At 47.2% G+C, this 71,565-nt stretch overlaps 1 protein-coding gene across 2 annotated transcripts; it reads right to left on the bottom strand.

The window, feature by feature from the left end:
- Positions 1-34,483: 34,483 nt before the first annotated feature.
- LOC107120701 (C-type lectin domain family 2 member D-like) lies at positions 34,484-60,936 on the bottom strand. Of its 2 annotated transcripts, none has more exons than XM_015423470.1 (6): positions 60,857-60,936; positions 46,825-47,016; positions 45,021-45,119; positions 41,865-42,040; positions 39,441-39,547; positions 34,484-35,722 (listed from the first exon to the last, which is right to left on the bottom strand). In XM_015423470.1, the coding sequence occupies exons 2-6, from the start codon at positions 46,904-46,906 to the stop codon at positions 35,545-35,547; spliced, it is 642 nt and encodes a 213-aa protein (XP_015278956.1). In that variant the 5' UTR covers positions 46,907-47,016; positions 60,857-60,936; the 3' UTR covers positions 34,484-35,544. The 2 variants fall into 2 exon arrangements, with proteins under 2 accessions (XP_015278956.1, XP_015278957.1); XM_015423471.1 differs by having other exon boundaries at positions 60,844-60,892.
- Positions 60,937-71,565: the final 10,629 nt, after the last annotated feature.

Here is a 71,565-nt window from a genome sequence, read left to right as displayed (position 1 = left end):
TTATCATGCTGTTTAGGTTCGCCATCGCTTTCCTCCCAAGGAGCAGGCGTCTTTTAATTTCATGACTGCTGTCACAGTCTGCGGTGATCTGGGATCCCAGGAACGTGAAGTCTGTCACTACTTCCACAGCTTCCCCTTCTATTTGCCAAGGAGTGATGGGGCCGGATGCCATGATCTTAGTTTTTTTGATGTTGAGCTTCAAGCCCACTTTTGCGCTCTCCTCTTTTACCCTGAGCAAGAGGCTCTTTAGGTCCTCTTCACTTTCTGCCATTAGAGTGGTATCGTCTGCATATCTGAGGTTGTTGATCTTTTCCCCAGCAATCTTAATTCCCGCTTGTGATTCATCCAGGCCAGCATTTCGCATGATGTACTCTGCATATATATTAAATAAGCAAGGTGACAATATACATCCTTGTTGTACTCCTTTTCCTATGCTGAACCAATCAGTTGTTCCATATCCGGTTCTAACTGTTGCTTCTTGGCCCTTATACAGGTTTCTCAAGAGACATGTGAGGTGGTCTGGTACTCCCATCTCTTTAAGGACCTGCCATAGTTTGTTGTGATCCACACAGTCAAAGGCTTTAGCATAGTCAATGAAGCAGAAGTAGATGTTTTTCTGGTACTCTCTTGCTTTCTCCATAATCCAGCGAATGTTGGCAATTTGATCTCTAGTTCCTCTACCTCTTCGAAACCCAGCTTGTACTTCTGGCAGTTCTCTATCCACGTACTGTTGAAGCCTAGCTTGTAGGATCTTGAGCATGACCTTGCTAGCGTGTGATATGAGTGCAATTGTGTGATAGTTTGAACATTATTTGGCATTGCCCTTCTTTGGGATTGGAATGTATACTGACCTTTTCCAATCCTGTGGCCACTGTTGCGTTTTCTAAATTTGCTGGCAAATTGAGTGCAGCACTTTAACAGCATCATCTTTTAAGACTTTAAATTTCTTTTTGTATTGCCTTCAATCTATCCATTTGTAGTTAATAAAAGTTAGCAATTTTAAAACAATGGTCTCATTATTTTCAGAGGAAATACCATGCCAGTCTGCAATCTCCCTATACATTGTCTACAGTCAAGCTTTAGATAAGAGTGCCATCTGTTCTGATCCCTCTGACAGAGATCCTCGCCTGCAGGATCTATAACAGACATTTTTACAATTACAGTAGCCACTTGATATATTAAGGAATGTTCCACAAAGCCAGAATGATACCGAGGATAATCTGCTGCAAGATAGGTTTGAGCAGAGGGCTTCTTGGTTCACAGCACACACTGCAAAACCATTAAGTGACAGTATATCAAGCAGAAGCAAAAAAGGTTAGGTATCTGGGGATCTCCTGCATTCCACCACACCCTCATTTCCCCCACAGGTCTTGCCCCACCTCCCAGTAGTCCAGTCAAACAAAGACCCATCAAATAGCCACCAAAGCCATTAAAACAAACAGGATCACCTCCCAGTAGTTCTCCTGGAATCATAGGGTCTCATTGGCTACCTTCATGAAAGAGAACTCCCCAAAAGTAACTTTACAAAGTAGTTGAGAATTCACAGTGGCTTCAGAACTTACCCAGTACATCAAGGAAGAAGCGCTGCAAGCAGTTTTCGTTAAGATGATTACAAAGTTGGTACTCTCCTCTAAGGAATCTGGTGGCATTCACAACCACAAGACCATGTTCCAAAACAGAAAAGTGTGGCATGTATGCACTGAGAAAGGGTGTCAGAGTTCCATGTCTGATATTTGCTATCGGTTCACAAATAGAGAAGTGGTTCTTCTTACATAGAAGAAGTGATTTGGGATAGCTTGATATGTTTGGCACAATCATTTCAGAGGAACCTTCCAGTATGGATTTGTTCACGGCAGGACATTGCATGGGACCTAGAAGTACAAAAAGGCTGATTAATGGACTTTAAAAGGAAATATTAAATGCATCCTAAAGTCTTCGGGAGATACTGCTTCTTAACAAACTAGAAAGAAAACCTTGGAATGCAGTACCTATGAATGTTGTTTTTATATATAGGAAGAGAAGGGACTTTCCCCAGCGATTCTGGTTCCAATACTTTGCTAAACAGATTTTTTTTTTTTTAATTAAGGTTGCAGGGGGAGAGAGAGAACCAGAAGAGGGTTGTTTTTAAACCATGTGTATATTCTGATCAATCTATTTGATTTTAAAGGTGTGAGAAATTGGGGGGGGGGGGGAAACAGTAATAGTTATTGCAAATATTTCAATAAACAAAATAAAAAATAACATTGGATGACAAGGCATAAGAGCCAGCTAAGAGCCAGCTAATTAGCAGTAGCTGAAAAAACAGACTAGTGATGTCAGGTCTCTCTGCAAAGTCAACTCTGAGACCCCAGTTGGTACCGAATGCCACAGCTCAGTTATTATCAGGTGTTAGGTGAGAGATGCATGTTACTCCCATTCTGCAGTTACTCCATCAGTTGTCCCTCAGCTACTGTGCTCAGTTCAAGATACTGGTCATCCCATGTAAAGCTATTCATTGCTTTGGACCATCATAGCTGCAGGACTGTTTTTCCTCCTATGCTCCACCATGACAACATCACTTATCTAAGCAGGGCCTTCAGCAGATTGTTCTTGTTGTTTCTTCCATCAAGTCACAGCTGACATGGTAATCTCCTAGGGTTTTCAAGGCGAGAGATGTTCAGAGGTGGTTTGCCATTGACTGCCTCAGTGTCATGACCCTGGTATTCCTTGGAGGTCTCCCATCCAAATACTAGCCAGGGACGACCCTGCTTAGCTTCTCAGATCTGATGAGATAGGGTTAGCCTGGGCTATTCACTGCCACAGGAGCCTGGGCTATTCACTAGGGAATTCACTGCCACAGAAGGTGATGGAGGCTACAAGCATGGACGGCTTCAAAAGGGAATTAGATAGGCATATGGAGCAGAGGTCCATCAGTGGCTATTAGCACAAGGTATAGATAGGGGCTCTGGGGCAAGTGATGCTCTGTCTTCTTGGTACTGGGGGGGGGGGCACCAGGGGGAGGGCTTCAAATGTCCTGGCCCCACTGGTGGACCTCCTGATGGCATCTGGTATTTTTGGCCACTGTATGACAGAGTGTTGGACTAGATGGGCCTTTGGCCTGATCCAACATTGGCGTTCCTTATGTTCTTATTTCAGGTCAGTTCCTTCTGCAGGTACCACCGTGCAAATGAGCAAGATCAACAACAGACGGTACACGTGAGTTCTCTGTAGTGGCCCTTGCGGAATGGCCTGCCTGAGGAGGGTAGGAAGGCTCCCAAGCTTCTGGTATTCCATAAACTATGTAGAAAAGAATTGTTCAGGAATACATTTCTATAAAGGCGATAGGGAATGGTTCAGGAGATATTTAAAGAAAGGGAATGGGTTTGTGGGCTTGACAACTGTGTATGGTGAAGGAGGAGGAGGAGGAGGATTAATACCCCGCCCTTCACTTGGAGTCTCAGAGCGGCTTACACACTCCTTTCCCTTCCCCTCCCCACAACAGACACCCTGTGAGGTAGGTGGGGCTGAGAGAACTCTGACACAGACTGCTCTTTTTCAAGGACAGCTGTGCCAGAGCTTGTGACTGACCCAAGGTCACATCAGCAGGTGAAAGTGGAGAAGGGGGGAATCAAACCCGGTTCTCCCAGATTACAGTCCGCGCACTTAACCACTGTACCAAACTGGCTCTCTTTTTTATTTTTTATTTTTTAAATTTCTGTTGCTCTATGCATTACCTTGTTCACAGTGTATTTCTACTTCTGTCATACTATTTACAGCTTGCTTAACATGCCATACGTAATACAATTTTTTGAAATTCGTCTGCTTTCAGATTTCAGTCCCATCACACTGCTTATGAGATGTCTCTCTTACATATTGGGTTTAGAAGAAGAGAGAGAAGAGATTGGATTTATACCCCGCCCTTCACTCAGAGTTTCAGAGCGGTTTACAAGCTCCTTTCCCTTCCCCTCCCCACAACAGACACCCTGTGAGGTAGCTGGGGCTGAGAGAGCTCTTTCCAGAACTGTCCTTGAGAGAACAGCTGTGCAGAACTATGGTGTGCCCAAGGACATCCAGCAGCTGCAAGTGGAGGAGTGGGGAATCAAACCCGGTTCTCCCAGATTAGAGTCCACGCACTTAACCACTGCACCAAACTGGCTCATAAATTGTATAATTTTCCTTCATAAATTGTATAATTTTCCTTGAGTTTCCGTGAGAAAAGCAGATTATAAATAACATAAATTCTAGCATTCGTTTTCAGCCTATGTTAAAATACGTCATTATCCACACCAGCAATTTTTATACCTCTTTTTTTTTTGTAAAAAGTTTTTATTTCCCTCTCCTAAAAAGCAGAGAAATTTCGCTTTAAAATTCAGAAAAAAAGGAAGGGTATATAGAGGGACAAAGAAAAGTGTTGAGTGATGTTAATACAGGTATATTAATCTGTTAGTATTAAAGTCAAAGTTCAAGTCACAGTTTGAGACTTCTTCTGCAGTTGGATAATCATCTGTTTCTTCTTTTTCCTTTCAAATCGGGCAGTTAGTATGTTAGTAAAGTCCTTTTGGGGTTAGTATTCCTTATATGGCACTGTCCAGATAAGTCCTAGCAATTTTTATACCTCTTGACTAAGCAATTAATGAATGCTACCACAGTCTGAAATATTGAGGGGGGGGAGGGACACACTACACCATGTTCTGTCCAATATTAGCTCAGATAAAGTAAAGGTAAAGGTTCCCTTGCTCGAAAGCCAGTCGAATCCGACTCTAGGGTTGCGGTGCTCATCTCCGTTTCAAAGCCGAAGAGCCAGCGCTCTCCGAAGACGTTTCCGTGGTCATGTGGCCGGCATGACTAAACAACAAGGCGCACGGAACGCTGTTACCTTCCCACCAAAGTGGTCCCTATTTATCTACTTGCAATTTCTTGCTTTCGAACTGCTAGGTTGGCAGGAGCTGGAACTAGAGACAGGAGCTCCCCCTGTCTTGCAGCACCCGGGGCTTGAACTGCTGAACTACTGGCCTTCCACAGCCTGCAGTTCAGCGTCTTAACCACTTGAGCCACCGCAGCTCCATTAGCTCAGATAGTGTATCTCTAATACCTAACACCCATCTCTTTGGCAAACCTGCACACTTCATTCTATTGAGAAAGGTGACATAGCCTACCCATGGCAAGGTCATTACACATCTTGAACCTGCTTGCATATTCAGATCCTCCCCAATGTTTTGTAGTAGTTAAAGAGTGTTGGACTAATATCTGGGAGACTGGGGTTCGAATCCCCACTCTTACCACTGAGGGGGGGACAGGAGAGGATGGCATACTGGGTAGACACACCAGTGCAACACTCCTGCCTATGCTGTGGTTTGCTCATGTGACCGGGACTTAAATATTCTTTAACAAAGGATAACAACGGCCCCGGTCACACGGGCCGGATATCGTGGGGGGGAGGAGGCGTGGCTAATTGCCCCAGAGGAAACTAACGCACGGCCGCCCGAGCACATGTCCAGCCGCGGTCCTGTGGTTAGGGGGAAGATGCCGACCAGACGGGTATCCTGCAGCGCGGCACAGAAGCCGCACGGCGCGATCATACTAGCAATCGCTCTTTGTGTGCATGTGCTGTTGGGCGCTATTGTGCAACCTGCGGAGACTTGGGAGACAAAAAAACCCCTTGTGTGCGACGAGCAGCGGCGGGCACCGGATGCCACGTAAATCCACCAGAAACGCGATCAGATGCACGGCCTTGCCCCACGGTTTCCGGAAACTAGTACCTCGGAGGCACTAGTTTTTTACTCCGCATCTTCGGCAGGAAGCTTCGGGTTAGCCACGGGAGCTCTACGCTTCCCAGATGTTGCGGTGTGATCGCGCCCGGAAAATCCGCCTACCATCCGTATCGTCAGTGCGGCAAATGCTCTGTGTGACCGCAGCCAAAGGTTTATTCAAGGTATGAGCTTTCATGTGCAAGGCACCGTTTTTCAAATAAATAGTTACTTTACTCTGAGCACAAAAACTTGATAAAGCACAGCTGGCCTGAAGCCTTTGGGGAGAAATTTACAGTCTTGCTTGGAAGGATATCTTTTGACTATACAAAGAAAGGGAGAAACCCCCATGGGGAAGAAGAAACACCAAAGAGTCCACTTGGACCATTGCTCTCTGACTAAGTCAGGAAAAGCAAGGTGTAATGTATCCAGTCCAGTCAAGTCCAGAGACAAACGTCGAGCTTCGCTCCAAGAGACAATGGACTATGCAGATCCTAGCCCGCTCCAATCAGGGGACTAGGTTCCCAGCCGAGAGCCTATGGGACTCTCGGCCACTGTAAATAACCTATAGGGAAGTAGGGGTGTGTTTTGGGTGGCAGTTTCTTATAAGCTGGCCTGCGAGCCAGCCAAAGTCTTCTTGTTCCGGATACAATAAAGTATGCTTTGCTACTTTTCACAAGTCCCTCTGGATGATCTGATCTCATGGACAGAGGGCAGTAAGTTAAGTGACCTTTCACTCCTGCTATGGAAGCTCAATGGGTGACTCTCTCCGCCTAACCTGCCCCACAGGGCTGTTGTGAGGATAAAATGGAACCTCTCTGCGTCCCCCCACTGAGGAGAAAGGCGGGGTACAAACTTATTCATTACATTAAAATAATTAAGCCATCGCTTCTTAAAAACGAGCTCTAAATGATCACCCACCTGCGTCGGCCTGACATCCGGAAAGGAGGGCCACAGCCACCAGCAGGGCTCCCAACATCTTCTCCATTCCCCCGGCCCCGTGTAGCCCTATGGAGTGCGAAGAGCTGGCCGGGAAAAGAGACCCTCTGCCTCCGGCGCGCAAAGGAAAGGGGCTCCCGAAGAGTCTCCGCTCGCTACCTTCTTCCCAGCGCCTCCTTCGCGGTCCTGCCTGGGCTGAGCCGGACCACGCACTTCCCCCGACCCGCCCCGGGGCGAGCGCCGCCTCTCACTTAGGGGCCGTCGGATGTCGCCCTCAGGCTGTCGGCCCACCGGAGCTTTTCCGCGGTGGCCTTCTCGGTCGGCGCACAAAAACAGGTATGGCAGCCACAGAGAAAGCCGCGCTTCCCCGGGCTCTTCCTGCAAATTGAAGTTCCCGCGAGTATCCGGTTTTAGGAAACTAAAAAGAGGCGGAGCAATACCTTTGGAAACCTCAGGCTGGTGTTGGAAGGGAGAGAGGCTGTGCGAGACTGGAGGGGAGGAGGGAAATGCCAGGCAAATCCTTATTACTGAGACCGACCAAGTTTGGATATACTGATAATAGAACTCACTGAGATCCCTACTGAATGAACCATGCTGGGAGCGTACAGAAGAACGGCTGCTCGCGTGTAGTGTGGCAGTACTGACTGAAACCAGACCGGGTTGCTTAGAGCACTGAATGGGCAGCAGGCGAGATGGACTAGAAACTCCACAAGTATCCGACTGGCACTTCCTAACTGCGGGGGTTGTTGCGGGCTGTGTGTATGTGGGGAGCAGGGAAACGCTTTACCGACAGATCATTCAGCGTAACGGAGTTTGCAATCTTCTCTTGAACTCCGCCGCGCAGAGGCTTCGGAACCACAAATCACCGTCGCGAGTCCAGTGTTCCCTCTAAGCTGAGTTAGTGTGAGCTGGCTCACAGTTTTTTAGCCTCTGGCTCACACATTTTTGCCTTCGCTCAGGAAGGGATGGCTCCAGAGCAAACTAATTTATCCAGTAGCCAAATCGCTTGCTCACAACTTTAATGCCAGGAGCTCACAAAGTAGAATTTTTGCTCACAAGACTCCACTGCTTAGAGGGAACATTGGACGAGACATTCAGTATTTGAACCACGCTCCCTTTAGCTTTGCTGGACACAGGCGGGAGTTTGAAGGGTTGCTTGCTTTGGGGACTACTACGCTATAAGCTTTCCCTTTGCTCAGTGGGGCAAACAGAAGCTCCCAAGAACTGTTTCGGGAAGGCGTAACCCTGTCCTCAGAGCACCCACTCAAAGCCGCTTCCCAGGCACCGTTAAATCCCCGCCTCCCCCTTGTTTCAGAGTTTATTATTATTAATGAATTACTTAGACAGAGGCTACATAAATTGCTACTGTAGCTTGGGATGCCAGCCTCCAGGTGGGGCCTGGGGAGTCCAGTGTTCCCTCTAAGCTGAGTTGGGGTGAGCTAGCTCACAGTTTTTTAGCCTCCGGCTCACACCTTTTTGTCTTAGCTCAGGAAGGAGGGCTCCAGAGCAAACTGATTTATGCAATAGCCAAATTGCTCGCTCACAACTTTAATGCTGGTAGCTCACAAAGCAGAATTGTTGCTCACAAGACTCCACATCTTAGAGGGAACATTGCTGGGGACCCCCAGAATTACAGCTCATCTCCAGACTATAGAGATCAGTTCCCCTGGAGAAAATGGATGCTTTCGAAGGTGGACTGTATGGCCCTGTACCCCCATAAGGTCCCTCTTCTTCCCAGGCTCCACTCCCAAGTCTCCAAGAGTTTCCCCACCCGGGTCGGGCCACCCCCCCCCCCCCCCCCCCAGTGGTGGTGGTGGGGAACCTAGCTGATTTTATTATCAGCGACAGTCATGGAGATTCAAAACATAAAATACACATATTAAATGGCATCACCAGTCTATTTCTCCAGGTGCTGCTATTTAACTGGGTTTTTGCTGTCTCCTGGGCTTTTTGTCATCCAGTATTATAGGCCAACGAGTTGCAATTGTGGGTCATCTATACCAAACAATGGACGTTCTGACTCACAGTGCAGTCCTAAACAGAGTTCTAAACCCGTACTCCAAATACATGGATTTACAAAAGCACAAGTCTACACAGGATTCCACTGCAAATCCTGGACCCCATTTTCAAAGGCTATGGGGCGGAGGGGTAAAATTATAAGACATCGAGCTAACTTATACCGTCAGACCACCAGTCCCATCAAGGTCCGGATTGTCTACTCAGACTGGCAGCAGCTCTCCAGGGTCTCAGGCAGAGGTCTTTTTTTTTTTTTACTACCTGCTTTGTTTGTTTTTTAACTGGCAATCCTGGGGATTGAACCTGAGAACTTCTGCATGCCAAGCAAGATGTTCTACCACTGAGCCAGACAGGAGAAACTCAGACATTTTGCTCATGAGAACATTCAAAGTAGGTACTTATGCTGAAGGAACATTAACGCAGAGCTCAGTTTTCTATTTACAGAGGCAGTCCTTTCCTAGGCATAAAATCCATGCTTGTCCCTTTTGCACAAAAAGATCCAAGGGATCTTGTGGCACTTTAAAAATTAAGCAGTTTGGTTTCATGCAGAACTCACTCCCATGGGAAAGAGATTTATGCATTTATTTAAAACATTTATTACCCGCCTTTCTACCTCGCAGGAACTCAAGGCGGCTTACAATGAAAAACACAATAAAATACATCAACACCACAAGCTAAAATCACAGTATAACACTGCCAATAGGCAGAACCAAAATTAATTGAATGCCATCCTGAATAAAACCGATGCATGAAGTGAAATAAACAGTGAGACCAGAAAGTCATGAAGTGTGAGATGGAAAGTCTGCGAAAAGTTTATGCAAAGCTCAAACATACACAAGATAAGTACAGTGGCAATTCATAACATCTCATGGGCAGTATTATTTCCCTCCATTGTCAATTTCTCTTTAACAAAAGCATCCAATGAGCAGTGAATAACCTCCTGAGACAGGATTCAAACCTTCACCACCACCCCATTTTGTGTTCTGTAGCTCAGACCCTGGGATGAGACAAAGGTGCCTCAACTTCAGCAAATTCAGACCCCAGCAATATATGTTGGGGATTTCTGTCCCCGTGTGCATACCTTTAACACTTATCTACATTAAATTTCCTTGACCATATTGTTGCCCACTCACCAAATTTAGAGAGATCCTCCTGGAACTCTTCCCAACCAAGTTTGTTTTCTTGTTGTTCAGTCACACAGTTGAGTCCGACTCTTTGCGGCCCCACGGACCACATCATGCCAGGCCCTCCTGTCTGCCGTCGTGCTCCAGAGTTTGCTCAATTTCATGTTCGTTGCATCTATGACATCTCATCCTTGGCTGTCCCCGTCTTCTTTGACCTTCAATCTTTCCCAGCATCAGGGTCTTCTCCAGTGAGTGCTCCCTTCTCATTTGGTGGCAAAAGTATTTGAGCTTCAGCATCTGGTCTTCCAGGGAAGAGTTAGGGTTGATTTCCTTTAGGATTGACTGATTTGATCTCCAAGGAACTCTCAAGAGTCTTCTCCAGCACCATAATTCAAATGCATCTATTCTTCGGAGCTTGGCCTTCCTTATGTTGTTTTTTTTTTACCATCCTGAATAATTTGGCATCATCTGCAAATTCAGCTACTACACTACTCACTCCCACTTCCAAATAATTTATGAACACATTTAAATAGCACTGGTCCCAATAACAAAGGTCCTGGTTGGACTCTGCTGATATTTTCCCTCCACTGCAAGAACTGTCCATTTATTCCTACTCCCCCCCCCCTTCTCATTTGACCGATTTTACCAAATGTATAACACTGGCCTCCTTACGTTAGGACCTGGCACTTTTGTCAGGAAAAGTTAACTGGGGAGAGTAATCCGCTATTTAGGAGGATCCACAGACTTTTTCATACTCAATCCTTTATCAGCCTCTGTAGCAGATTACTGCCGGCTCCTTTTCTGAAAACTAAGGAGAAGTTGAATCATTCTGATCTTATGTCATAAGTGCCTTCCTTAAATAGGACTTGCTGTCTAGTTGAAGCTTACAGCCTGAACTATACACATGGGCTTAGTGCAGCCGTGTTGATCTGAAGCAGCAGAACAAAACTGGGGTCCAGCGGCACCTTTAAGACCTACAAAGTTTAATTCAAGGCTACCCATACAGTTATCTTCCATTTCTATGTATCTGAGAAAGTGTGCATGCACACTAAAGCGCAGACCTTGAATAAAACTTTGTTGGCCTTAAAGGTGCCACTGGACTTTTAACTCTCTTTTAGTGCAGTGGAATTTACTCAGAAGTAAACACACAAGAGCTAGGTCAAAGAAGAAGGGGACGGCAAAACATGAGATGGTTAGACAGTGTCATCGATGCAACGAACATGAAATTGAATAAGCTTCAGAGGACAGCGGAAGACAGGAGGGCCTGGCGTGATCTGGTCCATAGGGTCGCGAAGAGTCGGACTCCACTGTGCGACTGAACAACAACAACAAAAACACAACGCCAGGCTTTTAAGGTCGTTGTGAACGTGTACCTCTACAACGGCACAGATTCATAAACCTCTCTTAAACCAGTAAGAACAAAATTCGTTTCTTACCTCTCAGCCATGTTACTATAGCCGGAATTTACACACACATTTCTTTTGCCGCCCGCCCAATGCAGCAATTCAATGGCGCCCTTTTCATTCCCTGGCAGAATTAACCGGGAATCAAAAGCGCGCCATTGTGTTGCCCATTGGGCAGGCGGCGGAAGAAATTTGCATATGGTTCTTTGATTGGATTACACGGAGAAAAGGCTGCCGCGTCGCGGGTACGCCACAGTTTAAGGGAGGTGTGGCTGTAGGCGTGTCGGGGCAAATTTGCATAATCCGCGGGTTTTCTAGCGACTGGCCCGAGTTAACGGGTGGAAGAAGAATGGTTACATTTTGCAATGTTCGAGACTTGGGCCGTGTCCGCTGTTCCTCCTGCGGGCGTCCACTCCCCACGCTTAATCCGCCCGAAGTCCGCAGGTTTTTCTCACAAATCGGAAGGTAGATCCGGGGGTGGGGGGAGGTAGCTATGTTGGTCTGAAGCAACAGAATAAAATTTGAGCCCAGCGGCATCTTTAAGACGGACAAAGTTTTATTCAAGGTATGAGCTCCTGCGCAAGATACGATGGAATGCGCGTGCACACAAAAGTTTATGCCTTCAATAAAACTTTGTTAGCCTAAAGGTGCCACTGGACTAGACTCAAACTTTGTTAAATCGGAAGGTGTCTACTGCAACCATAAACTGCAAAGTAGAGGGGAAAGTTCCGAAAGGGCTCAGGGGGAGCGGTAAACAGGAAGGCATCGGAAAGTGGCAGGTGTGCCGCTGGGATGCGAAAAGAACACGGCCCCTCTGCTTTGTGCTAAACCAGATTCTCGGGTTGTCTGACCCCCTTTGCATCGAGCTGAACAGCAGCCGGGGGTGATGTTACTTCTCGTTAGTTTTGCTCAGGATGTGCACCCCTCTCACTGTGCATTTCCTTTTGATCTTCAAAACAAGCGTGAACAAGTGTTGTACATTTCGCTATCACCCCCCAAAAAACCTTTTATTCTGTTATGTAATCCAATTTAAGGTTTTGTGTGTGGAAAGGCAAGGTTTAAAGAACTTGCCAAATAAACTACTTTTAACCAGAGGAAGAGGGCTTTGAAACAGGAAATCCTTGCAGGAAGGTTTTTAAAGGTCAAGAGTTTAAATGTTACAATCTGCTACTGAGAGTGATAAATCTGTAACCGCACTGATTTGAGTCAGTGCTCAGCCTTGGCACCTGCCCTGTCAGGCCTGGAACACAGGAAGTAGTGTTAAAGATTACCTCTGAGCAAGTACAGAGTGCCTCTTTTCCACCAGAGTAGCCAACCCTGGGATTAATGGACACAGGTGCTCACATTTAAGCTTCTGTGGGGTTTTTTTTTAAATAAATAAAGCTGTGAAAATGAGAAGGTTGTTCAGAGCTGTTTCTTTTTCTTTGGAAATTGTTTGGGTTCAACAAATTATTTCCATCTAGTTCAATATGGTATACCAGTTTTATTTTGTAGCATTCTTTGGAATAAATTGTTCTAGTATCCCCCCCCCCGCCCCCACTGGAGTGGAGTTGTTGGAATATTTAGTATAATAAGGCAGCACATGTGTGTATTTTTTTTAATGAAACTTTTGAATTGCCCACCCTGCAAGCAGGCTCTGGGCGATTTACAACATTATGGAGATTAAAAATACAAGTAATATATAATCAAAATTACTGATAATAAACAAAAAGTTAAAACCAATCAAGATGGCAAGGAAGTAGTCCTCCTTTGTTGGCTACACTGCTATCCCACGTGGCAGGGCAAGGAAGGGTATGTGGGGGGCCACAGAAGAAAACAAAGAGGGGGGGTGCCAGTCTCAACCTCCGGTTGCTGCCCTCAACCAAAAGCCTGGCGGAACATCTCTGCCTTACAGGCCCTGGGGGTTTGCATCAGATCCCGCAGGGCCCTGATGATATTTGGCAGAGAGTTCCACCTGGCCGGGGCCAGGAACGAAAAGGCCCTGGCCCCAGTCGAGGACAGCCGGAGCTCCCTTGGGCCCGGGATCACCAGCGAGTTGTTACCAGCTGATCTCAGCATTCTTCTGCGGACATATTAGAGGAGATGGTCCCAAAGGTATGTGGGTCCCTGAACACTCAAGGCCTTGAAAAGTCAGCACTAACACTGTAAACTTGACTCGGTATTCCACTGGTAACCAGTGTAGCTGGCACAGCATAGGTTGTATATGTGCTGTCCGTGGCGTTCCCACCAGGACTTGCGCTGCAGCATTCTGGACCAGTTGGAGCCTCTGGGTCAGTCTCAAGGGCAGGCCAGCATAGAGTGAGTTACAGTAGTCCAGCCTGGAGGTGACCGTTGCATGGATTACCGTGGCTAGATCGGGAGGCGACAGGAAAGGGGCCAGCAGCTGTGCTTGGCGTAGATGGTAAAACGCCAATCTGGCAGTATTTGTGACCTGCGCCTGCATCTAGAGGCACACCCAGACTCCTGTTGGAGCACGCTGGTATCAACAGTGCCCGTCAAGAGCCAGGAGCCTGAACCCCAACCCCGAAGCCTCCCTCCCCAGCCACAGAACTTCCGTCTTCCCTGGATTCAGTCTCAGCCTGCTCCTCCTTAGCCATCCCGCCATGGCCTCCAAACCCTCAGCCAGATGTTGTGGTGTGGCATCTGGGTGGCTGTCAAAGAGCAGATACAGCTGGGTGTCATCCGCCCAAGCCCAAAACTCCGAGCCAGTTGGGCGAGGGGGCGCATATAGATGTTCAACAACATCAGGGAAAAGATTGCTCCTTGAGGAACCCCACATAACAGTGGGTACCTAGAGGAAGTCTCTCCCCCCAGCACTACCCTCTGTCCCCGACTGCGGAGAAATGGGAAAAGTCATTGCACGGCTGTCCCACAAATCCCCATGTCGGCGAGGTGGTGGGTCAAGAGATCATAATCAAGCATGTCAAATGCTGCTGTGAGGTCAAGTAACAATAGCAGCGCTGACCCGCCTTGATCCAGCTGCCGACGGAGATTGTCAGGGCGACCAAAACTGTCTCCCTCCGTGGCCAGGGTGGAAGCCGGACTGGAATGGATCCAATGCTGATGTCTTATCCAGGAAACTCTGGAACTGCTCCGCTACTGTTCTCCTTGCCCAAGAACAGTAAGTTCAATACTGGGCAGTAATTGGCCGGATCGTATGGATCCAGTGATGGCTTTTTAAAGAGCAGTACCACCACACCCTCCTTAAGACCCCTCTGTATTACTTTAAGAAAAAAGCTTTACTATGTGAAGGAGGAAAAGGTTACATTTGGAAATAAAATAACAAACACCCTGTTCTAACTAGTTCTAAGTTCCATGTTGACTGGTCGCTAAACCTTGTGTGTGAGAGAACAAAAGACAATAAAGCTTCCCCAAAGTTCTCTACTTCCTGTGGGCGTGTGAAAACACACATAAGCCCCCCAATAAAACTTGATCAGCAGCTGATCAAGTTTTATTGGGGGGCTTCAGGGCTCTTTTTGTAGCAGGAACTCCTTTGCATATTAGGCGAGACACCCTTAATGTAGCCAATCCCCCAAGAGCTTACAGAGCTCTTCTTACTGGGGCTACTGTAAGCTCTTGGAGGATTGGCTACATTAGGGGTGTGTGGCCTAATATGCAAAGGAGCTCCTGCTACAAAAAGAGCCCTTCTAAGGCTCTCTTTCTTAGGAATATCATCACCTTCTCTCTGGCGGAACTAGGAGCTAATTGGTCCCTAAACTAAAGAGCCAACATTAGCATGCATATGTAAAGTTGGGTTACCATGTCTGCTTCATTCACACAGCAGAGGAAAGCCCATATGGCCTCTCCAGGTCCAGGAAGTGGGAATAAGGGAGGTACTGACACCATGACAGGTGGACATGAAGCTGCATTACTAGGGTCTGTCAAGGTTTAAAAGAGGATTAGATAGATTCGTGGGGGATAGGTCTATCAGTGGCTACTAACCATGGTGACTGAGGAGAACCTCCACATTCAGAGGCACGAAACCTCTGAATCCCAGAGCCAGGAGGCAACATCAGGGGAAGGCCTACACCCTGTTGTTGGCCCTCCAGAGGAACTGGTTGGCTGCTGTGGGAGACAAGATGCTGGATTAGTTGGACCATTGGTCTGAGCCAGCCGGGCTCTTCTTATGTTCTTAAATGGGTATTGGCAACTCTGGCAGTGGCTCTGCAGGTTTTTTTCTTTGCTGAAACATATTTAGCTGAGAGCCAGTTTGGTGTAGTGGTTAAGAGCAGAGGGCTCTAATCTGGAGAACCGGGTTTGATTCTCCACTCCTCTGCATGAAGCCTGCTGGGTGACCTTGGGCCAGTCACAGTTCTCTCAGACCACTCTCAGCCCCATCTACCTCACAGGGTGTCTGTTGCAGGGAGGGGAGGGGAAGGGAAGGTGATTGTAAGCCACTTTGAGACTCCTTCGGGTAGAGAAAAGCGGGGTATTAATAACCAGCTCTTCTATGACCACATGGACAGCTATAGGCTATTCAGACTCCACCATTTTTTGTTTGTTTGTTTGTTTGTTGTCCAGTTTGTGATAGATGGTTTCAGGTTCTGCCCTCCAGGAGCTCGGACAAATCACTTTCAAACAGTGGGCTGGAATGTTGAAAAGCAAAATAAAAAAGTAAATAAAAGAGTGGGAAAAGGCAGTTTAACTGCTGGCCAATTGACAGAATTGAGGGTTTTTAGATTTTGGTGAGAGAAAGGTGAGGAGGTCTGGTTAGGCAGGGAGTCCTTTAGGGACTTTACGTATTTTGAAGATGGGTAGGGCTTGGTGGCTCAAGTGGTTAAGACGCTGAACTGCAGGTTGTGGAAGGTCAGTAGTTCAGCCGTTCGAGACCCGAGTGTGCTGCATGACGGAGTGAGCTCCCGTCTCTAGTTCCAGCTCCTGCCAACCTAGCAGTTCGAAAGCAAGAAATTGCAAGTAGATAAATAGGTACCACTTCGGTGGGAAGGTAACAGCGTTCCGTGTGCCTTGGTGTTTAGTCCTGCCGGCCACATGACCACGGAAACGTCTTCGGACAGCGCTGGCTCTTCGGCTTGGAAACGGAGATGAGCACCACAACCCTAGAGTCGGATTCGACTGGCTTTCGAGCAAGGGAACCTTTACCTTTTTAGGGCTTGGGTGCTGTTCCTCACAAGGAACAGTGAAGGAGAGAGAGTAGGCTATAGCTTCTGTGTTATAAAGGTTTAGGTGCTGTTCCTGTTAAAAAAAAACCACACAAAGACACAGTTAAAAGCCTTTCCATTCCACATTGTGAATCTGAATCAGTCAAACAAGAACCCTCTGTTGTAACTGTTACACTTTCGCAGGCCCCAGATCTTCTGTAACTTTGTAATTGCGTGATACTGAGTGGACAGGAGGAAAGTCACTTTTGTCTGTCAGTTTTGTCACTCAGTTGTCTCTATTGCTTTTGGTTTACCTCCCCTTTCCCACTTGTTTTGCTCCCTCTGGGACTTCTAAAGAGAGCAAAACACATGGTGAGAGGGAACCCTGAAGCCATAGGGACAAACGAGTGACAAAAATTACTACTGAAATGAATCACATGTACTACTGAAATAAATCAGTATTTCATTCATCAAGCCTTACTGTGTGGCTACTTCACGTCTGGCACCCTGAGGCCAAGCACTGTCCTCACTGAGGAATCGAAGATGAAGCAACCCCCTCAATTATAAAAATAAGGGGTGTGTGTAGGGTGTGAAATTTAAGTCCCTACTCTCTAGGTCGGGAGATGGGGTTGTCATCACAGTGTTAGATTAACAGAAGGTTGGAAACATGTCTTCCTCAGCTGAATGGCATCTGAACTGAACTTCTGTAGCTCTTCTCTTGCCAGGTATTTAGCTTGCCTGGGTGTGGCCAAGGTCTGCCAGGGGCCCCTTTCCACGAGGTCTACTTCCTCAGTTAACACCAGCTGCATGATCAACAGGCTTCCCTTACATAGTCTCTTTGGGGCAGAGCCTCTGTTGTGAACCTCCTCTTGGTCAGCCTGATCCGCCCTACCCAAGGCTAGAGGCCTGGTATCCTGTTCCCAACCCCAGTGGCTGGCTTTGGGGTTCCTGCCTAGTTGAGGTCAAGATTACACACACACACTTGTTGCTTTGCCTCTTCCTCTTGGTTCCTGTTTTTTCTTCCCTCTCTCTCTCTCTCCCTCTCTCAGACAGAAATTCATCAGGTGTGTGGGTGCGTTCAGACACACCATCTGATCTGGTGCTGTGACTGTTCAACAACGGATTTTATATGCACGATCACACAGTCAACATCTGCCTCCTGTCCCCAGCGGTTGGTTTCCGGCTCAAAACCCCCTTTAAACGGGAGTATTTTGTTACCAGGTCCCAAGTGGTGTTTTCTCAGTTCTCCTGTTTAAAGCCGCATTTCCCCCCTGTGTGATCGCTCCTCCGGTGTCAAGCCACTTCCAGTGGTTTAAACCCCCTCCCCGCTTGAAAGCTGCTGCAGAAACCCGAGTCTTCTGCTTTTCGTCTGCCATTTTTTTAGCATCAGCTGTATGCGCATAGGCAGAGCTACGCTACCGCGTTTATAAAATGACATTTAAACAGTCACTCGTTTTAGCATTTAGATAAGTTCAAGGTCTCATGGAGGCCATTTTCGGATCAAACGTTTAAAGGGAAGTCTTTTGTTGGAGGGGTTGGATTGGTTCGCCCTGGTGGTTCCGTGCATGCGCCATGATAGTTTCCCCCCATTCTATGGATGAGCGCCTATGTGCATACACAAACTGAGAAAAAAAATTAAAAAACGCCAACACATGCTCCCACGTGTCGGTAGCGTAGACATCGGGGAGCGATGTGACTGAGTGGGGAGGCAGGATAAGGGAGGTAAGTGTGATCGCAATTATCCAGATCAAAGATAATCACGTCAGAACCGGACCAGTTTAAACCACTCTCAGCACCACTCTCAAGTAACCGGGAAATGTGTTCCTGTTGGTTTTCTGCCTGGACGTTTGTATCTGAAGACGTGGGCATGCACACGGAAGCTGATAGCTTGAATAAAACTTTCTTGGTCTTAAAGGCACCACTGGACTCAAACTTTGTTATGTGGAAGTAAGTTTGATTTTATTCAAGAGAGCTTGCTCGCAGGAAAGTGTTCTTAGGGTTTCAGCCTTATAGTGCAATCTTATATACAGAAATCAGTGGGCTTAAACTCTGCTTAGGACTGCATGGATCTACTGTTAAACCAAAGGGTTTTTGATCCTAGAATATAGGCAGCTGAAGCTGGACACTGCAGCAGTTGGATTTCAGGCACTGGACTGGGTTAAGTTCAGAACTTTACCCATTAGCTTGGGGGTGAAAATCATAGAATCATAGAGTTGGAAGGGACCTCCAGGGCCATCTAATCCAATCACCTGCACAATGCAGGAAATTCATAAATACCTCCCCCCCACACACCCCCAGTGACCCCTGTTCCACGCCCAGAAGATGGCAAAAAAAACAACAACCCAGGATCTCCAGCCAAACTGGCCCAGAGAAAAATTGTTTCCTTACCCCAAAGTGGTGATCAGTATTTTCCTGGGCGTGTTAAGAAAGGGCCACAAGAACTAAGCACTGGTGCAACCCTTCCTGCCCTCCCTCTCATGATCTTCCTTTCACGATTAAGAGATATGCTAGGCTGTGGCTGTAGCGACTAAAACAAATGCATAAATTTTATTATGCTTTTTCCCCACATCCGCCTTGCACCTTAACAAAAGTTCTTAGTCTGGTGGGGGGGGGGGTTACTTTAAAAGTGAAATAGAAATGACAGGAAATTTGTAACAGCAGGCTGATTTGCATAAGTGTCTGTGGGCGGGTGGTTCAAGAAGCCTCACAGCAGCAAAAGCTGCCACCAACACTACCTCCTCCTTCTCCAGAGAAGACAAGTGAGTAGCCTGCCTTGCTAGAATACTTGAATAGATGTGTTTTGAATTGGGGGGGGGGCTCTTCTAGTTCTTTTAAAACTTCATCAGACTTGGCTATCCCGTATGCAAAGATTCAGGCTAGGGTTGCCAGCAGGACTGACGAAAAATGCCCTGCTCCTGTATTAAAGGCTTAATATATAGAAATGAGCAGTTGACGCTATTCATGGCATGGAGGAAAACAGCATCTTGGTAAGTCTCTGTTAAAGGGACGGTGCATCTTTCCCCTCCAGGTAATTGGCAACCCTAGATCAGGCTATGAACATGGGGAGTTGAGTTTAAGAATGAGGACCTCTGAACAAGCAAAGAGTGCCTCTTTCCCACTACAGTAGCCAGTCCTCTGGTAACTGGGATGAATGGACCTGTGTGTCCACTTTAATGCCTTAGAAGTCCTGGAAAGTTAGAAGAAGACGAGATTGGATTTATACCCCGCCCTTCACTTGGAGTCTCAGAGCGGCTTACAAACTCCTTTCCCTTCCCCTCCCCACAACAGACACCCTGTGAGGTGGGTGGGGCTGAGAGAACTCTGACACACACTGCTCTTTTTCAAAGACAGCTGTGCCAGAGCTTGTGACTGACCCAAGGTCACATCAGCAGGTGCAAGTGGAGGAGTGGGGAATCCAACCCGGTTCTCCCAGATTAGAGTCCGCGCACTTAACCACTACACCAAACTGGTGTAGAGTCCTTTCCTTTCAATTAATTTAAAATATCACATGACATACACATGAAGCTGCCTTATACTGAATCAGACTAGTGGTCCATCAAAGTCAGTATTGCCTTCTCTGACTGACGGCAGCCCTCCGGGGTCTCAGGCAGAGGTCTTACACATCACACTCCACCTGGTCCTTTTAACTGGAGATACCAGGGATTGAACCTGAGACCTTCTGCAAGCCAGTGCGCTACCACTGAGCCACAAGCCCTCCCTTTGCAGTTGCCTTATACTGAATCAGAACCATTGGTCCATCAAGATCAGTATTGTCTACTCAGACCAGCAGCAGCTCTCCAGGGTCTCAGACAGAGGTTTTTCATGCCATCTACTGCCTGGTCCTTTTTAACAGGGGATGCCAGGGATTGAACCTGGGACCTTCTGCATGCCAAGTAAATGCCGAAGCCACTCTGCCCCTCCCCATGCAGACCCCCCTTCCTTCTGTATATAAACCTGCAGCTATCCTCTCATACACCCAGGGAAGGGACAGACACCAACCAGCTATGTATGTATCCAGATATACAACAGTTATATACGTCCATATATCTGCCTTTCTCCCATTGTCCTTTGGACCCAATGCAAGTCAAGTAGTGTACTTAAAATTCTGACCATTTGGAAAGTTACCAGAAGGTTCCTGGCTTCCTGAACGTTAGTGATCACAATAGTCTTAACAAATGCATGGTTGAACATAACCTTGTATCTTATGTTTGGTGTAGCCGGTTTGGGGTAGTGGTTAAGTGCGCGGACTCTAATCTGGGAGAACCGGGTTTGATTCCCCACTCCTCCACTTGCACCTGGCTGGATGACCTTGGGCAAGCCATAACTCTGGCACAGCTGTTCTTGAAAAAGAGCAGTTTCTGTCAAGAGTTCTCTCAGCCCCACCTACCTCACAGGGTGTCTGTTGTGGGGAGGGGAAGGGAAAGGAGTTTGTAAGCCACTCTGAGACACCTTTGGGTAGTGAAGGGCGGGGTATAAATCCAATCTCCTCCTCCTCCTCCTCCTCCTCTTCTTCTTCCAAACAATGTGCTGCTTCAACCTACCTGTCCAAAGTTCTAATTATCTGTGTGGTAGTGCAGCTCATCTGGTTTGGCCAAAGGAATTGGGTATGGGGGTGGGGAGAGAAGAGGCTTAGTAAAGTTCTGAAAAGGTACAATGTCACGGCATGTGAGAAACTGAGAAAGATAAATACACCACTTGAAAGGGGAAAGTGAGCTTTGATGTGTCCCATTGAAAAGGAAAGAAGTGAAGAGAGGTTGCGCTTCTAAACCAAACCCCAGGGGTGCCACCAATTGCACCACTGTGGGAAGTTACATGTAGCCCACCTGGGGCCAAGTGCAGTGAGGAAAGGTGCTGGAAGAGGCTGAAGCCTTTTCTCCTTATGGACTGTAGTCCCAATCCAAAGCAGGACAGCTGGGAAGCCCAAGGACACGTCTGTGAATTGGCCTTTATGTTGTGGAAAGGGGTTCTAGGCTCACCTTCTCTGTGACATGCTAGGGTTTTTATTTGTACAAATCTCCCCCCCCCCGCCCCGTGGTGAAACATCCAACCATCAGTCATTGGCATGGGATTGGGGGGGGGGGCTGAGGGTAAATTGGCAGGAAAATGGTTAAGCACTCCCTTTCCTACCATTGCTTTTTTGAAGCAAATCACCCCTGTTGCAAGAGAACTTCACAGTGGAGAAGAGGTAGCGGGGTTTCCAAACATGTCCTGGCATGTAATGTGTCGTGGTTTCCCCTCAGCTGCAGATAATACTGGAGGGCAGTGTTCCCTCTAAGCTGAGTTAGTGTGAGCTAGCTCACAATTTTTTAGCCTCCGGCTCACACATTTTTGTCCTAGCTCAGGAAGGATGGCTCCAGAGCAAACTAATTTATGCAGTACCCAAATTACTCACTCACAACTTTAATGCCAGTAGCTCATAAAGTAGAATTTTTGCTCACATGACTCCACAGCTTAGAGGGAACATTGCTGGAGGGATAGCCAAGCAGGCACCTAATGGCTTCAGTATCAGTTGGGCTCCTAGCAGAACAAAGTGGGGGAGAAGCTTTTTGGCTTTTAGCTTCTCACACTGTCCCCCCCCCTCCGCCCCCACATGGAATTATTACAGGAAGGGAAGTGTGAAGGAACAGACTTGCAAGACCCTCCTGTACCTTCTGGTTAGCCCCTGAGAAGGTCAGGAACCCCCCTGCGATTGTCTTAAGTTTTCCACCCAGTGAGGCCACCACTTCCTCTCACTCTCCAGGGTTGTCAAATATAAAGTGGTATCCACCCACTGCCATCAACAACCCTAAGATTATCTCCTACCAGTTCTCTGTGGGTATTTGGGGTGGCACAGTGAAGACAGTGCCCCTTTGCTACAGGAGCACATGCCAGTCCTGGCCCACAATGCCACAGGAGGCTAGAGGCATTGGCTCCTCAACCTGGCTTGGGTCGGAAGACGCTTCCTGTCAGACTTTGTCTCACAGAGGCATTTCCTGATAACTGTGGGCTACAAACACTGCCTGTGGGCTTCAAGCACTGCCTGGTGAGACTGCATTTCCTCCAGCTGCTGTGTGACTGCAAGGAACCTGAGCTGGGTCAGGGAAACCGAGATGCAACCTGCAAAGAAAGAAACATCTTCCTTGGCCTGCTAGGTTGTCGCCTGCTTCCCCTTTAAAAGCCTGCCAGTGGCTGTAGGAAAGCTTTCTGCAAAGCACTGCTGAATGCCAGGCCCCAGAGTTTCAGTAGAATGCATCCTCGTTTTCCTGGCCCCTTTCAAATCCTAGAAGAGTAGCAGTATTGAGGAGAATCGCTTGCACAGTAAACTCGCTTGCTCACCTCTGCTCTTGGCTTTATTGTCTTGCAGCATACAGAGCTACTGACTCCCATTTGGGTGGAGCTCCCTGCACTGGTGGAAACAATGAGCTGTGGTCGGGCCAGGCAGCCAGCAGCCTCTCTTCCTGTCACTGCTCCAGGAGGAACAGAACATCCAGATGAAAGCACAGCTGACCAATCTGCGGTCATCCTGAATCCAAATGCAGAGAAGGGCACAGGTGTGTGTGTGTGGGGGGGGGGGAATGCACAAACAACACAGCACAAAACTCTTGACGAGGTAGCCTAATTCAAATCCAGCTCGGAGGACTTATTTATCTATTTTATGTCATTTATAGTCTGCCCTTTTCTTTTGGGGGGGTATTTTTTGTATTTTTTCATATGTTTGTGTGTGTGCACACCTGAAGTCATGGTGACCTCTGGTGACTGACCCTTACTGGGGGCTTGGAGGATATTCAGAGAGGTGGCTGAATAAAGCCTGCCCCTGTCCTCATGACTGCTGGAATTCCAAGTACTTGCCAGAGTCGACCCTGCTTAGCTTCCGAGAGCTGATTGGATCGAGCTCAGGGGTTTAAACTGCCTTCCCTTACCTTCAAGGGGGGGCTTGCCCGGGCTCCCTGCAGCCATGGAGCGCCGAGAGTTTAAACTGCCTTCCCTTACCTTCAAGGGGCTAATGAGCTGTGCTGTCAGGGGTGTGGCCTATTATGCTAATGAGTTCCTGCTGGGCTTTTTCTACCAAAAAAGCCCTGGTCAGGGCTACAGTCTGCCTTTCTCGCAGGCACTCAAGGCAGATTAGTGTGTAACAGTCAGCAAAATGGGACATTTTCATTAGGATCTTAGAAGATGGGGTGGGACCACCAGGAAGGACTGAAGGATAAGTATTCACATGACACATTAAGCAGTACAGAAATTACATTAATAGGATCCTGCTTGCAGTAAGCTGCACCTATCCATATAGACCACAGTCCCTAATGATTAATCATTTATCCAAGCAAGTTTGTGGGACCATTTTTGTCCAGGCATTAGCGGAAGTCCTTCCCCTGCCCTTCTCAGTCAATTTTAAAAATGTATCACTAGGTGATAACCCATTTCCTGCTCCACTTTTCTTCTAGCTGAACTTGGCAAGTTTCCTTCTTGATTTTTAAACTCTTCCCATTTATTATGCCGGTCTTATGATACTAAGGACCAGGTCATTCCACTTGACAAATTTCTAAAATTAAATACAGAACTGGGATGTCCCGTTTTCTACCACGATCAGTTTGTGCCTTTTCCCATCTTTCCAGCATTTCAGTGTGCGCAAAAAGCACACACGCCTACAGATTAAAGCACCAGATAGACGAAGAATTAATCTTAATGATATTTGAGGGTCATATTGACATTCCTTTTCAACTAGTAATTTCGTCATCCACAAAGTACACAAGCCAGGATGTGTATGTGTGTAGTGTGAGGTGACTGGCACATGTATTACTGAATACAAACTCCACATTCTGTTCTGTATGTATGTTATTTGCTCTCTCCTGAAAGCTCAAAATAATCAAAATACTAGCTCACCAACATTTACCTTAACTGGTCCTAAATAGGGAGGAAGGCCTGATCACCAAGGCTGCCGACAGGACTGAAGGAGAAAAAAATGTACTGTCCCTTTAATGGAGGTATAATGTGTGGAAACTTTCAGGTAAAGCTTTCATGACATGGAGGTCGATAAAACCACAAAGAACATCCCCTTAAACCTTTATGGAGGGCAGAACATTTTTTCCACCAGGCAGTTGGCAACTCTAAGATAACACCTGACACAGTAGTTATCTGCACAAATAGATAATTTCAAAAACATCATTATCAGATGAGCCAATTACACACCTCTGGCTGGGATTTAGAGGCAAAAATGTTTATTAAGTCTTTTTTTAAAATGCCTTTATCCTGCCTCTCTCTCACAAAGCAGATCCCAATATGGTGTCTGATGAAATTTATTTTAAACAGATATTACAACGCAATTAAGCAGCACTAAAAATCTGCGTGCCCGCCTGGCACGGATAGCCCAGACTAGCCCAATCTCACCAAATCTTGGAAGATAAGCAGAGTCAGCCCTGGTCAGTATTTGGATGGGAGACCTCCAAGGAATACCAGGATCTGGATGCAGAGACATGTAATGACGAACCACCTCTGAACGTCTCTTGCCTTGAAAACCCCATAGAGTCGCCATAAGTCAGCTGTGACTTGACGGCAAAAAAATTAATACTTTCACATGCCTGTAAGATACCACAATCACACAGGAATATGTGTGACTTTTCTTGAGCAAACAAAGTATAATTTTATTCTAGCCATCTTACCCAGAGCTAAGTAAAACTTGAGCTGGAACTCATCCAGATTCTGGTGCCTTGGCTCTAAAATTAACTATGAAATGAATTTTTTACTATTGCCATGACATGGAACCAGGGGTCGTTTCGTAGAAAAAGAGCTAGGGGAACTCATTAGCATAACTCATTAGCATATGCCACACCCCCTGACATCAGGGGCCCGGCGGTGGACCTGCAAGGCTGGCGGGAGTGAGAGGAAGCCCCGCCAAGGCCCTCCCTGGCCCCAAGCAGGCAGGGGTGGGGAGAGGCGGGGGGGGAGCAACTTACCCTCCCTCTTCTCCTGACTCCTCCTGGCTGAATGAGGGCTGGAAGCGGGGCGGCCGGAAGCAGGGGGCGGGGCTTCATCGGGTGCCCCGCCCCCCTGCACCTCACCCGGGGGAACTGCGTTCCCCTGCGATCCCCCCTGAAATGACCTCTGCATGGCTCAAGTAGTACAAACCCCAATCCTTTCCTCTGCTCCAGACAAAAGTTCTTTCAGTGCCTCAAGCACAGAGAATGATGGGAGCACTCAGCAGCTATAATTCTCTCTCTCCTCTGGCCTTTTGAATGTTTGAGAGTACAGTTGTCAGCTCCCATTTGGGAAATACCTGGAGATTTGGGGGTGGAGCCTGAAGAGGGCGGGGTTTAAGGAGGGCAGGGATTTCAGTGGAATATAATGCCATACCGCCCACCTTCCAAAGCGGCCATTTTCTCCAAATGAATTTATCTCTGTCACCTGGAGATCAGTTGTACTTGTGGAAGATCTCCAGCCACTACCTGGAGGCCGGCAACCCTATTTGAGAGGATCTTCTCGCTTTCACAGTATGACTATCCCATGCAGGTCCCTCCCTCAAGACTATGAGCATTGTTTTATTTTTTAGGTGCTGGAGCCTCGTCCAGGAAATATGTATGCATAGAACGAGCCTTTATCTTGATCCTCCTGTTTGTTGTGATTGGCTTGGCAGTAGCATTAGGACGTAAGTTCCCTTCCCCGCATTTTATTTTCCTGCCAGGATTTCCTTCACAGATGCATCGTGGTCTGCCTCCCCTTGTGCTTTTAGTCCAGCTCACTGCTCAGTGTCACCTGTACACCCAGACCGATAGCACACGAGTGTTTTGCTCCATCCTTGTTCTCAAACTGGAACGGGTTTTTGTGGAACATCCACACTACAGTCTCCTCCTATTGTTTATTGTCGGGATCGCCGACGTGGGGATTCAGGGGCTTGCCCTTCAATGGTTTGCCTCTTTCCTACAAGGTCAGGGACAAAGGGTGGCTGTCGGGGACCAGCGATCTCATAGGCACCCCCTTGATTGTGGGGTGCCGCAGGGAGCGGTGTTGTCCCCAATGCTATTTAACATTTATATGCGCCCCCTTGCCCAGATTGCCCGGAGTTATGGGCTTGGGTGCCATCAATATGCAGATGACACTGTTGTAGACATTAGATTCCATGTCAAAAATGAAGTCAAATGAGGAGGAAGTTCTTGTATTTTATTGTAATGAAATATGGAAAACAGTTAGGCCAAAGGACCCATCAAAACTGATTGCTTTCTTCTCAGCATAATCAGGAAACATGCCTCAATTAATAGGAAAACAATTAGACCAAATAGTTAACCAAAAATTGACAACTTTCTTCTTTTTCTTCTTCATCTTCTTCTTGAGCATATTCTGAACAGAGTCAGGAAATACATAAAGTTAAATACTTAAAATGACATCATCATACCATCATCATGGGAATAATATTCAAAAGGCATAATTGGTTACAAAAACACTATAAAAACTAGAGAAATATGAATATGAACAATCAAGAAGGAAAAACCTATATATGAAAATCTTTATATTCCCATTTTTACTACAACACCCAGCTCTATCTGATGCTGGGTGGCCGGTCGGACTCGAGTCCCGATGACCTTCACCGGGCGTTGGAGGCTGTGGCTGGTGGGCTCCGGCTGAGCAGATTGAAACTAAACCCAGCGAAGACAGAGGTCCTGGGCCTGAGTCGGACCGGTGTGGGGTTGAGGTTCCCTCTCCCGACCTTCGACGGGGCACCTTTGGTGCCAGCGTCTAGGGTTAGGAGCTTGGGGGTGCTCCTGGACTCCTCTTTAACAATGGAGGCCCAAGTGGCAGCCACTGTCAAGTCAGCCTTTTACCATCTTCGGTTGGCCCGGCAGTTGGTCCCCTACCTTGACCGCGATGACCTGGCCACAGTGATCCATGCGAAGGTCACCTCGAGGCTAGACTACTGCAACGCTCTCTACATGGGGCTGCCTTTGTCGCAGATCGGGAAGCTGCAGCTAGTGCACAATGCTGCAGCCAGGCTGCTGATGGGTCTTTCTCGGAGGGACCATATTCAGCCTGTGCTGAAAGCGCTGCACTGGCTGCCGATAGCGTACCGGATCCGCTTCAAGGTGCTGGTTCTTACCTATAAAGCCCTATATGGCCAGGGCCCAGCCTACCTGAGGGACCGCCTTGCCCCACATGTTCCCCCAAGAGCACTACGGTCGGGGCCCCAACATTGGTTGGACATCCTGGGTCCTAAGGACGTTAAACTAGCTGTGACCAGGGCCAGGGCTTATTTGGTGGTGGCTCCTACCTGGTGGAACGAGCTCCCGGGGGAGATCTGGGCCCTGCGGGACCTTATGCAGTTCAGGAGGGCCTGCAAGATGGAGCTCTTCTGCCAAGCCTTTGAGTAGGAGCCGCCGCCCCATTATACCACCACCGCCAAGGTATCTTAAAGGATGCATTGACGAGGCCCGAGGAAGAACCGGGAAACTGTAGAAGATCTGATGCCGTCGTCATTGGACATGTACACCAGGGGAGTACCATCTGGAACTGTGGACTTACCATCTTGGATTTAGGACATTAGTAATAGATTGAGTACTGTGGTTTTAATGTTGGATGTTTTATTATGTTTTTACATGTTTTTATATATGGCATGGCTAATGGCCTGCCCTTGTTAGCTGCCCTGAGCACACTGGGGAGGGCGGGATATAAATATGGAAAAAAAAATTGCACTCACAGATCCTTCCGAAAGCATTAGTAATATTCAAATCTGTTTATTACAATTCTTATGTCCTATCTTTCCAGGGTAAAATCTCAAGGGGACTTACCAACGATCACCTCTACCTGGTCTGGATTTAGTTTAAACTAGATTGGTTGATTGACAATTTAATCTGGACTGGGGCAGTGGGTCCCACTGGAAGCCCTGGCAGCTGCCCCAGTTTGCAGTAGGCTAATGCCAGCCTTAGTAGGGATGCTGTTCGATCCACACCTGCAGATGGAAGCAGGCTCCCCTGTTGACACATTGTGCATTTGACCATCTTTTGTTAGTCTCCCAGCCATACCGATTCCTTGGGATGCAAATTTTGGCCTAAGGATCCCTCTTTATGGCCATGTTTTTGGGTGTCTGTGTGCAGGTCATCCACAGTCTATTTTTCTTTCTCTTCCTCAGTGTATAACTGTGGAGGTCCAAGTTGCCCAAATGACTGGATTGGGCATAAAGGAAAGTGCTACTATATGTCGAAGAAAGAACGGAATTGGACCTACAGCCAAAGTTTCTGCTCTGAACATGGTGCTTTCCTGGCTGCTATTGAAGATGAGGAAAAGGTCAGAATTGAAACTAGTTTGTTCATCCCAGAACAATCCTTTCGTACAGAGCAATATTACTCTAATGGTCTCTTCTGATCTCCCAAAGGTTTTTGTGAGCGGAATCACACACAATCGTCCTTCTTGGATCGGTCTCTACAGAAAACCGGGTCAGCCCTGGCAATGGACAAATGGAGAAAACTCATTGTAAGTCCCCCCCACCCCCCGCTTTAAGTACTGAAACCTCCACCCAGGGGCAGCTTTGCATTTCACTGTTCATGGGATGGGTTGTGTTATCATCTTGTGAAGCATAATTTTGAACAATATATATCCTAGCTCATTTGAAATTGAAGGTAGGATGCAGTGCATCCAAAATCCTGGGCTGCATCCTGTGGCGCTGGCTGCTCGGCTAAATGCCGCATCATTTGACACATTCGCTGTTAGGAGTTTGCCCCTTCCTTAAATTCCTGAGACAGTACAGCCCCTAAACCTACTCGTGATGGATCCACTTGTAAAATAAATGATTTGCAAAAGTCAGGATTCTCCTAAAACCACCAGCAGGAGGAAGAGGAGTGAGGTCAGCTTCCTGAATCTCATAAAACTGACTCATCAACCATCCCCTTAAACAGTTTTCCTTCCCCAAAGACCTAAGGCTGGTTCTAGCACAATTGCTTTCCGATATGATCACATCACATGAGAATATGTGTATGAGAAGACCATGCTGCAACTTGGCTTGGGGCCCTTTGTATAATGCTTCTGGGGGGCAGTGGTGGGCAGGAATCTGTAAGCAGGACATTTTTGGAATCCAGGATATTGCCCAAGGAATCCCCCCCCCCAAAAAAAAGACTCCTCAGGGTGTCAAGGTTTCTATTTCCTGCTGTCAGCTTGATTCCAGTATTGTTTTCTGTTCTCTTGTAGGCCGGAGGTCATTGGAGAGGGAGGAAATTGTGCCTACTTGAATGATGAAGGCAAAGCCAGCTCTTCAAGATGCAGCACTGAGCATCACTGGATTTGTCGCAAATCTACTACTGTCTAAAAATCAACCTAAAAAGTGTAGTGCCTAGAGAGGTTTTTTTTAGAGACACTGATCTGTGGACCACTCAGTACTCTAAGTAAGAGCAGAACACTTGTGCTTGCTTCTTTCCGTTGAGGTTCAATGCTCCCTCTAAGCTATGGAGTTTTGTGAGCAAAAATTCTACTTTGTGAGCTACTGGCATTAAAGTTGTGAGCGAGCGATTTAGCTACTGCATAAATTAGTTTGTTCTGGAACCATCCTTCCTGAGCTCAGACAAAAATGTGTGCTAAAAAAACTGAGCTAGCTCACACTAACTCAGCTTAGAGGAAACACTGGTTAAGGTAATGCTTGGAAATGCCTGGATAGGGCACACTACATTGCTCTAGATGTGCATGTGTGTTACCTTCTTTGTCTAAACTAAGCTAAGCTCTGTCTTTGTCTAAGCTACTCTTTTGTCTAAGCTAAACTACTTTCTAAGCTAGGAGCTTCTCTGTGACTCCTCCTTCTCATCCTCTGTCCTTTGTGTTCCTCTGTTACAAGCATAGACAGCTTCAAGAGGGGATTGGATAAACATATGGAGCAGAGGTCCATCAGTGGCTATTAGCCACAAGGTATAGATGGAACACTATGTCTGGGGCAAGTGATGCTCTCTATTCTTGGTGCTTGGGGGGCAACAATGGGAGGGATTTTGGAGCCCCTGCCCCTCTGCTGGACCTCCTGATGGCACCTGGGTTTTGGCCACTGTCACAGAAGCCAACATGGCTTCTCTTATGTTCTCTCTTTTCTCAAGGACCTGCAAGGAGCAGGATGCATGTACAGGTCTCTCCTTTGGAAGCCATGCCATCTTACTACTACACAAATGCTGTTGGATTAGCTTGTGATAGGGAATAGTATTCTTTAGATTAGGCTTCTATCCCTTCTGCAACATGTATGTGAATTGACTCTATTTTATTAAATGTTTTAACCTTTTTTGCCATATACTTGTTTGGAGTTTATTTACTTCATGCGGTACCAAGCTCTATGACTGTGCAACATTAGTATATTAACTACTAGATGTCCCCAATAGTTTCTTCCTGCCCCCACCCCACCATATGATTGTCCAGTCCTCCTCCTCATTCTAAGGGCCTGGAAAGTCTTCTGACCCCACAAAACATTCAGAAAAGCAGCACTGCTGAGTCCCCGAGGCAAGCCATCTTCATTATTGGAGGGAACTGGACCAGTGTTCTAGTATATGTTGGATGTGAGCCATTATTTAAGAGAAGTGCAAGCACCTTAGCCTTGGGGCTTTGGTCTTTCTGCTGTTCCGCTGAACACCTTGTAGAAGCAGCCAGAAGTTCAACATTATGTTGAACTTCAAGAGGGGAATTGGATAAACATATGGAGCAGAAGTCCATCAGTGGCTATTAAACACAAGGCATAGATAGAAACTCTCAATCTGGGGCAAGTGATGTTCTATACTCTTTGTGCTTGGGGGGGAGGGGACGGACGGTGAGAGGGCTTTTTGTGTCCTGGCCCCACTGGTGGATCTCCTGATGGCACCTGGGGTTTGGCCACTGTGTGACAGAGTGTTACACTGGATGGGTCATTGGCTTGATCCAACATGGCTTCTTCTCTTATGTTAATATACTATTGATCCAGATCTTGCTTGACATCAGGGCAACTGATGGGGGCGTGGCAGACAGGACCTCAGGAACAGAATGAGTTGGCTGTTGGAGGTCTGTGACAGGAGGGGAGAAATAAGTGGAAATTGCTTTCCCCTCTTCCATTAATGGAAGTTTTCCATGAGTTCCATCTAGGGTTGCCAATCTCCAGATGGGGCCTGGAGTTCTCCCAGAATTGATCTCCAGATTACAGGGATCAGTTCTCCTGGAAGAAATGACAGCTTCAGAGGCTGGACTCCTATGGTATCACATCTCTCTTGAACTCTCTCTCAGTTTGGTGTAGTGTCAATTTGGTATAGTGGTTAGGAGCGTGGACTCTGATCTGGGAGAACTGTGTTTGATTCCCCACTCCTCCACATGCAGCTGCTGGTGTGACCCTGGGTCAGTCATAAGATCTTTCCAGAGCTGTTCTCTCAGAGCTCTCTCAGCCCCACCTACCTCATAGGGTGTCTGTTGTGGGGAGGGGAAGGATATTATAAGCCACTCTGAGACTCCTTTGGGTAGTGATTAGGGCAGGGTATAAATCCAATCTCCTCCTCCTCCTCTTCTCCCCCCAAAAAATTCTGCGCCCCCCAACACCACTTCCAACTTTCCAGAAATCTCCCAAGATGGACTTTGTAATGCTACATCCAATCAATTTTATAGTTTGAGATTTTAAGCTGAAAGGTATTTTTAGTTTAAAAATGGAATCGGTTGCATTTTACAGACGTTCATGAACCATTCTGAGAATGCCAAAAAGCATAAAGATAAAGAGGACAGTTTGGGAGCAGTTCATTGGTTCATTTTAGCCCCTCTCCAGCAATAAAAGGATAAAATGGAGGGGAGGAGAACAATGTGGGCCACTTTGGGTGCCCACTGGGAAGAGAGGGGGGGCACAAATGAATTAAATAAATAAGACAAGGCCTCTCAAGGTGTAGATAACAAGTAGATAACAAGTCTAGTTCTGGTCACCACACCTTAAAAAGGATATTATAGCTTTGGAAAAAGAGCAGAAAAGGGCAACTCGAATGATAAAAGGGTTGAACACTTTCCCTATGAGGAAAGGTTAAAGCGCTTAGGGCTCTTTAGCTTGGAGAAACGACGACTGAGGGGTGACACGATCGAGGTTTACAAGATTATGCATGGGAAAGAGCAGGTAGAGAAAGAGGTACTTTTCTCCCTTTCTCACAATACAAGAACTCGTGGGCACTCCATGAAATTGCTGAGCGGTCGGGTTAGAACGGATAAAAGGAAGTACTTCTTCACCCAAAGAGTGATTAACACTTGGAATTCACTGCCACAGGAAGTGGTGGCGGCTACAAGCATGGACGGCTTCAAAAGGGGATTAGATAGGCATATGGAGCAAAGGTCCATCAGTGGCTATTGGCCACAAGGTATAGATAGGGGCTCTGGGGCAAGTGATGCTCTGTCTTCTTGGTGCTTGAGGGGGGGGGTCAACAGTGGGAGGGCTTCTAATGTCCTGGCCCCACTGGTGGACCTCCTGATGGCACCTGGTATTTCTGGCCACTGTGAGACACAGAGTGTTGGACTGGATGGGCCTTTGGCCTGATCCAACATTGGCATCTCTTATGTTCTTATGGAAACGGATCCATTAAAACAATGAGAAAATAATATAGAACCAGGTATCAGGAAAAACACTCCAAAAACCTGGCTCCCGGACTCACCTGAGGCCCATTTGCTGCTGGGAGCGTGGCAGAGGGCCTCACAGGAGCCTCCGTCTGGGCCTCTGCTGGATTTCCTCCCCGGCTGGCCAATCGGGGACTGGCTGTGGTGGGCAGACCAGGGGGAGGAGTTTTCCTTTTGGGTCTCCCTAGTTGGAATTTGAGGCCAGCCACGCTGTCGGTGTGCATCTGGCTTTTGGCAAGGATGGCAGGGGCAGGAGAGGTGGCAATCAGAAGAATGGCTCCGACTTTGTGTACGGCCTTGGGGCGGAGCATCGTTGCAGGACCAAGGACACTTGGTGGGGTGCTGCCCCTAGGAGAAAAATACCAGCAAGTACCGGCAAAACCCAGTCAGTGTCAAAATGCTTAACCCATTTCAGTGGCCTTCCTAACATTCTCCATGCGGGTATTTTACATGGGAGCTGCCCCCGAAAAAAGCTTGACACTGCCAAATGTACCACTGCTCCATCTTAGAGGTCAGGATAGAAATCTAAGACAACAGCCATGCTGCTTTGCACCCTCTAAAGTTTCCAAATAGTCTTCAAGGGCAGCTCCATACTACATCACATTACAGCCAATGTTCCCTCTAAGCTGTGGAGTCTTGTGAGCAAAAATTCTATTTTGTGAGCTACCAGCATCAAAGTTGTGGGCAAGTGATTTGGCTGCTGCATAAATCAGTTTGCTCTGGAGCCCTCCTTCCTGAGCGAAGGCAAAAATGTGTGAGCCGGAGGCTAAAATACTGTGAGCTAGCTCACACTGACTCAGCTTAGAGGGAACACTGATTACAGCAGTCTACCCTTGAGGTTACTGAAAAATGGATCAGTGTTGCTAGGCTGGGGGGGGGGGGTTGGAAACAGAGTTAGTTTCCATAATAGATTCAGTTGAGAGAATCTATCTTTGCCCTACACCAACCTGCTTTTCAAACTGTAGAGCTGGATTCTGTAGCATACCCAAGGTCTTCACTGAATTCCACAAAGAATGACTCATCCCGAGATGGAGGACTAACACACCATCAGCTGAACTGGAATCCTTGGCAACCAGCAGCATCTGTCTTTTCTTGACTGAGCCACAGCAGACAGACAGACAGCAGCCCAGAACAGAGCAGGCTGCTTCCAGGTGCTGAATGGAAGAGACATGTAGCTGGGTGTCCTCTGCATATTGATGACATCTTATTCCAAAGCTCCAGACTTGTCCCAAGGGGGTAGAAAGGCACAGCATATACATTTTAGTTGGCATAAGTAAACAGTTGCTTTTTTTGCCATCAAGTTGTGGCTGACTTACGGCGACCCTGTAGGGTTTTCAAGGAAAGAGATGTTCAGAGTTGGTTTGCCATTGCCTGCCTCTGCCTCACAACTCTGGTACTCCTTGGAGGTCTCCCATCCAAATACGGGCCAGGACAGACCCTGCTTGGCTTCTGAGATGTGACAAGATATGGCTATCCAGGTCAAGGCTTGCTACTTTTATAATATTATAGGGGTTTTTTGTGCAAAAGTTTGGGATTAAGAGAATTTTCAGTTTTTTATGCTAGACATTGCAGTACATGTCGTCTTGTAAGATTTTTATTTTATTTCAAGCTAAACACTCTTGATATGCTCAAATGTAGTCTGCAGTAGGCTATGCAAATGAACATGGGTCTTGAAATTCTTGTTTTTAATATGTATTTTACTTTTCTCTCACATGATTATTGTTTTTTCTATTACAGTTGGTTGTTACTGCTTTATTCGGTTTATTGAAAATTAAAATAAAGATTTATATATAAAAAAATGTAGAAGCAGCACAATGGTACACAAAATACTAGCTTATGTCAGTAGCTGCAGCCTCCAGGAGGGAAGGAAACCTGCTGGAGAAAGCAGATGTTGAGTGCCGAGTGTCGGCAGTGTCTGGACTGGGTTGGCAGCCTGGTGACTGAGGGCTCCATCCCAGTTCAAGTGCTGTCCATACTCAGCACCTATTCTCCCCCAGCAGGATTCTTCCTTTCCTCTTGGAGGCAGCAGCAGCGGCAACAGAGTAGGTAGTATGGAAGAGAGTGCAGAGAGAGACTTGAAGTGCGTGGGTGGGGAGGATTTCCCCTTGAATTTCTCACAGGTCCTTGCTTGTTGTTACTATTTTTTAACTGGCAGAGAAATGGATCAGCATCAATGAATAAAAATACCCCAAGCACATAACTATTTATTGGCTGTCTGAGGAACTGACCAGTGACTCTCAAAAGCTCCTACCCCTGCCACAGATCCTGTTAGTCTTTCAGGCGCTACTGGACTCTTGCTCTTTCCTACTACTATAGACAAACACTGCTACCCATCTTGAAATTTATCGGCTATTAAATGATAGCCCACATCTCTGAACGTACTTCAGCCACGACTAAGTATTCTGCTCATTCATTTCTTACATCCCTTTAACTTGTGTTGGGTTTTTTTGCTGCCCAATCAAAATGGTTCTTATATTTCTAGATACTGTCCAGACTTCCAACCGAATTCTCTCAAAACTTTCTTTGTAAATCCTCTCCAGATGTTTACTGAAACAGGGCACCCTCTGGTGGCTGCCTACAGAAGTGCTTCGGATTGCATCCCTGGCCATCGTCCCTTATGTTCTCCAGTTTCAGACACATGTGACAGAGATAACATATTATAGTAAGTATATTGTTGAATGTGATGTATGCATTTTTTCCTCCTCATTCATTACTTGAAACCATCCTTCACGCAGCCCTGCTTTACATCTCTCTTTTCCACCTGCTTCCTTTCCTGCACATTAGCATCCGGCTTGCTGCAGATCCAGTTCTTCTTGGTCTTGCACCACGAGGACATGACTGCCACATCATTCAGGTAGGCGCAGTATCCCCCCTCAATAATGTCAAACCTGCAAGAAGATGGCAAAACGCTATTATAATGGCTATTGCTGAATGTCAATAACATTTGAAGCCTTGGTGCAAATTTATCTGGAAGTCAGAAGTTTGGAGGCAACACAGGAGAACGTGTCGGATGGCAGTGTGCCCAGTTAATTCCCTTCTCTTTGACCCTGATGCTGTATAATGCCAAGTCAGTAAGAAATAAGACCACGTCTTAAACATTGTGACAAGCACTTGTCACCAGTGTTCCCTCTAAGCTGAGTGTGAGCTAGCTCAGTTCTTTTAGCCTCCGGCTCACCCATTTTTGTCCTAGCTCAGGAAGGATGGCTCCAGAGCAAACTAAGTTATGCAGTAGCCAAATCGCTTGCTCACAAATTTAATGCCAGTAGCTCAGAAAGTAGAATTTTTGCTCACAAGACTCCACAGCTTAGAGGGAACATTGCTTGTCACTGTCTAATTTTACATCTATCTGGTCCCCCATCTTAGAGAATTTGACCTCTCAACAGGGAATTCCTAAAGTAATCAATGACTTATGTTTGTGGTAAAACCTATGCACTAGTTACTATGTTCTGCATCTCAACCTCCATGCAGTGGTGTGTTTTTTTAAAGCAATCTCTGGTTCTTTTATGTACTACTAACTTGGTGTTAAGTTCCATTATATGAGCTGTATAAATTTGCTGTGCATTTTTGCATTATTTTTAATATTTACAAAATCTCAATAAAATATTAATTGAGAAAAGAAATGAGACCACAATTGTCCAGGAGACTATACGGGAAGTGTATTTTGACCTACCTTGCTTGTCCAAAACCTGGGTAGGTGAGGATGAGGCAGTTCCTCTCACCCAGCTTACTCCCCCAGGATACCTGATCCTCCATCAACATCAAACTGAGGGATGGGGGGGAGTGGAGTCTTCATCTGAAACTGTGTTCCCTTCCAGAGGACCCCTGGGCCAAACACCACTGAACTTGAATGTGTTGGCCTGGCATGGGGTGTCAGGGAGAGGGGCGGGAGTCCTGGCTGGTGTACGGTCCATCCAGCTCACCAGTGGACTCCCTTCTGAGGCGATCAGAGGCTGTAGCTGAGTGGACACTGCGTTTCCCAAGACTGTTGATCTTGGGGGGCTTTTAACGTCCATGCAGAAGAGACTTCCTTACTTGGTGCAGCTGCAGACTTCACGGCTGCCATGGCAACACTGGGACTCTCCCAGGTTTATTGGTCACACGCTAGATTTGATCTTTTGCAATCTGAATAGCACAGTTGTTTGTGAACCAGTGCCATGGTCAGATCACTTCCTCGTGAGGGTCAGTTTGGGGGTGGCCACTTCCCCCTGGGGAAGCAATGAGCATATTTATGCTCACCTGCAGAGACTAATGGATCCTGGTGCTCTGAGGGATTTATCTGGACCTGCTGGCAGTTCCTTTGATAAGCTGACTGAGATTTGGAACAGAGGTCTTCAGGAAGCTATCGATTGGATTGCTCCCCAATGCACTCTGCGCCCCCCGTGGCTCACTGGTATAATGAGAGATTTTAAAAGGTTGCTCAGACTGCTAGAGCAGAATTGGCGACGAAGACAGAATGAAGCTGTGAAAACACACTACAGAGCCCAACTGAAGGCCTACGAGGTGGCAGTGAAAGTGGCGAAAAAAGATTATTTTGCTGCCTCCATTGTGCCTGCTAGCCTGCAACCAGCTCAGTTATTCAGACTGGTTCGACAATTGACCACTCCTTTGGTGTGTCCTAAAACTGGTACTGATTTGGCTCTCAGCTGTGATTCATTTGCAAACCTTTTGGCAGGTAAAGTTTCCAAGCTCTGCCTGGAGTTGGCTGCTGAATTTGATAACAGTAGTGGGATGGGGGTTCCCCACTTGCACTGCCTGGTTATTTTTTGAACTCTTTTGGCCTATTCACCCTTACGGATGTTGAAAGGATCCTGACACCTGTGAAGCCAACTACCTGCTCCTTGGATCCTTGTCCCTTGTGGCTGGTAAAATCACGCCACAAACTGGTACGTGGCCCTCTGAGACAGATCATTAAATTGTCTCTCTCACAGGGTTGTTTTCCAAGCTCTTTTACGGAGACGATTGTTAGACCTTTGCTAAAGAAACCTTCCTAGATAAAAAGGAGCTGGCCAATTATTCCACAGTGTCTAATCTACCTTTTCTGAGGAAGATAATTGAGTGAGCAGTGGCTTAGCAGCTCCAGGTTTTCCTGGATGAGACCTCTGCCCTCGACCATTTTCAATTGGGCTTCAGGCCTGGCTCTGGGACCGAGACAACACTGGCTGACAATCTCCATTCACATCTGGATAAAGGCATGCTGGCCATATTGACCCTTCTGGCTCTATCAGCGGCCTTCGATATAGTTGACCATTTGGTCCTGATCAGCCACCTTGCCTCCCTGGTGGTAAGGTTCTACTCGTTCCTCCAACAATGCTCTCAGAGGGTTGCTATCAGGAAGGAGAGGTCTTCCCAACGAGACCTGAATTGTGGGGTCCCCAGGTTCAATCCTCTCTCCAAGGTTATTTAACATACATATGCACCTTCTTGCTGAGATCGTCAGGAAGTTTGGTGTTGGGTGCCATCAATATGCTGATGAGACTCAACTTTTCCTCCTGCTGGATAAGTAGCTAGTAGCAGGGCTCTCAGCACTATCCCAGTGCCTGGATGCGGTAGCCCAATGGTTAAGGGGGAGCTGGCTGAAGTTGAATCCATTCGAGATGGAGGTCATGTGGCTGGGAAAGACTGAGATGCTAGCTGGAGAGTCACCCCCAAGACTCAACCGTGTCCAGTTGACAGCCGTAGATGCTGTAAAGAGCCTTGGGGGTGTGGCTGGATTCTGTGCTATCATCGGATAAACAAATGTCCATGGTAGCACAGTCAGTGGTTTTTTACCTATGCCAGGCCAGCCAACTGGCTCATTAGTCTGGGTCACACCTTGCTACATTGATCCATGCAACAGTCACCTCTAGACTGGACTACTTCAATTTACGTAGAGCGAACCTTGAAAATGCTTCAGAAACTGCAGGTGGTCCAAAATGCAGCTACCAGGTTTTGGTGTTAACCTTTAAAGCCCTTAATAGTCTGGGACCCTCATACCTAAGGGACTGCTTCTCCCGTTACAACCCCCCGCACACACTCCCTTTGGTCATTGTCTAGGGGCCCCTTGCAGGAGCCTGGCCCCAGGATGGCAGAACGATTACCAGAGGAAAGAAATTCTCAGTTGTGGCCCCTACCCTGTGGAATGCACTCCCGGATGACACCCATGCCCTGCCAGACTTGTTTAGTTTCTGCAGGGTATCCAAGGCTGAATTGTTCAGGTTGGCCTTTGGAGAGCATCCACGTTTGGGTTGTTTTAATAGTGGTATGGTGATAGCCACATATTTTAGTAATTTCATAGTTTAATGTTAATGTTTTATATTTGTTTTTATGCTTTGCCTTATTGGTTTTAATATTGTAAGTCACCATGAGACCCTTCGGGGGAGTGGCAACTAAAAAAATCTAATAAGTAAAGAAATATTAACAAATTTTCCTTTTACCTCTAGGAGGAAAAACACACTAGTATAAACCCTATGCCAAGACCGCTAGTCACCTCTTTGCTTCCAACACTCCTTTCCCCGCCACCTTAGCAAAGCCTTGATCATGAGAGTTCAGAGTCCTCCAACCGGAGTTCAGTTATCTCCAACATGAGTCCTCCAAAGCTAAAGAATGAAAAAGGAAGATCAAACTCACAGCGTGTTGTTGAAGACTCTCCCGTCTGTCCATTCCCAAGGCTTCCCTTGATCTTTCCTAAGGCCGATCCAGTGATAAATGGGACCCTTATAACGCAGCAGGAAATCCTTTGGGGTGAACAAAAATGCTCCGATTAATTAGGTTAATGACGTTCGTTAAGAAGACAGTATAAAGGATGCTGTACTAACACCAAATCCAGTTGCTGGTGAGAAGTGCTGCAGTGGTGTTTCGAAAGAGTTTATCTTGTGATAAGCTGGGTGACCCTGCTGGGTGACCCTGGGCCAGTCATAGTTTTCTCAGAACTCTCTCAGCCCCACCTACCTCTCAGGGTGCCTGTTGTGGGGAGAGGAAGGGAAGGGGATTGTAAGCCACTTTGAGAGTCCTTTTCCTCTTTTTCTTCTAACAAACCTTATACCTATTCCTGGTATACTCCCAAAGAGGCCTACATCTAATATAACATTTTCCCATTAATTTACAATCTAATTAAGCTATTTTATTACTAATACTAGGAGCTCTGCCCTTGCTTGCTCCTCTTGCCAATCCTGTAGTTCCCCAGGCTTCCAGTATTTAATGGTACACTGAATACTTTAAGGGTATATTGAATACTGAAATGAGTAGCTTTGCCTCCTGCCAAGAGCTGCAGCAATCCTGGATGAACCAACAGCAAGTGTGATTAGGGTTGCCAGCTTCCAGATGGGGCCTGGAGATCACCCACCACTACAACTGATCCTTAGACGATAGAGATCAGTTCTCCTGAGAAAATGGCTGCTTTGTAAGATGGACTCTCTGGCATTGTACCCTGATGAGCACCCTGCTGTCCCCAAATACCGCCCTCTCCAGAATCCACTCCCAAATTCTCCAAGAATTTCCCAACCCGGAGCTGGCAAGCCTAGTGATCATCCCATTTTGCAAACTGTAGCCAACATTTGATTTATAATGACTTTTATACTCCACCATTCTCCTCAATGGTGAAATTGAAAGATTATTATTATTAATGGAGAAACAAAGCGGATTACGTTGTTCTCCTCTCCTCCATTTTTATACTCATAATAATCCTGTCAGGTAGGTCTGGCTGAAGGGATGTGACCGGCCTTGTTCCTGTGGTAATTCCAAGTGCTATTTTTGGGCAGGAACGCACAGGAACGGAGTTCCGGCTGGCTCCCAAGTTGGCCATGCCCAGCAGGAACTCATTAGCATAATAGGCCACATCCAACAGCAGAAACTCATTAGGATTGGCTACATTAGGGGTGTGTGGCCTAACATGCAAAGGAGTTCCTGCTACAAAAAAGCCCTGGGTTTTGACAACAGACAAGGCAAACAGAATAAGAAGCATAAGGTGGGTGTGGCTGGATGAGCACACTTCTGGTAACATGGAGGTGTGGCCTAATATGCCAATGAGTTCTGCTGTCAGAGGTGTGGCCTATTATGCTAATGAGTCCCTGCTGTTTGGTGTGGCCTATTATGCTAATGAGTTCCTGCTGGGCTTTTTCTACAAAAAAAGCCCTGGCTATAACAATGACATTTTTTGCACAGAACTGAAGCATGCTCTATGGAAATTTTCACTCACATTTTTGAACCTCTGATTGGCAATCTTCCCCACAGAATCAAAGCTCTAGAATTTTTAAATGCTGAACTTGGATTTAAAGATCTGCCACCTGAGTTTCAGCTTCTGGATCTCAAGGGCATTTTTCTTTAATTTTGTATGTGGCTGAGAGACCTGTCTGTCTGTCTCTCTTGTTACCAAGTATTGTTTCAGTTAACAAGTACGGCATTTCCTAATCTCACAAACCAAATGTTTCTGGGTAGTAGTCACATATACACTAGCAAAGCATTACCCACATTAAAGTTAATTATGTTCACTGCTCCCTGTCCATTTAGTTATTTCAGTGAGAGTGGAAGTAAACTGGGTGGCATCTATAGTATTCCCATTTAAATTCTTAAATTTCAAATTTGGAAAACCTCTAAACTTTCAAACAGGTCTGACGGCAGTTTTTTGGGTTTTTTTAGGGGGGGGCTAGGCAGAGTGCCCAGGGCCCCCCCCCCCCGCTCTCTCTCCCACCTGTGCCTTCCTTCAAGCCCATCCACTTCCCCACCTGCCTGTGTGTTCTTCCTTCCCCTGCCTGTACGCCATTTCCCAGATGGTGCTGGGTAGTGTGTGTCAACAGGAAACACCACCACAGTCTCTGTCAGAAGCGCCACCATTGCACACCACCTGTAGGCCCTTCCCTGGCAGCATGTGGTTGGGGGGCCCTGCCAGTTGCCTCACCTCAAGGAATGCTGACACCAGCCCTTCTTTCAAAACAGGAAATCTCACCCCCACATCACTGGCCACAAGCGGTAACATGTTGCCGCTTGTGGCCAGTGATGTGGGGGTGAGATTCTGGTAAAGACTTCTGAGAAACACAGTGCCTGTCTTTCCCTCACCATTTCCCAGTGTGTTTCGATGGTTGACAGGGAGGCCCCTAGCGAGGAGCAGTTTCTGAGGCTTGAAAGCCAGTCTGCTTCATCTTCAGAGAAGTAGTAGCATATCCCCAGGTATCCAATCCATCCATTGGGGCATGAGGCATAAGTGACAACTGAACATGGTTCTGAACCTGTGACTGAAAGAGTAGAAGACAAGGAAACAAATCAACACAAACCCTTTTTAATAAACACACACAACCAATCCTTGTGCCTCCTTGAATGTGAGAACTATATACCCCATGCATGAAATATATTCAAGGACTGCAAACATCAGTTATTAAAGAATGATACCTTGGTTTCAGCACAGCAGAGGCCAAAGTGGCTTGCTTCCCTCTACCGGCAAAGAAAACACAGACTTGCATGTTTATACTGAACACACACATACACACACACACTGCCTTCTGTTGCTGAGTCCAATGGATGAGCTGACTGACACATACAACTGCATTTGTGAAGCACAAAGTATTGTTATTCTGTTTCCTGTACTCGCACACTTTGTTTTGCGCTATGGGGGAGGGCAATAAGCAGACCTAATAGTGCAGACAAGCTTGGTCTTATTAGAGACTGGCTGCTAAGCAGGGTTGAGAAGCTCACTACTTACATGGGAGGCCACCAAGGAATTCCAGGGTCGCTACACAGAGGCTAGGAATGGCAAAGCCCCTCTGCTCATCTCTTGCACTGAAAACTCCACGAGGGTTGCCATGGGTCAGCTGTGACTTGACGGCACACTTTAACTTGTATTGAGGGTGGTGTCAGGGGTGGCATCAAGGGTAGGCTTAGGTGGGCACCCACTCACCAGTGAGAGCCGCTGGTGGGCCTCATCACTCAGCCTTAATTTTGGCTCACTGTATAATCTTCACCAAGTCACTATAGCTTTTGCTAATGTATCTCTCAGGATTCTTTTTAGATAACTTGTCTGTTTACTTCATTTGTACCCCGTCTTTCTTCCTTTCTCCTTGAATAAGCCTTTGTTGGTCTTAAAGGTGCCCCACTGGACTCTAAATTTGTTCTACTGCTTCAGACCAACATGGCTGATCACCTGGATCTTTCTTCCTAACGGGAACTCAAAGTGGGAAAGGGGGCCTACTTATACTCTTTTGACCAGGGCCTACAAAAACCTGGAACTGGCCCTGGCTGAGGTGGGAATGGCACCTAGATATACAGGAAGAAACAAGGGGCGGGCATTTGAAGCGTCTGCTGCATTACTAGAAAGCATACACAAGTACAACATAAAACTTTAAAGGATAGGTTGGCACTGTTAAATGCAAAATCGCACCTGAGGCCACTGAGGGGAGCGGTGGCACAGTGGGTATATCCCACTGCCTTAACATCTGAACTGTGTTAGTTCAAGCCCCGCGCTGGTGTGAGCAGCCAGCCTGTTGTCCCCAGCTCATCGTCCACCCAGCGATTCGAAAGTTTCGGCGAGTAGATAAAATGGGAACCGCTCCTTAGCGAGGGTGGGCACGCCAATCTCCCTTCTGGAGACGTCCTGATCAAGGCTTGTAAGGCAAAACAAGCTTGCCGGCTACAGAAAGAACTCCTGCAATGGACGTTCCGGCCAGGCAGTGGCAGTGTGGCGATAGAAATACGGGTCCTGGAGCCTGGCCAGCAAAGCAGCCGTGCCGGACAATGACGAAGCCAGACGTTCTACACTGGGCAGTGTCGGCGGGTGCAATTAAAATGAATATATGTTGTCTTCCCTATCCCCTACAAACATTAAAGTATTATTATTATCGATTAATAAACGGAAAGTATTATTATTATTATTATTATTATTATTATTATTATTATTATTATTATTATTAATTTTCTGTTCCAAGGCTAATCAGACCCCAGAGACGGCTCAGGGCCTGTGGACTCCTTATCCAGCAGTGAACAGATGGGAGATCCCCAGGCAAGGATCTATTAAATCAAATAAAGCTTTATTTGTGCATCCTATGCTATCCTCATTCACACTTCACACTCACCCCAAAGTTAGGTTGGCCAGACTGAATAATGTACACAAGCAGTCGTGCAAGAGCCCCACCGATGATGGAAAGTAGACCCCTGCCCCGCCCCTGCAAGGCTGGATCTTCTCCTTTGTAGGACTAGTGAGGTCACAACGCCTTTCACCTCCTTTGCTTGTCTCCATCTATTTTAGTCCTGCTCGTTACTGACCAACTATGGCAAGCCCAATTCTAGCTCAGTACCAGACGTTCCTTGCGGACAGCTTCAGGGCTCCAGTGGTCTCAGCAGAATCTGGGTTGCTTCCCTTACCTTGAAACGCCAGCTGGGGAAGGGCGATAGATGTTAGATTCACTGCTATGGTACAGCCAGGAATCTCTATACATAGCAGAGTGCAACAGGCTACATGCAGCAGCAGCTTCCCATGTGCTAGCAAACGTACACATTTACACAGAGCCACTTGTCAGTTTCGAACTAACAAGAGTCCTTTATTCAAGGAACTACATTCTAGATAATATAGGCTGAGAGACAGGGATAGAATCTAATCTAAACTAGCTATGCAGATGGAGAATGCCTGTCCTACATCCATGATGGCAAGGATGGTGAGTGTGTGCTCTTTTGCGTGGGTGAGAGAGAGGTGTCAAACCGGAAGGAAGGAAGTCTTGTCCCTAAGGATAGCATCCTACTTCAAAGGGATAGTATCAGATAGTAGGAAGGAAAGGATGCTGTGTGTGTGTCCCGACCTCTCTATCTAAGTCTATAGTGCCATCTCTCTGAAGTTTGAAACAGGATACAGCGGAAAGTCCCCCACTTCCAACAATAGAAGAGGCTGGCTAGACTAAGAAGTTCAAGCACATATCACGATGGCTGAGGGCTGTTACTTCTGCTGTGTACACACACACACAGATACACTCACATTTACAAGCACTTATCTTTTTCTAACCAGGCTTTGGAAATTTCAGACTGAAGTTGCTGAATGCCTAGATGGCTTCAGGGACAGTCGCCATTTGCAAAATTAGCTGGTTTCTTGGTCCAGCTGCTTTAGAAGCAGACCTATGAGTATTTTAATACAGCATTTAATAGACCATTATCGATTAGCAACCCGTGTTCAAAATAGAATTTATATGCCATGTCTCACAGGTGGGAACTTGACAGAGAGAGAATGAAACTCACCGCCCAGAGCAGTTGCCAAACCAATCACAACAATCAGGATAATCATAGCACCTAATGCTATCCCATTACGCCAGTGTTTCCTGGAGAAAGCTTGACAACCTAAGAAACGAAACAACATTAATATTGTTGGGGCTGCCCAACGGAGGCTGCCAAAGATACTCAGGTGTGATGGTTACAACACCTTGATTCATCTGAGATAACTTGGCAGCCTTCTTCAAATTATCTCAACACGTGGATGGTATTTGTGTTAGGTGTTGTGGTTCTTTTGCAAGTTATTTTATTTATTTATTTATTTATTTTTCACATTTGTATCCCGTCCTTCCCAGTGGGCTCAGGGCAGGGTAATTACCGTGCCATAATTAAAACATATAAAATATAATATAAACATCCACATTATGACAACTCTGAGCAGTTTAACAATGCATAGCCTGGGCTTGTGCACATCAGTTGTTACTTTTCTTCACCCAGATCAGCAATAAGCATAGCAGCAGATGTTTGTCCACTGATATGCCAGTTTATCTAAAGCACTGTGTCCAGATATTTTACCCTTTTGTCTCGCTAGCTACCCTTGACTACGCTTATGGACAGCCGGTGCGGTGCAGAGGTTCCCAACCTTTTCAGTATGGAGACCCACAAGTCCAAATGTACTTTGTATGGTGACCCATCCAGGGTCAGCCCAAGGTTTTTTGGCACCCTAGGCAAACTATGACTTTGGCAGCCACCTAGTTCATCATTCCATTATCTACAGTGGCTAGCCAGATGTTTTTGAGAAACCAACTCACATCGCAGCTGTTCCTACTATGAACCCCAAGCAAGTGGCATTCCGATACACACAGCCTTTGCCTATGGAGGCTACATCCCAGCCTTTGACCGCCCTCTACTTTTCCATTAACCCCTCTAATCCATCTTAAGATTCTAAGAAAATTACTCTAGTAAGCATCAGGACATGTTTTACATGATCAACATGTATATGCAGGGAAGGGGGAAAATACCAACTAATGTATGACATGGAAGATATTGCTTCCAGGGTGAGAGCTTGGTTTCCAAATACAAAAGAGAGCAATGGAAAAGGCAGGGATGGCCATTAGGGAGAGCTGGCCCACGATCTAATTTCAGAGGCTTTGCAGCCTGCTTTTGGGTCCCGACCCACATTGTAGGATCTGGGTGACCCTGGTGTTAATTCCTACTCTGTCATGGAATATTGCTGGTGACCTTAGGCCAGTCGTCCTCTCAACCTTTCTCACAGGGTTGTTGTGGTGAGAAGAAAAAGGAGGAAGGGAGAATGATATTTGGGTCCCCACTGAGGACGTAAGGGGATATAAATATTATGGGGAGAAATGTGAGATACAACCACTTAAACATTAAAAACACAAAAAAGGGGCACTGTGTGTAGTACAACAAAGCCAATCAAAGAATCCCTAGCAGTTCTGTCTCCATCGATCAGTTGTAACATTCCTCCACACTGGATTGGCTCTCACCTACCTTCTGATCCTCCCACCTCCAGGTGGGACCTGGGGATCCCCCAAAATTACAGCTCATCTCCAGACCACAGAGATCAGTTCCTCTGGAGAAAATGGATGCTTTGGAGGGCGGACTCTATGGCATTGTACCCCACTGAGGTCCCTGTCCTCCCCAGGCTCCATCACCAAATCTCCAGGAGTTTTTCCAATCCAGACCTGGTAACCCTATGCCTCCCCCCATCCCCCACTGGTGGCCAGGTGGACCTTACAACCCTACTTAAGCTTGACATTCGCTCCATTTTTGAAAACACTTCTGACTCCATTGGTGCTTTGGGTGTTATTACCTTCCTTTGCTTTATCACAGCTCAAATGCCTGATGAATTCTTCATCTTTGTTGGGTTCTTGACATTTTGTTCCTTGATCCATCTTTTTTTCATTGATAGAAGGAAGAGATGCTGTAGGGTTCACTGACCGCTCATCAGCATTGAGACACCAACTTACGATTTACCACATCTTAATAGCTGCCATCTTGAAAACTAATAAAGTAACAACAAGGAGGTTAGGAAATTTGCTATGTGAGTGATTTTCCCTAAGGGCCAAACTAGATGTGATGGCAGCCACAGATTCGACGTGTGTAAGCCACTACCCTTTTAAAGACTAATTAGGTGATTTAAAAATGGGGTAAGCGAAGCCATTCATGTCTACGGTTGCCAGCCTCCAGGTGGGGGCTAGAGATCTCCCGGAATCACAACGGATCTCTAGACTGCATAAATCATGTATTTATTATTTATTTAAAACATATTATTCATTTCAATAAAATATTAACTGAGGGGAAAAAAGATATCATTCCACTTCTCCTGGAGAAAATGGCTACCTTGTAAGGTGGACTGAATTGCATTATACCCTACCGAGATCCCATTCGTCCCCAAACCGCACTCTCCCTAGCTCCACCCTCAGATCTCCACATATTTCTGAGCCTGGAGTTGGCAACTTCCCCTTCCTCTCTCCCCCATGATTTTCAGGCATTTTGAGACTTGAAAAGACATGGAGGGGAGGAGGACAAGAATGCCTCAGCCTGCCATGCTGTGTTTTTAAATGGCTTCAAAATGGCAATTGTATCTAATTTGTCCCACCCCTGCTTCTCACTTGCCTTGAAAGCTCCTTGCTGGGGTTGCCATAATTCAGCCGAGACTTGATGGCACTTTACACTCATCACTTTACACACATACTGCTGGTTTTATAGAATTTGGCTGTTGAAAAATAAAGTTAAGATGAACTTGGGGGCATTCTAAAACTGAAACTTAGGGCCCGGTGTTTGGTGGTGTTTTTGCTGTAACCTTTCTTACAGCACCTCTTTTAAAGAAGAGTCAAGCTACAATATACACACAAATAGTATTTGGCCTGCCGAGTAAACGTGGAAAGTAAAAGAAGTAAGTAAGATGGGGGTTACATTAGCTACCTTCCAGTCCTTGGGAATGGAGGCAAAGTTTAGTGATAGATTGCATATTTTTTATATCTTTGGCTGATACAATCTACAGTCTGCTTATCTGAAAACCTTGGCACCAGACAGGAAGAAATTACTCATGAGCAAGGGGGAAATCGTGACAGGATTATATCTAGTCCATTTTATAATAATGTAAGTGTGCAGTCTGAAGAAGAATATTTGTAAAAATTGGAATTTGCTAGAGAATATTTTGTTATGTGACAAGAAACCCACGACTGCTTTTATAAGAACTAAAAATCTGAGGGAACATCTAGCCTGTAGTAACACTCAAAAACGTGTTAGCCATCAAAGAGTTTTACCAAGCCCTAATCCTCCCCATGGACATTTTGCCTGTGGAAATTGTAATTTGCTGAGCAAGACCTCCTGGTTGTCCCTGGCCCGAGGGGCACCCGTTTAGCCTTGACCAGGGATAATTGTTGTAAGTTAACATGCAATACGAAATATTTCATCATACCTTTAGATAAGAAAATATATACACTAAAGGATTTTACAACATGCAACTCAATACAGGTTTTTATACACACACACACACACACAATGCCCCTGTAATAAACTTTATGTTGGAAAATCAATACAAAACTTAAGGACACAGGTAACAGAACATAAAAGTAATATTAAATTGAAAAGAGGAAGCGACCCATTGGCTAAACAATTCACTAAAAGCAATCACAGTCCTCACAGTCCCTCTGACTTTACCTTTTGGACTGTGCAAAAATTCACTTGTCAAAATGAGAGACTGCTATGGGAAAAAAAGCAGATTGGATTATGAGACTGCAGACCCTGAGTCCTAAAGGGTTAAGTTTGTTTCTGGAATTGCATCAACTAAACACTGGTATATACTAGGGTCCTTCCATTGACAATTGCTACTGATCTAGAGCAGGCCCATAGCTACAGTGGAACCTCCAACTGTGAGCCCCCCCCCACTTTCCAAACTCCCCTTTCCCACTGCCGCGAGCAGTGGGCCAGCTGGCAAGCACACAGGCCAGCTGCCAACCCAGACCACATCTTCCTGGCTGCAGCAGTCGCTCGGCTGGCTCTCACTCCCTCTCTAGGCACCAGCTGCTCGCCAAGCCACCACTGGGGAAGGGGGCGGCAGTGGCCAAGGAGGAGGAGCAGCCTGACCCAGGGGAACAGGGAGCCAGCAAGCGAGGGGTCTGTCTGCACTCTGCGCCCCCCCCTCCCGAAAGTGCACTCAGGCTGAACTCTGCAATATAGTAATGTTCAGGCCCACAAAGGGGGGCTTGAAAAGGTTTTTTGAGGGGGGGGAAGAGCAATGGAGGGGCCCGAGGAATCTCTCCCTGGCACCAGCTCTCTCAGTGGCAAAGTGCAGCAGGTGCTTGGCTGGCTCTCGCTCGGCCACTGCCGGTTGAGGAGGAAGCAGTGGCCTAGGAGGAGGAGGCGGCCTGGCAGCCCTAAGCCCAAGGTGCACCGAGGAGGGGGAGAGGCAGGCGAGTGAGCGCCACAAACAGGGAGGAGGAGCAGCTCACCCAGGAAAAGGGGGAGCTGGCGAGCGAGACTGACCTGCCCAGGCTGAGCTCTACAATATTGCAAAGTTCAGGCCCGCCCATGAAGGGGGGGTTGCAAAGGTTTTCTTTTTTTAGAAAGAGCAATGGAGGGGCCCGAGGTGTCTCTCCCAGGTGTTGGCTCTCCACGCGGCTGAGCGCAGCAGGGTGCTCCTCCACCACCTTGCCTTGCCACCTATCTTCCCCACCCAGCCCCTGTAAAAGAAAAGGACGTGAGTCTTGAAGAGAGGTTAATTGAATCAAAGTCAACTTAATCAAGTTGAATTAAGTGCCCCCTAAGTGGTTAAGACGCTGAACTGCAGGCTGTGGAAGGTCGGTAGTTCAGCAGTTCGAGACCCGAGTGTGCCGCATGACGGCGTGAGCTCCTGTCTCTAGTTCCAGCTCCTGCCAACCTAGCAGTTCGAAAGCAAGAAATTGCAAGTAGATAAATAGGTACCACTACGGTGGGAAGGTAACAGGGTTCCGTGCGCCTTGGTGTTTAGTCATGCCAGCCACATGACCACGGAAACGTCTTCGGACAGCGCTGGCTCTTCGGCTTTGAAACGGAGATGAGCACCGCAACCCTAGAGTCGGATTCGACTGGCTTTTGAGCGAGGGAACCTTTATTTTACCTTTAAGAAATTTAAATGCCTCCCAACACAAGAAATCCTGGGTACGGGCCTGATCTAGAGATGCCAGCCTCCAGGTGGACCTGGTGATCCTCCAACATTACAGCTGATCTCCAGACAACAAAGAAAAAATGGATGCTTTGGAGGGTAGACTTTGTGGCGCTGTAACCCACTGAGGTCCGTCCTCCTCAGGCTCTCACTACAGCAAAAGGAATGTAAGCTGTGACAGCCATTTTGTGGTTGACTCCACCTCCTGCAGCAGCCATTTTGTATCTGCGCCTACCACACCACACCATGTCAGGATTCCAAAAGTATCTGCATGCTTAAACGGGTTGCGGACCCCTGTCACAGAGGATGGCATCTATTGTGTTTCCTGCAAATAAAACCCAGGCAAAGAACTCAGCCCATGGAAGAGAAGGATGAGACAGATCAGGGGCAGAGAACAACTCTATGAAGTCACAGCAGGTTAGGACATGGCTCACCAGTCCAAACTGTGTCCTATGTCAACTGTCTTTCACAGAGGATTTTTCCAGCCCTCACAAGCAGTGTTCCCTCTAAGCTGAGTTAGTGTGAGCTAGCTCAGTTTTTTAGCCTTCGGCTCACACATTTTTGCCTTAGCTCAGGAAGGATGGCTCCGGAACAAGCTAATCTATGCAGCAGCCAAATAGCTTGCTCACAAATTTAATGCCAGCAGCTCACAAAGTAGAATTTTTGCTCACAAGACTCCACAGCTTAGAGGGAACATTGCTCGCAAGGTGTCCAGAAGCAAAGAGAGGGGTGGGAATTTCATAGATCCAAAATATGGACAGAAAAAGGAATTTCAGCTGGTCAAAGAGGGGTGAGCAAAGCTGCATTTGCTGAAGTATCATCCTCTGCCCCACTATTAAAAGGCTGGTGGTAATTCTCCCCTACCCCTTTTGCAGTGGATCACCAAGACCTCAGCTGCTTGAAAAGTGAAACATACCAATGCACCCCAAGTCAGGTGTCCATCAAACATTAATTTTTTAAAAAGATCTTCAGGAGCAGGGCCAACTAAGCATGGGGGGGGAAACATTCCACATAGTAGCTTGGCAGAGAGCCTTGGCTTCCTGCCCAGTAACAGCAATTCATCCTGTTAGAAGCGAAGTCACAACATTTCTGGGAAAGGACAAGAAATGCTTTCACTTTCACAGAGAGCATTCCTCCTCCTCACAAGTTCATGTCTGATTATCACTAGCAACAAAGGGACTCCAGTGGCACATGGAGGGCTAACAACATTTATTCCAGCAAAAGAAGGTCACAGCTGGGTGTGCAGCAATTCTAAGTCAGCAATTTTGTGTTTGGATTCCCCAAAACTGCTGAATTAGGATTCGTTAACAAGTTCAAGGCTATTCCCCCCCCCTACACACACACACCCTCTGTAACTTCCTGTTGTATCTTGAGTTTGGGTTTATGTTCATCCTATTTTTCCAGAGAGGCCCCCACCCACTCTGTGTGAAATGATTACTCTTTGTATTAGATTTTATTTTAAGCCAGCCACTCTTTGTAATACACATAAGAACGTAAGAACATAAGAGAAGCCAATGTTGGATCAGGCCAGTGGCCCATCCAGTCCAACAGGAGGTCCATCAGGAGGTCCAGCAGTGGGGCTAGGACACTAGAAGCCCTCTAAGTGTTGCCCCCCCCCCAAGCACCAAGAATACAGAGCATCACTTGCCCCAGCCTGAGAGTTCCTAGCTATACCTTGTGGCTAATAGCCACTGATGGACTTCTGTTCCATATGCGTATCTAATTCCCTTTTGAAGCCGTCTATGCTTGTAGCCACCGCCACCTCCTGTGGAAGTGAATTCCATGTGTTAATCACTCTTTGGGTGAAGAAAGACTTCCTTTTATCCGTTCTAACCCGACTGCTCAGCAATTTCATGGAGTGCCCACGAGTTCTTGTATTGTGAAAAGGGGAGAAAAGCACTTCTTTCTCAACCGGCTCTATCCCATGCATAATCTTATAAACCTCAGCCGTCATTTCTCCAAGCTAAAGAGCCCCAAGCGTTTTAACTTTTCTTCATAGGGAAAGTGTTCTAACCCTTTTATCATTCTAGTTGCCCTTTTCTGCATTTTTTTCAATGCTATAATATTCTTTTTGAGGTGTGGTGACCGGAACTGTACACAGTACTCCAAATGAACGGAACACAGTACCCCCACATCTTTCTGTTGTGAGTATAAAAACAACAGCCTAATGGATAAGAACACACATGAAGCTGCTTGACCCTGAGGTAAGGTCAGTAGCAGGGACATGGACTTTCCAATGTTTTGGGGAGGGAGGGTGCTGGGGCTGGGCCAGAGGCATTGCTATGCTAGGTCCTTAAAAGAACAGGGGTCCAGTGACATCATCGGGAGGAGCCAGTGACATCAAAGGCCACTGTCACTATCTATGGAGGCGGAGCCTTGTGGGATTCAGGGAGGGGCTCCCCAGAAATTTAAGGGAGGCCTGGGAAACCCTGGGAACTCCCCCAAGCAATGCCCCTGGGTTAGGCTAAACCCAGGAAAAGATGGGAGTTGACTAGTGGTTATAGCAGTACCTCAGTAGTCTCCTGCTGTTTCCTGGTTTTGAAATTCACTTTTAGAACAGTCACTTAAAGATCTGCAATTATACATACCATGTGCATAGGAGAAGCTAATGGTCACAAATTTGACAGTAAGAGAGGCAACACAAAAGAGCCAATAGGGGAACAGTTTAAAAGTTTTCCTGGACATTCATTTACAGGAGTCTTGTTTCTGCCTTATTCATAAGGGTGACTTTGTACTGAAATTTACTAAATGGTGACATCACAGATGCCTTCATTTGGTAAATGCATGGCTGGAGTCTCTGAGTCAGGGCAGAATACAAAACAGTTGCTGTGCACACAATTTCTGTGTAATGTACAGAGTTCGGAGTAGTAGCAGTCTTCTCTGGGACTGGCAGGGAGGGGCTCCCCAGAAATTTAAGGGAGGCCTGGGAAACCCTGGGAACTCCCCCAAGCAATGCCCCTGGGTTAGGCTAAACCCAGGAAAAGATGGGAGTTGACTAGTGGTTATAGCAGTACCTCAGTAGTCTCCTGCTGTTTCCTGGTTTTGAAATTCACTTTTAGAACAGTCACTTAAAGATCTGCAATTATACATACCATGTGCATAGGAGAAGCTAATGGTCACAAATTTGACAGTAAGAGAGGCAACACAAAAGAGCCAATAGGGGAACAGTTTAAAAGTTTTCCTGGACATTCATTTACAGGAGTCTTGTTTCTGCCTTATTCATAAGGGTGACTTTGTACTGAAATTTACTAAATGGTGACATCACAGATGCCTTCATTTGGTAAATGCATGGCTGGAGTCTCTGAGTCAGGGCAGAATACAAAACAGTTGCTGTGCACACAATTTCTGTGTAATGTACAGAGTTCGGAGTAGTAGCAGTCTTCTCTGGGACTGGCATGACAATTCCTGGGACTTGCAGCAGCATTCTGGGACTATCATTCTACTCTAAGGGCTGTCATTCCAGTCCCAGAACACCTCTGCTACTCCCAGGGACCATCATTCCACTCAGGGGGCTGTCATTCCAGTCTCAGAGCACTGAGCCTATTCCCAGGGGCTGTCATTCCAGTCCCAGAGCACAGATTCTATTGCTAGGGATCACCATTCCACTCTGGGGGCTGTCATTCCAGTTCCAGAGTAGCCTATCTGGGCCTAAAGACCTTACTAGAAAAACCACTCCGCATTTTCTTTGCAACTTTTTTTGTGCTGCAGTGTATTTCAGTGGAGCCCATGCAAGTTAATTGGCATTCATGGCTCCCATTATCTCCAATGGGCCTTCCAGACTCTCCCATTGTTTCCAATGGGCAATCCTGTCATTCCTTTTATATATCCCAGTTGGTTGCCCCTTTGAAACTGGTATTTTTGAAACTTTGAAACTGGCACCTGGTATTTTTGGCCACTGTGTGACAAAGTGTTGGACTGCGTGGGCCATTGGCCTGATCCAACATTGGCTTCTCTTATGTTCTTATGCTAACTGTACCACACCATTTTAAGTAATAGAAATATTGAGAACATGAACATGTACAGAGTGCACATTCCTTGCTAATGTTCTTCTGTGGGCTGCACACAGGGCAAAATGAAATTTTAAAAGGCCTCTGACCTGCATGTCCCCCCCCCCGATGATCTTGTCCATGCAGATGGGCTTACCATTTAAAAATGAAATGGAAATTGAAAGAAGAGCTTAGGAGTGGGTGAAGCAGCCCCCCCCCTTCACTACCATGAAGAAACCTGTTCTCAGCCAAGGATATAAAATGAAAGACTGAGACACAGTTTCCCCCCAAACATAAATTAGAGCCAAGCAAGTATGTTGGGCCCAACAGAAGCTTTGCAGTCTGACTGTGGGTGCAGCAAGCCAGGATTAAGGACTATACCTTATTTTCTGACAGACACCAAACATATTCAAGGATTGATATGTTCTGGATATCAAAAACCTTTGTTATTAATCTAGAGAGTGCAAAGATACAACAGAAAACCCTTTTAGATCACAATTTGTTGTTGTTGTTCAGTCGCACAGTCGGGTCTGACTCTTTGCGACCCCATGGACCACATCACCCCAGGCACTGGGGGCTGCACCCAGGGCAAAATGAAATTTTAAAAGGCCCCTGCCCTGCATGTCCCCCCCCCCCGATGATCTTGTCCATGCAGATGGGCTTACCATTTAAAAATGAAATGGAAATTGAAAGAAGAGCTTAGGAGTGGGTGAAGCAGCCCCCCCCCTTCACTACCATGAAGAAACCTGTTCTCAGCCAAGGATATAAAATGAAAGACTGAGACACAGTTTCCCCCCAAACATAAATTAGAGCCAAGCAAGTATGTTGGGCCCAACAGAAGCTTTGCAGTCTGACTGTGGGTGCAGCAAGCCAGGATTAAGGACTATACCTTATTTTCTGACAGACACCAAACATATTCAAGGATTGATATGTTCTGGATATCAAAAACCTTTGTTATTAATCTAGAGAGTGCAAAGATACAACAGAAAACCCTTTTAGATCACAATTTGTTGTTGTTGTTCAGTCGCACAGTCGGGTCTGACTCTTTGCGACCCCATGGACCACATCACCCCAGGCACTCCTGTCTTCCGTTGTGCTCCCTCATGGATCACTGCCTTGACATGGCGAGGGGGCTTGCATGGTTCGATGAGGCTGTGGGCTATGCCGTGGAGGGCCACCCAGGATGGACAGGCCACAGCGGAGAACTCAGACAAAACGTGATCCACTGGAGAAGGAAATGGCAACCCACTCCAGTATCTTTGCCAAGAAAACCCCATGGACAGTAACAAAAGGTCACAATTACCGTTTGCAATATCAGGTGTTCTTCAGCTTTCTATGCCAGCTGGATAGACACTCCGCAGACAAAACGTGATCCACTGGAGAAGGAAATGGCAACCCACTCCAGTATCTTTGCCAAGAAAACCCCATGGACAGTAACAAAAGGTCACAATTACCGTTTGCAATATCAGGTGTTCTTCAGCTTTCTATGCCAGCTGGATAGACAAAAATGGCCAACTTCCCTAGACCTCAGGTCAGAGGTCTGTCTCCCCTGATGGATCCAGCTGCAAGAGACCTTCCCTTCCTGTTGCAAGCAAGGAATGTTACCAATTCTGTTTCCCTGCCCAGGCATTCCCTGTCTCCATAGATCTGTCTTCCTCTAGCATTTGAAAGGGGGGGTGTTTAATCATCCCATTGTTTATCCTGCAAGCTCAATTAGCATTTGTATTGTGTAGTGGGTTAGCCGCATGGCAAGGCCGCTGCGGTTCGCGTAGCATCCTGCACGCTCACTGCTACACAACCAAGACAAAGGGAAAACGGCCCGTGGGCCAACTATATACACATCTGGGGACACCCCCTAGGTCCCGTTGGTGGGTTTGAATCTCCCGCCAATGTCCCATTGGTCCCTCGGTGGAGAGACCAGGAGCCTTGTCCCATTGTTCCTCCAGAGTCAAGCTCTGGGGTATTCGCTGACCTCTGGTGGCGGTCAGTGGACACAACAATTTGTAAAAACGTGAGCAATGAAGAATAGATGCTTTTGAATTATGGTGCTGGAGAAGACTCTTGAGAGTCCCCTGGACTGCAAGGAGATCAAATTAGTCAATCCTAAAAGAAATCAACCCTGACTGTTCCCTGGAAGGCCAGATACTGAAGCTGAAATACTTTGGCCACCAAATGAGAAGGGAGCCCTCACCGGAGAAGACCCTGATGCTGGGAAAGATTGAAGGTCAAAGAAGAAGGGGACGGCAAAGGATGAGATGGTCTGACAGTGTCATTGATGCAATGAACATGAAATCAAGCAAACTGCGGAACACAATGGAAGACAGGAGGGCCTGGTGTGATGTGGTCCATGGGGTTGCGAAGAGTCAGACTCGACTGTGCAACTGAACAACAACAAAGAGCCTGGAAAGCCATCACACAGTGACTTCTTTCCAGCCCAAAGGGGGGGGGGGGGGAATCCACACGTGAAAGTTTAAAACTCAATATTGCCTGGAACTGGTTGCAAGGGGAGGCTGAGTCCCCCATGGAAAAATTGCCCCTCCCCCCCAGTTTACATGTGTAGTCGGCATTGCCTACCCAGACTGGCAGCCACCTCTCCAAGGTCTCTGGTGGAGGAGTCTCACATCATATGCCTGATCCTTTTCAACTGCAGATACCAGGGATTGAAACTGGGACCTGCTGCATACAGAGCAGAGGCTATTGCATTTTTTTTAGGGGAGGGGGATGAGTTCTGCTTCTGCAGTCAGGTTATTATGACAATTCTTTACTGTAAACCACAGAAACTGGAGGCTGGAGAAGCAACAGTATCCAAAGCTGGACAGGGCCCGAAAGGTCCAACCCTTGCAACAGAGCAGGCTTTTTTGTTACAAAATTATCACTTGGTAATTGAGCATTTTCCAAAATCATCCCTCAGCATGATGCTCTCAAACACAAGAAGAGCCCTGCTGGATCAGACTAGTGGTCCATCTAGTCCAGCCTCCCTGTCTTGCACAGCGCAGCTGGTGGGCCAAACAAGCAGGGTATAAAAGCCCTTGGCCCTCCCCTGCTGTTGCCTTTGGGTATGAAGGTTTGCTTTTCCTACCATGGCTAAGAGACACTGATGGGACATATCTTCATGAATCTGACTAACCACCCTTTCAAGCTATCTGTGCTTGTGGCCATCACTACCCCCCCCCCAGTGAATTCCATAGTCTGAGTAAAGAAGTATCTCCTTTTGTCTGTTAGGAACCTATCCTCCCCCCCCCAATTCATTAGGTGTCCCCAACTGCGAGTATTGTGGGGGGCGGGAGAAAAAGCTCCCTCTATCCACTCCTAATTTTATAAACCTCTAGCACGTCTCTCCTTAGCCATCCAATAGAGCGTGCTGATGCACCAGCCTTCATTTAACAAGACTAATTCAAAAGTGAGGTTCAATTTCCACTTTATAGGAGGGGTATCACGAAGGAGGAGGAGGTGTTATACCCTGCCCTTCACTTGGAGTCTCAGAGCGGCTTACAATCCCCTTCCCTTCCTCTCCCCACAACAGCCACCCTGTGAGGTAGGTGGGGCTTAGAGAGCTCAGAGAGAACTGTTCTTGAGAGAATAGCTCTAAGAGAACGCTCTGAGAGAACTTGTGACTGACCCAAGGTCACCCAGCTGGCTGCATGTGAAGGGGTGGGGAAATCAAACCCGGTTCTCCAGATTAGAGTCCATAGCTCTTAACCACTCCGCCAAAATAAAGCAACCTAGAGATAGCACTGCATATATGTTAAAAACAAATAAATAATAAATATATGCCAAGAGAGGGACCTGCAGGGGAGAAGAATCCCCACCTCCACTCCAGCCCTATTTCCTCCCCTCTTATTAGACTGCTTCTCCAATACACTGAACTGCCCTGATTTCTTTCATCTAACCCAATGGGATCCCCCATCCATCTGTCATTTACTTTTTCTCCCTTCCAGGTTTTTGGTTTTTGACAGAGGTCATTTCGGGGGGGGAACACGGGGGATCACGTTGCCCCGGGGGGAGGTACGGGGGGCGGGGCACATGATGAAGCCCCGCCCCCTGCTTCCGGCCCTCATTCAGCCAGGAGGAGGCAGGAGAAGAGGGAGGGTAAGTTGCTTCCTCCCCGCCTCTCCCCACCCCTGCCTGCCTGGGGCCAGGGAGGGCCTTCGCGGGGCTACCTTGCACTCCCGCCGGGCCCCTCATGGGGCTCAGCAGTGGAGCTGCAAGGCCGGTGGCAGCGGCCGGGACCGTTGGGGGCGGGGTGTGTGGCCTTATGACACACTTCCGGTGATGTCAGGGGGTGTGGCCTTATGACACACTTCTGGTGGTGTCAGGGGGTGTGGCATATGCTAATGAGTTATGCTAATGAGTTCCCCTAGCTCTTTTTCTACGAAATGACCCCTGGTTTTTAAACTGCTCAACATCTTGGGCGATTAAACAATGTTAGACAGATAGCCGGTTTGCTTATGTTCAATTGTTGGCAGCACTGTTAATCATTTCCAGTGTAGCCATTCATTTTCTCTTCAGGTTTTGCATTATGTACTGTAATCATTCTTCTTGTACAGGGCATTGGTTACCAGTAGAGTTCTGGATCCCTTTCAAGGTGTTGGTAATAACCTTTAAAGACTTACACCGCCTGGGTCCAACATATTTGAGGGACCGCCTCTTCCCGTATATGTCCCAAAGAGCACTAAACTCGATGGATCATCACATCCTGGTAGCCCCTGGCCCAAAAAGACATCCGTCTTGCCTCAACCATGGCCAGGGTCTTTTCTGCCCTTGCCCCTGCCTGGTGGAACACGCTCCCCATTAAGACCAGGGCCCTGCGAGATCTACCTGAATTCTGCAGGGCCTGCAAGACGGAGCTCTTCTGCCAGGCCTTTGGCTGAGGCAGTGGACATCCATACATGGCCTTCCTGAGGTGTCTGTCACCCAGTTATTCTTTCGGCTATGTAATGACCACTGGCTATGGCCAGGAACCTCCCATAACCAAACTTTTCTATGCTATCATCTATGATGATGTTTTAAATTCCAAGTTTTACTGTACTAATATGTTTGTATAAATGAAATGTTACCCACCCTGAGCCCACTTCTGGGAAGGGCGGGCTATAAATGTGAAGAAATGAATGAATGGAATGAATGGGTTTTTTTAGTAAGTACAGGGAGGGGTAGGGAACAGAACAGGAATCAGAACCCCAGGGCATCTCCCCCAGTCACAGTTATGGTTGCCAACATGCGACCTGGAGATCTCCTGGAACTTACTATCAAGATCAGTTCCTCTGGACAAAATGGTGGCTTTGGAAGGGAGGACTCTATGGCATTATTTCCGGCTTTCCTTCCCAAGCTCCCCCAGGATCTACCCCTAAATCTCCATGAATTTCCCACCTGGGAGATGGCGGCCCTGTGCCCCTCATGGTTGCCAGCCTTCAGGCGGTAGCTGGCAATCTCCTGGGATCACAACTGACCTCCAGGAGACTGAGATCAGTTCACCTAGAGAAAATGGCTGGAAGGTGGACTCTATGGGATTACACCCCATTGAAGTCTCTCCCATCCCCAAACCCCACCTTCCATAGGCTCCATTCCCCACATCTCCAGGTATTTCCCAACCCGGAGCTGGCAACGCTGTACCAGGAACTGGGGTACAGTACCAGGAACTGGGGTGCCCTTTCCCTCCTCCCCACCATCCAAAGGCTTCCAAAACACATAACATAAACACAGATACAACAGTAGAGACAGAAAACGAGAGAAATGCAAGCAGGACAAAAGGTCACAGAGAGTCCTGAGCTGGTCTGGTTCTTACCAGGCCCCAAATACCCCGCCCCCTTCTCACACCACAGTCACATCAGTTTACCTCCCCATACCATACCAATAATAATGGTAAGAATTACAGGGAGAGAGAAAATGAAAAACAAAAAGGTAAACAGCATTCAAATAAATACTCCAGCACTGCCTATCCAAAATCAGCCTATTTTAAATCTCATATCTGTCTGTGAAAAGGTTCTGAGGACCAGTGTTTCCTCTCAGCTGAGTTGGCGTGAGCTAGCTCACAGTTTTTTAGCCTCCGGCTCACACATTTTTGTCTTAGCTGAGGAAGGATGGCTCCAGAGCAAACTAATGTATGCAGTAGCCAAATTGCTCACTCACACCTTTAATGCCAGTTGCTCACAAAGTAGAATTTTGGCTCACAAGACTCCCCACTTTAGAGGGAGCATTGCTGAGGACCTCAAAAACAATGCTAATTTTGTTGGGCTTGTTGGGCTGCCAGCTCCAGGTTGAGAAATAGCAGGATATTTAGGGAGTGGAGCTTGAGGAGGGTGGAGTTTGGGGACAGGAGAGAGCTGAGAAGGTATAGTGATAGTCCCACAGAGTCAACCTTCCAGAGCAGCCATTTTCTTCGGGTGACCTGATCTCTGTCGCCTGGAGATTAGTTGTAATCCCAGCTCCCCAGCCATCACCTGGAGGTTGGCAACACTAAAACCTTGAGGGGTTTGACACAGTCAGCCAACAATCCCAAGCAACCAGGAGAGGCAACTCTGCTTGTTCGGAGGCATTCTTCTTTACTGTCCTATCTCATGCACCAAAGCTGCACGTGGCGCGACCGCGGGGGATGTGTTCCAAGGCATCGCATTCGTCTCAGTTAAGGCTTAGCTCAGCTTTTAAATAACAAGAAAGGGGCCAATCGAAACGGACACCCTCCTAAGGAACATCGTACCCGTTGTACTTACTCCTGGAGAAACGGCCGCTCTCTCGTGCTGCTGCTGTTCAGCGTGAGAAAATGAAAGCGAGCCTCCTTCTCTTAAATAAGGTGGGGTAGAAACGAAAACGAAAGTATTTAATCGTGGCCCCCCCTTCAAAGAAGGGGGGGAATGAAAGCGTTTAGTGGCACTATTTCTTGGAAACGATTTGCAAGCTGATTTATTTGTAAGGTAGAGACTTACTGAAGAGGGAACTTGCAAGAGAAGTGAAATCTAAACCGTAGCTGAACGATAATACCCCAACCGGGGGAGGGTTGCTCCTTGGTGTCGCGGCTGCACTGTTCCTTTTTCAGCTACTCTCTAGCTCTGCAGCGACTCGCAGACAGCCTCACCTACATTTTAGGATTATTGTGAGCAACAAATGAGGGAGGGAGTCCCTTGAGGACAAAAAACGCACCAGATAGAGATCCCTCTCTTTTGTTGGTTGCAGTACTGCCGTTTGTAAAACTTTGGGGATATTACCGACAAGTGGCGTAAAAGAGCGTTTCAATTAATGCAAAGTCTCTGAAATACTGGCAGGGAGACCGGGCGATGTCAAGTTCCTTCACTAACAGCAGGCAGCAGTTCCTCTGGCTGTCGCGGGGAAGGAGCTTGTTAAACACAGCTGAAGAACTGTGCGTGCGCACGAAAACTTACACCCAGAATTAAACTGGACTCAAAATTTTGTTCTATAGCTGCGGCTAGGACACTGAAGAGCCAAAAGGACACACGATGCAGGAGGAGAGCCAGGCTTTAGCCTATAACATTTTGTGAGCGCTCTTTGGGGGGGAAGGAAGCCCCTTCAAGCCACCAGCCTGTCTCCACTGCAGCTTTTGTTCTCTTCAGAGATGTGGAGGACTAGCGTGAGTCGTGTCACAGCAACAGCCTCTCTCCCCACTCTACGGCCCCCAGGGGAAGACAAACTGGACTCCAGAGTTCCAGACCTCCCGCCGGGTAAAGTAGCGTTAGGAGGGGCTCCCCGTCACACCGCCTTCTTTCCCACGCCTCACTCACTTAAGCAACTCCGCCCTCTTCCTGCTGCTGTCTCTTAGCGGACTGGTGGGTCTCTGGCGCGGATCCGAACGAGCTCGCCAACCCTCGGAGGGCTGCAGCGCCGACTCATACGTGGGTTTTAAGATCTGTCTGCGTAAGATTTGGCCGCCAGCATAGCGTTCTGGGGATAGTACACACCGGAATCCACGTGGAGAATGGAAATGTCCACATTCTGATATAGCTCCCACCAGGGCTTTTTTTCTAGAAAAAGCCCAGCAGGAACTCATTAGCATAATAGGCTATACCCAACAGCAGGAACTCATTAGCACCCACACCCCTAACCACACAACTTATTCGCATATTAGGCCACACCCCCATGTTACCTTCTTATTCTCTTTACCTTGTTTGTTGTCAAAACGCCAGGGCTTTTTTTTGGAACAGGAACTCCTTTGCATGTTAGGCCACACCCCCTAATTGTAGCCAATCCTAATGAGTTCCTGCTGTTGGGTGTGGCCTATTGTGTTAATGAGTTTCTGCTGGGCGTGGCCAACTTGGGAGCCAGCCAGAACTCCATTCCTGTGCTCCTGCCCAAAAATAGCCCTGGCTCCCACCTTTAAGATAATTGTAACAGGAGTCCCTTTGGGGAGAATTCACATGTTTCAAAGCCGGCCTGTCCACCCCCCAGTATAGAGGTAGTTTGGAAAGTTTGTGCTTGGAAATTAATTCCCAGGAACTTGGAGGTCTGATTCTGTTTATGACTGGGTAGGGAGGAGGGTGCTTAAGGCCACTACCCCCCCCCTTGCTTTCCTGACTCCTGCAGCGATTTACATTACACTGAAGCAGTGTGCATGCATACCAAAGCTTATACCTTAGGGTTGCGTTCCCCCCTGGCCACTGGTGGGGAATGGAAGGGGGTTAATAGGTTTGCCAGATCTATGTTGGGAAACTACTGGAGATTTGGGTAGGACAGGGACCTCAGTGGGGTTCAATGCCATAGAGTCCACCCTCCAAAGCATCCATTTTCCCCAGGGGAACCAATCTGTGGAGATGAACTGTAATTCCAGGGGATCCCCAGGGCCCACCTGGAGACCGGCATCCCTATATTACCTTGAATAAAACTTTGTTGGTCTTAAAGGTGCCACTCTCAAAATACGTGCTACTGCTTCAGACCAGCACGGCTACCCAGCTGAATCTAATAGCCCATTAGTATGTGTAGGTTTCCCCAATAGAGAAAATAGTGTCAGAGTTATTTTGGTCTGGGAAAATAGGAGGGGGGAGGTCCCTTGTCCCTATGTCCTGCCCTCCTGATCTAAACCAGGCCTGTGCTTGCGTGGGGTGATCTCTTGATATTTCTAGCTGGCAGGATAGGAAAAGTAAGGCCTAGGTTGCACCCAATAAACTAGGGATGCTTGAAGCTGTCAGTTTTTGATTCTCTAATGTTTGAAAATCCCCAAATCTTCCTTCCTTTTTCTCAACATCCAAATTCAGAGGTTATGTTTACTTCTGAAAGCTTATACCCAGGATAAAACTTGGTTGGTCTTAAAGGTGCTGCTGGATCCAGACTTTGTTCTGCTGCTTCAGACGAACATGGCTACCCCACCTGAATCTATGTTTACTTTAGTTAGGTGGGAATGTTCCAGCTGTTTTTGCCATCTATTCTTATCAGGCATGTGATTTTTTTGTTGTTGTCTTTTCCCATAGATTTAAGATGCCTTCTTTGATGTGATGGGTAAGCTGCTCCAAACATTGCCTGCCATGCTGGTCTGAAGGTTGCAGGGGTTCAAAGAACGACAGGACACAGGTCTGCAGAAGAACTGACTGAAGTGTTCTCACTTCACAGCCTTTTATTAAGAAAAAAACTCTCTCCCTTTCCCTCCTCCCTCCCCTCTCATACATTACAGCATACCATGGAATGTGTTATGCTAATAGCGCACTCTTTTATCTTCCCTGTCTGCCAACTTAGGTTCTCATGACGAACTCAGCAAGATGTTTTTACCTTATGCAATTAGCACTCACACACTTGGGTTCCCAATCTCCAGCCAGGAGAAGTGCATCTCCAGGTTTGCCACGCAGAGAACACTGTTCCTACACTGGTCAGATGAAGAGGGAGAACAGAAGAAGAGCCCTGCTGCATCAGATCGGTGGTCCATCTAGTCCAGTATGAGTTTTTGTGTGTTCATACGTGTGTACTCATTCTAAGAAAATAATAGAAAGGGTCACATTGAGAGGAAAATAACAAATATCCTGATTAGTGTGACAGCTAATCCTCTTGTGTGGGTGAGAAGGAAGGAGATACTTTAGGGGTGAGTGACCATGTCCTCCTTGAATTCCAGTTGCTGTGGGGGGGTCAAGGAAGTTCGTAGCCAGACTTGTAGGTTAGATTTTCGTAGGGCTGACTTCAACCAATTCAGAGGCTTGATGGGAGTCATTCCATGGGGGAGTGTGCTGGAAGGGAAAGGAGCAAGTGAAGGGTAGGCTCTTCTCAAACATGAGATTTTGCAAGCTCAAGCCCTTACTATTCCAGGAAGATGGAAACATGGTAAGGGCTCCAAGAAACCAATCTGGATGAACCGAGAGCTCCAGAAGAAGCTAAGGGGATAAAAGGAAATGGAGGGAAGGTCAGACCTTTAAAGAGGAGTATATGAAAGTTACTAGGTACTGCAGATCAGCCATCAGAGAAACCAAAGCTGGCCCAGGGGGCTCGTTACAATAAGAAAAACTTTTACAGATACGTGAGAAGCAAACACAAGGTAAAAGAGGCAACTGGACCGCTTTCGGGAGTAAAAGAAGAAACTCTGGTGGAGGACAGAGAAAAAGCAGACAGGCTTAATGACTTTTTTGCCTCTGTTTTCTCCCTGAAGAACTCGAGCCCATCTAGAGATGGTAGAGGACATGACGGGACACCTGAGTGTCCAGTTGTCATTGACAGGAAGGTTGTGGAGAGGCACCTGGCTGCACTGGACGAATACAAATCCCCTGGGCCAGATGGTGTGCACCCAAGAGTGTTCAAAGAACTTTCTAATGAACTGGCAGAGCCTATGTCCATCATCTTCAAGGCCTCCTGGAGGACTGGGGATGTGCCACAAGATTGGAGAAGAGCAAATGTTATCCTAATCTTTAAGAGAGGGAAGAAGGATGACCCAGAAACCATAGGCCAGTCAGTTGGGAAGATATTAGAGCAGATTTTAAAGGGATCGATCTGTAAGCATCTGAAAGACCATTTAATGATCTGGGGAAGTTAGCATGGTTTTGTCCCCAATAGATTGTGTCAGACCAACCTGGTTTCCTTCTTTGATCGTGTGATGAGCTTACTGGATCGTGGGAACTCTGTTGATGTGATTTACCTGGATTTCAGTAAAGCTTTTGATAAGGTTCCCCATGACATTCTGATGGGAAAACTGAAAGACTGTGGACTGGACTATAGGACAGTTTGGTGGATAGGGAACTGGTTAGAGGACCGCACCCAAAGAGTGGTGGTCTATGGCGGTTCATCAGATTGGAGGGAGGTGCGCAGTGGGGTGCCACAGGGCTCGGTTTTAGGCCCGGTACTTTTCAATATTTTTATCAATGATCTGGATGAAGGGGTAAAAGGGCTACTCATTAAATTTGCTGATGATACCAAATTGGGAGGAGTAGCAAACACCCAAGAAGATAGAGTTAAAATTCAACAAGACCTGAATACTCTGGAGAAGTGGGCAGTTGCAAACAGGATGCAATTCAACAAAGATAAATGCACAGTATTGCATCTGGGCCACAAAAATGTCAAGCACAAATACTGGATGGGGGATACGTTTCTAGGGAGTAGTGTATGCGAAAGAGATCTTGGGGTAAGAGTGGACTGTAAACTAAATATGAGAAGTCAGTGTGACGTGGTGGCAAAAAAGGCAAATTCAGGCTTGGGTTGTATTAAAAGGGCCATAGCATCAAAATCACAAGAGGTCATAACCCCTCTGTATACTGCCTTGGTCAGGCTGCACCATGAGTACTGTGTGCAGTTCTGGAGGCCTCATTTCAAAAAGGATGTGGGCAAAATAGAGAGGGTGCAGAAGAGAGCAACAAGGATGATCAGGAGTCTGGAGACTGAGCCTTACGAGGAAAGGCTAAGGGCCTTGGAAATGTTTAGTTTGGAGAAGAGGAGACTGAGGGGGGGTCATGATAGCTCTCTTTAAATATTTGAAAGGATGTCATTTGGAGGAGGGCAAGGAGCTGTTCCAGTTGGCAGCAGAGGACCCGAAACAATGGGTTTAAATTACATGCAGAAAGGTATTGGCTGGATATTAGGAAACTCTTTTTCATGGTCAGAGTGGTTCAAAGGTGGAATCAGCTGCCTTGGGAGGTGGTAAGCTCCCCTTCACTGGCAGCTTTCAAGAAGAGGCTGGATGAATATTTGTCAGAGATGCTTTAGGCTGGTCCTGCACTGGGCAGGGGGTTGGGCTAGATGGTCTGTATGGCCCCTTCCAACTCTGATTCTCTGAGATACAAAGTTGCCCCAAAACCAAACTAAAATGTTTGGTGATTAAGATGCCCAATTATGTTTCCTTCATGGCTAGTGCATGAGAGAGTTGGGTGGATGTGTGCATGTCTCTGAAGGGCATGAGAGAAGGAAGGAGGGATCCCCAGCCTCCAGGTGGGACCTGGGAATTGCCTGGAATTACACCTCATCTCCAGACTACAGAGATCAGTTCCCCTGGAGAAACGGGATGCTTTGGAGGGCAGAGTCAATGGCATTGTACTCCATCGAGGTCCCTGTCCTCCCCAGGCTCCATCCCCAAATCTCCAGGAGTTTCCCAACCTGGATCTGGCAACCCTCCACCCCCTATTCCTCACCAATGGACAGGGGGGCCAGATGAGAGAGGGAAAGAGAATGAAAGGTAATGCAAGGAGTAACTTTGGAGCTATGAAAGGGAGAGTTATGCTGGATGTGTTCCAATGAACAGCCTTAGTCCCAATTAAGATGAGCTCAGCTTTTCACAGAATCATGGAGTTGGAAGGCAACTCCAGGGTCATCGAGTCCAACTCCCTGCACAATGCAGGAAATACACAAATACCTCCCCTCACCTGCAGTGACCCCTGCTGGCTGCTCCATGCCCAGACGATGACAAAAAAACCTCCAGGGATCTCCAGCCAAACTGGCTTGGAGAAAAATTGCTTCCTGGCACCAAAGTGACGATCAGCATTTTACTGGGCATGTAAGAAAGGGCCACAGCAACTATTTTAAATCACAAGAAAGGCGCCAATCAAAACGATCACCCTCCCAAGGGAACATCGTACACCATTAATATTGTACTTACTCCTGAAGAAACGGTCTGCCGTTTAGCCTGAGAAAATTACGGAGATCCTTCTTATCTTAAATAGGGGTTGGTGGGTAAAAACTAAACTAGGAGTATTCTTCTGTGAAAAGAACAGGAAGCTCCGTTCATTCCTTTGCAGCTCTAAAAGGGTTAAAACAGCGGAGCTGTTTCCTAGAGAGGCCGACTGGGGCGGGGAGGCGGGTTTGCGTCTGAATGAGGAAAGAACGGGGAGGGCTTCGGGGGTGCCTCAGTCCAAAGCAGCCTTGCCGCGGATCCTGGAAAGGTTTACTCTCAAGTAAGACATTTCAGTCTTGGAAGACAGACATTTGGTGATCGTGTGTCTCGGGGAGGGGTTAAATCGTTTTAAAACGTAATTTTCTGAAGCATGTTTTCATTTGTTCGCAGGGGCTGAAAGGTGGAATCTGAAATGTGTAAATCAAAATAAATTCTCAGTCAGGGAGGCAAGAGGGAGGCCCAGGAAGAAGGGCCGGGTATGGTCACAGGGGAGGAATCCTTCATGAGGAGTGGCTGCCCAAACGCCGCGTCTTTTGGCCAGTGCGCCCCCCCCCCCTGCAGTTTCCCGGGTGTGTGTGTGTGTTATTTACGTTATTTTACTTATTTGCATTAATTATAGTTTGCCATTTAGTGGGACTCAATCAATACATTCCATAAACTATGCAACAGAATTCGGGTTCCAGGACTGACCAGAAATCTGAAAAACAGTGTTGAAGGAAAGCAGAAATGTTAATATGACCCACAAAATGCTGCAAAATGGCACAGTAGGATCCAACTTCCAGCAAACTAAACACAGTAACTTAGACCAGATAGCCCTAATGACTATGTAGCCTAAGAGGCTACAAGCATGGATGGCTTCAAAAGGGAATTAGATAAGCATATGGAACAGAGGTCCATCAGTGGCTATTAGCCACAAGGTATAGATAGGGACTCTGGGGCAAGTGATGCTCTGTCATCTTGGTGCTTGGGGGGGGGGGTCAACAGTGGGAGGGCTTCTAATGTCCTGGCCCCACTGGTGGACCTCCTGATGGCACTGGTATTTCTGGCCACTGTGTGATACAGAGTGTTGGACTGAATGGGCCTTTGGCCTGATCCAACATTGGCATCTCTTAGGTTCTTATGACTTATCCTAGAAACTTTGTGCAGCCTTTTGTCCAGCGCTACCCTATTGCTTGCTTAGAAAGGCCCTCTTGAACAATTCAGTGTTGCTTAGTTTGCAGAAAGCAAGGAGTGTGGGCGCCTTCCTGACCCCCTGATGCAGACCATTCCTGGGGGCCCTTACCGAGAAGACCAGGCCAGCCAGTGGAGGGACCGCAGAAGGGCGGTAATATGCCTGCTCCATCTGGAGTCCTGGTGTTCTGCACCAGCTGGAATTTCTGAGTTGGTTTTGTGGGGAGAGCAGTGTACAGTGCATTGATGTAGTCTAGTCTCTGGATGTCACCATGGCATGGATCCTGGCGGCCTGATCAGCTATATCAAAGGAAGGGGCCATTTTTCAAGCTAGGCTGAGCTGGGAGAAATCCTTTCTTGCAACCGCATTACCTTGTTTCTCCAGCAATAATGTCGAGGCTCTTAATTGAGTTATCATTCCTTCTCTTACCTGTGCCCCTTGCTGTTCTTTCAGATGCGGTGTGAATTAGCTTTTTAGCTCTTGATTGAGTTGGGATTATTAGAAAAGGGAAAAAAAGAAAAACACACAGCAGTTTTCCTTATGGACTGAAAGCACGCTTAACACGATGGGTGGCTGTTTCTCTGGGTGCCTGGATACTGCTTCAGGCCGTGCCGTCCAAGTCAAAGGACTTAGACGATTTGTTGGACGAGTAAGAGGCACCCAAGGAAAGACATCGGAGGGTATTACAAGGCAGTAAGGTTTCTAGTTTTATACAGAGTTAGGTTTTAGCCAGATTGTGAGTCTTCTCACATTCATACCCATGCCCTTCACTGAGATGGGATTACAGCCATCAGCTCTGACTGTGATCTGTATAGGATCCATCCCCCTTTGATCTTGACCATGTTTCCGTCCTTCCAGAAGAATTTTTCCTCTTCTTTGGACTTCTTTCCTTCCCCACATAGGAATGATCTCTCTCTCTCTTCCCCTTCCCCCCCCCCCCCCCCCCAAAAAGCGCAGAAAATTAAGACAGACTATGATGGAGACAGACAAAGGCCTTGGGTCTGAAGAATGGCTGGAGAGTTTCTCAGGAAGATCTCAAGAGACTATTTCCTTCCCAAAAGAGCTGGCTGCAAGTGAGTATCCTTCACAGTTATGTCAAGGGAACGGGCAAGGAATACCCATGGGGACTTTCCTCTTCTAAGCAACTCTTGGTTTGGTAGAATGATCAAGCCTGCTGAGTAAGGAGGGGGGGAGGCCTTCTGGGGCCTGTAATCTGGAGGCTCAGAACCTCCTTCTGGGACTGAGCTCAGCTGTGACTCTTAAGTGGCTGCACTGTCCTTAAATACTGGATATTCCACGAAAACCGGGGTTTGTGTGTGTGTGTACTTAACGACAGTCCTGCTGGACAAGAGTCCCCTGGATGCTTTCAGGCCTTTCAGTTAGGTGGAGATGGGTCTGAGTGCTTTCTTTGGAGCTGTATTACCTTGCAGGGGTGGCCTGTAGCGGGTAGTCCCACCAGTTAACACTGAAACCCGGGGGTAAGCGGCTTCAGCCAAATCACACAGCACCCTCTGTGGTGTTGAGGGGAATCAGTACACACCTCAAGAAGGTGGAATCATGTGTTATTGAAGAGATTCCCACTGAAACTGTCAGCCCAATAAACACAGAATCAGGTTCTCAGTTGAAACACATTTGTTTGAGCCACAAGACAATAGAGAAAGCACTGTAGCCACCTTCCATCTCAAGAGTCAAGCGACCAACTCCTTCCCAACGGAGAAGTCCCTTCCAGCCTCTTGAGGCAGGAAAGTGTCTGCCACAGAAACACACACACACAGAGAGAGAAAAGCCAGGTATACCTGCCCAGTCAGTGCACTGCAGTGCCTGGGTTTCTCCAGCGCCGGCCGGCCCCATCTCCTTTTGTCCTCAGGGAAGCGGGCTGACAACGATGACAACTCTCTTCTGCTCTAAGGTTCTGCCAAACTAACTTTCCAGCACTTATATTACATCACCCTGGTCATGCTGAAGACGTGCATATATGCACACTTCCTGTGTGTTCCCTGCGTATTGCAGGTGTTTGGGGAGGATGGAATAGGACACTCTTCTGGGGCCTCATCTGGACTTTTTGACACTGCGTGTTACTGTGGGATGGGCTTCCAGAAGGCCTTACTGTGCTGTAAAAAGTTAATGCCCTTGAGGCCCGATGACGAGTCTTCTGGCTCTCTCTTGCTGACAATAAGACACCCTTCTTTCCAGAGAGACAGGCTGACTCTGTGCTGTTAGGAAAGGCAGAAATGCCTGGATGATCCAGACATGGCTGCACATTAGACAATAGACAGGCCTGGCTGAGATGCAGAGATCGGCTCAGAAATAGCAAGAAAATGCCTCTGACCTTGAGAGAGGTAGCCCTGCACTGCAGGGTTCGTTTTCTTATTAGTCACTACTTTCCCCTTAAGAACTGGCATTTTTTCCAAAAACCAGAGGGGGCGTCCCCTTTGAACTGTGGGGTTCACTTGGTGAGCCCCTGGCTCCTCCTCCCTCCCCCAGAAAACATGTGTTTTGGGGAGCCTGGAAACCACCTCCTCCTGACTGTTCACTACTGGAAGAAAACTCTCAGTGCAGTTGAAGGAGCGGACATCTTAATAACTTCTTGTATTTAATCATCAAGTGCAGAGACTCAAAACAGCTGCACAACAAGTCAAATGGGAACAGTGGGGGAAGAATCCTTTGCCACCTTTTCCCTTGAACTACATATGGGGAGTCTGGGGAGAGGAGGCAGAATAAAAAAACAGCTCTGTGGGGAGGCCTGACAGGGATCAGATGTGACCAGAGTCTCAGTCTGGGAGGAAAGAAGATCTGACACAAGAACTGCACACCCCTTTGACAATAGGTAGGCCTGGTTGAGGTGCCGATATTGGCTCAGAAATAGCAAGAAAATGACTCTGACCTTGAGAAAGGTAGCCCTACACTGCAAGGTTGGTTTTTTCATTGGTCAATACCTGACCCCCCCTAAGAACTGGCACCTTTTCCAAAACCGGGGGGGTCCACTTTGAACTGTGGAGTGCTGCTGGCTTTCCCCCCTCATCCGGAAAACATATATTTTGGGGAGGCTGAAAACTGGCTCTGTTCACAACTGTAAGGAAACTCAGTGCAGTTGAAAGACTGGACATCTTAATAACTTCTTGGATATCTTAATAACTTCTTGTATTTAATGGTCAATGCAGATAATCAAAAGAGCTGCAGGACAAACCAAATGGGAACAGTGGGGGAAGGATCCTTTGCCACCTTTTCCC

Source organism: Gekko japonicus, unplaced genomic scaffold (genome assembly GCF_001447785.1).
Source record: "Gekko japonicus isolate JY-2015 unplaced genomic scaffold, Gekko_japonicus_V1.1 scaffold2304, whole genome shotgun sequence".
NCBI classification, from domain to species: domain Eukaryota; kingdom Metazoa; phylum Chordata; class Lepidosauria; order Squamata; family Gekkonidae; genus Gekko; species Gekko japonicus.
This window is presented reverse-complemented; position numbering and strand designations above follow the sequence as displayed.

Excerpts from the sequence above, each read along its gene's own strand:
- LOC107120701 (XM_015423470.1), bottom strand. The coding sequence starts at position 46,906 with ATGGATCAAGGAACAAAATGTCAAGAACCCAACAAAGATGAAGAATTC. Across the intron at positions 42,041-45,020 it reads TTTGGCAACTGCTCTGGGCG|TCACAGGTTCAGAACCATGT; the intron begins GTGAGTTTCATT and ends CTACTCTTTCAG. Across the intron at positions 39,548-41,864 it reads TCGAAACACACTGGGAAATG|GATTTCCTGCTGCGTTATAA; the intron begins GTGAGGGAAAGA and ends TTCACCCCAAAG.